This window comes from Chelmon rostratus, chromosome 10 (assembly GCF_017976325.1).
Source record: "Chelmon rostratus isolate fCheRos1 chromosome 10, fCheRos1.pri, whole genome shotgun sequence".
Lineage (NCBI taxonomy): Eukaryota > Metazoa > Chordata > Actinopteri > Chaetodontiformes > Chaetodontidae > Chelmon > Chelmon rostratus.
Window position 1 is genome coordinate 24,703,342 of NC_055667.1, and position 72,089 is coordinate 24,775,430.

Consider the following 72,089-nt stretch of genomic DNA (forward strand, 5'->3'; position numbering starts at 1 on the left):
ATTAAAACATTCCTGACCGAGATTGTAAGCGGGAACAGAGGGAGGGAGTTTGCCGAGCCTGGTGGGAGAGGAAAGGGAAAGGCAAGGCGAGCTGACACATCCAGTGTCTATTTTACTTTCTTTTTTTTTTTTCTCATTTCAGCAGAACGGAATGTGAAGATCTGACCCTGTCAATCAGGCCTCTTGACAAGTTTAATCACGGTGTGCCCTCTGCAAAATCACGGCTAAATAGGAATGCAAATAATAGAGCGCTGGGGCCTCTTATAAATGGTAATCAAGAGGACTAATCAACTGACAGGTCCGCAGATCTGGCTTGCTCAAGGAGTCACTCAAACTTCCTCCTTTTTTTTTTCATTTTAAGCCCTCAGACACTTTTTAGCAACATTAATGTGAAGGAAAATTAAGAACATTAACATATCAGCATGTCAGATTGTCCTTTTTATGTTCCTGTTTATTTTCCGACAATTTCCTCTGTGGAACATGAGGCAAAAGGTTATATTTTAGCCTGTAAAGGGCATCTTTCCTTTTCAAGCTAGACCAGCCAGCGATTTCTGAACAATGTAAATGAGCCGTGCCAATCCGCTCCTCTGTGATCTGCCACAAAAGTCAAGGGCTCCATGAAGACTTTGAAATGTTGATTCGGTTGAGTATGGTGACTTCCCTTTGCACCTTTAAAAATACAGCTGATCTAAGTTTTATGTGCGCTTGAAAGTTGTGAAGGTTGCCTCCCCCCCAATTGTCAAAGTTGTCAAAGCTAAATATGAAATTCCGTCTTGCCCTGACTGCATCAAAAGTCGGGGCACTTTTTCTCTAAGTCCATAAGATCAGAAAGACGGTTAAAAAGTCCCGGCGCTTTGCCACAAGTCTATCACGCCCGAAATCATCCGAGCAAATCAAGTAATCACATAAAATCTTTCATTCGCACCAGTTAAGTTAATCGATCCAGAGACGTTCTGTAAAATACTGCAGTTGCTTTAGGTTTCTAAATCTATAATTTCATTTATTTAGAAAACCTTACATTCAGACGGGGTAAATTGGATTTGCCTCGGCATAATTATACATGATTTTAGATGGTTTGGTTTGTCACTGGGAATAAAAGGGGTTATGTGGCACGTCAGCTGGATCTAACATTTTAAAGACTTACACTTCTCCGCTCGCTAATGATGGTTTACAGGCCAATTCTCTGGGGGCAGTCTGAGAGCTTCCAAGATATCACGTCTTCACAGGCAATCCACATAACTTAGTCTGGCAATGCCAAAGGGAGGTTTAAAGACGAGCCAAAAGCGTGAGTAAGAGACGTGTCAGAAAGCAGCACCATATATAAATCTGTGCAAACAAAACGCTACAAACTCAAATCCTCTTTCACCTTCTCCCTCCTGCTTTGGCTCGTGTCTCCCGATTGCACAGTTTAAAACGTTGACGGGGATGTTCGAGGCTAAATCCAACGATTTCCTCTCGCGTTGCAAAATGCAGCCACTGAAGTGAATTTAAACGAAAAATCTCATCCCTGATATTAACCCGGCGTTGGATTATAGTTCAGCAGCGTTCAGCCGCCTACCTCACCTGCACAGCAAGATCAACACCCAAACAATGGAGCAGCCAAGGCCAGACATCATTAGGCTTCTTAACACCTCACAAGACACAGGCAGACTGACATCCAGCCAATTTGGCCATGAGCTGAGGTAGCTACTAGTAGTCTGCAACCTCGCTATGGACTAATGATGGTCTAAGCCTGTCTTGGCCCCTCACAGGCCTGTTTGATCAGGTACAGTAGAGATCCAGTGTGACATGAAGTTCACTATACATTCAGCAGTGTTTACCTGCTTGAATCCCGTCGTGAGTTTGGCAGGTGATCAACGTAGGTGTTATTTAAACTGAGGTGTGTCACCTGTCACCTGTCACTCTGTCAATGCAGGATTATGCACTCAAATTAAGGGAGTGACAGACTGTCAGCAAGAGGAATAAATGCATCTAAAAACAAATTCGCACACTCATGTATGTGCTGCATTTTACACAGAATACACATCAAAAACTAGAAATGTGCCGTCATTTGGCATTTGCTATTTATTGGGCAACTGTTTTGTCCATTTTGATTAAAAACAAATAGCAGAGATCATTTGGCACCGAGCAGACCATCTACTCAGGTCTGCAGACAGCTGGATGGATGGTGCGAAGGCAAATATAAGCAGGAATGATGCACAGTATTTATAGCATCCAGATAACACTAGGTTGGAAATTGACAGGCCCACCTAATGATGCTCCTCAAAGTGGCATGGATGCAGACGAGTGGACCTCTTCAAATGGGAGGCCAATCCCTGCTGACACAGGGGATAATAGCCCAGCGTTGAGCCCATTGTCTGGGCACCCCACACCATGGCATTTGGAACTGAGCTGCCCCTGTTCCCGCGGACAAATGATCCGCACTCTGCCAGGGAATGTCAGCCATCACGTCTCTCAGTCAGTCTGTTCACATGAGGGATGATGGCAGAGGCCACTTTCTCTTAACCGTATTGCTTTATGAATAATTAGCCGTGCAGCCGCAAATAGGGCCACTATTTTTAATAGTAATAGTTTAATAGTAATAGTATCATACCACTGTATCTATCTATCTATCTATCTATCTATCTATCTATATCTATATATATATATATATATATATATATATATATATATATATATATGTGATTGTAACACAAAGCTACCATCTGTGTCTATTGCTTTGGTTAAAAATCATCCTGACTGCATCATCTTCTCTGTTAATATTAAACATTTCTTTGCATTTACCTGCTCACAAGACGTATAATCTGTTAGTTGTCCATGTTAGCTTTAACATACTCTTGCATCTTAGGGTTAAAACATAAATATATATGTGTTCAAGGGCAGGAAATTGGCTTAAATAAAGCTGGAGGCTGTGTATGGATCATGTTCTGGAGGAAATGTAATGGCTCCTGTGTTACAGTTTTATTAATATAATGTGGAAATGTTCATTAACTCATTTTGCAGGTTGCAAAAATGTTGATACTGAACGAATCAGTTGAATGTTCAACGACGAGTTATCTCATTTGTTTTTCTTCATTATCTGATCAAACGTCTGCTCGTGGTGACTGACTCAGCGTTTAATACCGAGGCTCTCGTGGGTTAAAGGTTAACCAAAGCCTGTTTGCTGCCTAAACCAAACCATCTACGGGGATGTGAATCCTGGTCTTCGCTTTTCAAAGTCCTGCGTTTTGCGGTCCTGCCATCCACCTGGACCAGCTCCTTCTGATGTCTGTGCAGCCGGAAATGAACAAAATGTCAGACAACAATCACATTTCCGCGCAAGAACCTAATTTGGACAATATATTGGTACAAAACAAAGTTAGTCTGAAGTGTCTGAAACGCCGTTTTCATGCACTTATGACACAAACTCTTCGCTTTAATTGACGAGTCACAGAGTGGCAGGCGTCACCGGGTAAAAATACCAGCTGTGCAACATCAGTCAAGCTTCATCCTGCACTGCACAACAGATCTGCTGAAACCTGATGAAAACTTATTATATTAACCTTGAAAAATGTCTAAGTATAGAAATGTAGTCTATCTGCACCTTCATGTAGCCTTTGGCCTTTTCCTTTATATGCTGCAAATCTGCAAAGTCATGCTGCTTCGGCTACGAGCAGATCCTGGTCTGAACCCGATGAGTCCGAGAAGAGGCAGCGTTTGAGGAAGTGAAAATTATATTTGTCACATCTGAAAAAATATTTCTCACAGAAACATCTATCTATCTATCTATCTATCTATCTATCTATCTATCTATCTATCTATCTATCTATCTATCTATCTATCTATCTATCTATCTATCTATCTATCTATCTATCTATCTATCTATCTAACCCTGGATCTGTGTTATAATTGCGAGTAAACAAAAGAAACTCTCTACAGTCATTATAAACCCACCCACAGCTGCCACTGGGACCTCCATTAAGCCCAGTGTTCCTGAGATGCTCTGGTCTTATCTGATTCATCAACAAGACGTTGGCTGGCATGATTTATCTATGCCACTTACTTGTTTTCATTTTGCCCGGGGGCTGCTGCCAGCATCGGGGGCTTCTTTTTACAATGTGACAGCTCCATCTCAAGAGAAAAGGCTCCCCATGCAAAAACAGTGCATCAAAACAAATAAGGCCCGAGCCACTTAAGAGAAGTGGCTGCGTTCAGGACCCATTTTCACTACATGTCAACCGAATGATGCAACGGCACGCACAAATCTGCATTACTTCTGTGCTCATGCCTTTTGTCTGGATGCTCCACGTATGAGCCTAAAAACAGGGCTCGCACACGAGCGCGTTCTGCTGCGCCTTTGTCGTTGCTTTTATAAACTTGACCCCAAAATTATGCATCATGATTTTCTTCGTATTGATTACCTGTATTTTTGTCCTCTGCAGGCTTCCATTTACCCATCGTCTTTGTGAGAATTCTCTACCTCCTAGTTTACATCCCCCTTTCCCTCCTCTGCTCCCCAAATCTACAGGCAACGGGACGCTCTTGTACATTAAATAAGAACTGTCACCCTGGGCAACTTGCAGCAATGAAGCATTTATTCTGCCTCACATTTCCTGGCACTTAGAATTATTTCCTTCATGCCTGATAACCAAATTACAATATGGCAGGTCTCCCCGGAGCCACGGGATTGTTAGTGCCAGCTCACAACATACTTTCAACTGATGTGGCATTTCATGTACAGCTGCCAATCAAAGCCGGCAGAAGGGAGAGATGTAAATGAGGGCGGGCCCGACGGTGTTCAATTACCGCTCTGAGCTCTGCATAATCCCCCTTCCCACTGACTGACTGACTGACAGCTCCACATTCCTCCTCATCCCCAGCTTTCTCCCCTAATTTCACTACCTCGGTTTCGCCTCATACTGGGACACGGAATCAGACATTGGAGGGAATTTCTGTCATTTCCATTTAGAACAGAGCAAAAAAAAGGTATTATCTGACATCTGAAGGGCTGTAAAGGAAAGTCGTGTGTATTTTGAAAGTAAATTATTGCCTACAACAAACTCCCTACAATTTGTGACCCAAAGCTCAAAGCTAAACAAAGTCTCCTACAAGTCTATGACGAGGCCTCTGTTGAATATCATTTTCTCTTTCCCATTACAAAAGACTGGGAATTTCAACAGCTGAGTGGGCTGCGAGATACTCTCAGCTGCCTACTCAGCATCAACCTTTGGTAAATACTCAGATTAAGAAGATCCATGAATAGTGCTGGTATCTTTTGCTCTTTCTGTCATAAAGACGCCTTTAGATTCCCCTTAATCCCCGTGTTAAAGGTGCGCCAGCCGAATGGCTTAAGCAATGTTCTGCTTGCGACTGAGAAATGATGCCATTAGACCCGCAGGATTCGAGATGCTATGTTTTGTGCAGGAGCGTTTTAATACCACAATGTATCACCGCGCGTAATTCTATACAGCGCGCCCGGCTTCATTTAATTTTAAAATATCAAATTGTTTTCCTCCACAGTCACCTGATCTCGCGTGCCACCGCCGGCGTCATTTTCCGCTCTCGTCTGTCTAAAACTGGCACTTTTGTTGCATTCCAAGAGGTTGATAAATCAATCCATCAAAAAATTCTTTGCGGTGAAACTCAATCAAGAAAGGTCATGTCGGCGGGAAAAGAACAGATTAAATTAGCATTGAATTAGACATGGAAAGTGAGCTCTGTCAAAACCATCACTGTGCTCAGCACAATTAGAATATGTTAATTATGCATTTCATTAAGGGGCCTCAGCGCTCTTTGAATGTGAGATGAAATGTCACTGGTGTAGGCAGCCGAAAAATGGAAGATTGCCAGGCACAACTTTCTTTGTGCAATGTGTGACACCTTCATTAACATCAGGGATTGCTAGTCTGATTAGACTTTTTGTATTAGTTTAAGCCTTTAGGCTTTCAAATGCTGTGCCTTTTTTCTTTCCTCTCCGTTTTGATGTGGCAGCTAAGACCCTTCTCCATTTCCAAGCAGATATTGTCTGTGGGTTCAATTCTTTGTTTAAATTCTCCAACATAATGCCGTGACATTGGACGCAGCGTCTCATTGTCTTTGTGCAGATGACGGCATTTACTGGCTCTTTTGTTTCACATAATCTTGGGTCACTTTCAGCAACGCGAGGCCCGAGGAGGCAAAGTCCCAAACGGAGCGCTCAGATCCAGGATGTCCAGGGTGGCCTTTGTGCCGATGCAGATGGCGGTGACGGTAACGGCAGATTGTTAGTTAAAATTGGCAGATTTAGCTTCAGAACAGCAGTATTGTTGTTATTTTGATGCACCTAGCATGGAAAAGTAGACAGACAGATTGACAGACAGATAGATAGATAGATAAGATTGGTACTTACACTTCTGCATGTGTGTGGCTCTTCGTCACAGCAGAGAAAGTGCAGGACAGACTTATTTCTCTGCACCAGTGATTAACTTCTGAGTGAACTCGGGAACATCCCCCACACGGTGTTCTGGTTGACAGGTCATCATATTGTATTCTGTGGCAGTCACACGGAGAACAGATGATAGGTAAGTGAAAGTTGGACCGCGGCAGCAGCTTGCATTACAGATCAGCCAACTTTTAAAACTTCATTAAAACAAAATGAAAGCACTTCCCGGCACACTTAAATTAAATCGAAATGCTTTGGGAAGAGATGATGAAAGCTAGGAGTGGGAGCTGTCTGACAATTTCAGCGCTCACATACTTTCATGACACAAGATGATTCTTGCGTGCTGAAAGTGAATCGCAGGAATGATTGTCTCTGGAAGACCCCATCTCACAGATGTAATATAGATGTCTTGAATGAGTGACTACCTGCTGGTCTGTCTTTGCACCCATAACTTAGAATATACAGTACCTGTAGAATAGAGCTCCCACCTCCGCAGCTACACCACAATATTGCCTTCTTATGCCAACCACAGGAGGGTTAAAGAGGTGAGACCGAAGCTGGGGATCAATTTCTTTATGTCTTTATGGTTTGCTGTAGAACGGTCATTAATATAAAATCAATCACTGCTTGGATATTGCAGTTTAATAGCAAGATTTCCCTTTTTTTTAATCCCGGACTTGAACCCACACAGCATCTCCCGCACAGCCCTTTATCTCGGCCTGAAAGGATGTATTACAGCGCGTGACAGTTCATATTTTCTGTGGCTACTTTTCACTTCATCCACCTCGCACGGTCAGCACTACGTTCCACATGAGAGATGGTTCGGAAACGTCCGCAAGGATGAGGGTCCTGTAAGCGACGACGCCGGATCATTCACTGTCTCGGCTCCGTCCGTGGGTTTCGGTTTGTGGGGATCCTGCGCTTGATGTGTGCAGGACTGACTGCTCACGTGGGAGAAATTCAGCGCCGTTCGTAACTTTGCCACAGGTGTGCCATTTGCCTTTCTTGTTTCTCTGTCAAGCGTTTGTCACATTAATACCTCGGCAGCTGTGACAGTCGCACTCCTAAGAGAAGTGGAGTAATTAAAATGTATCAATCACTCGTTTGAGCACATGAAGCCATTTTTCCTGTTTTTGATCTGATATGGACAGCAATAACAAAACGAACAATGAAGGCGTCATGTTGGAAAATAATCTACTTACAGGTCCAGCACTGCAGGGAAGCACTCGATCACAAGTGAAAAATGGAAGTCTGTGTCCAAGGCCTAAATGTATTCCATGGCCGGAGAATGAACTTGCTGCCCATGTGACACATGATTTACACAGGAAAAGGCCTGTGACTCTCTACAATGATGGATCTGCGTCTAAGTCTGCCTGGGCTCACTCTATGACATATAATCCTTCTCTTTTAAGTTGTAAGATAGAGATAGATAACAAAACGCTGTATTGATTTCCCTGTCTGCACAGCGGCTGGGTTTTTAAGACTGCACATGTCCATGTCTGAATCTTGACCACAGTGACAACTGTCTCTGCAGCTCACGCCACCACTGTTGCTTACATTTGCATCATTAGATCAATGTAGTTCCTCTCATAGCTGATGCATGTTGTGCATGAAAACAAAATGAAAAAAAAACACTCCAGTCTTCTGGAAGATATCTGATTTTTTTTTTTTTGTTGTTTTAACAGAACCATTTAGCCGTGGACACCTGCAATGTTTTCGAAATGTTACGACATGCCCCGTGTGCAAGATGCACATCTCGATTCACCGGTGCAGTTTGGTTTTTGGGCCGATCATGGAGCTGCGACTGTAGCTGCCGTTCACGCTTGGAGAGGCGGCTTTTTCATAATTCAGAATCTGTTATGACTTGGTGGCCTTTGCTCACACATGAGGCTGGAGAGGAGGCGTGTTTCAGATACGCATGAGGACTGAGATAAAGATCAGTTCAGAGATAAACTGAGACTTGTGCTTTACAACAGTTCCTTGTGTCATCAATAGGCTTGAAAGTAGCTTTTATGGCAATGAAACAAAAAGGCCCACGTGTGTCACAAATGTTGACAAATGAAAAACTATGAATGTCTAAAATTCCCTTTGACATTTTGGATGTTTACTGCTCTATGATTCATTATTTGTGGCTAAAAATAAGTGAATAAAAAAATGAACTAAACACATGATTGTGAACATGCTCCAACTCTGTTGATAAGCACATGAATCATGTCTTTTTGTATTGCATGTCTGTACAGGCAACAATATATCATAACATCACCACAGTAAAGTAAATATACTTAATTACATTCCACCACTGTTAGTGGGTCATTTAAAAAGGTCTCACAGTGTGATTTATCTGCAGGTCTTCCTGAATGCAAATGTGTTTCACCTTCACTCCTTCTGGTACTTCACCCACCACAGACTTTAGAATTAACAGTGGGCGGAGCCACCATGGTTTGTGGACTATTGTTTTGAAGCCTCAAGCTTGACATTGTGGTCGTCACCACCTTTGTTTTTTTTTTTTTTTTGGAGCCAGAAGTGACTATATTTGGACGAGAGGGTGGAGCTGGGGAGGATGCGACTCTATCCTGATTGGGTCTGACTGAGAACCCGAGGACACGTCGTGGTAGCGACCTGCTGCATCATCTACGTATTTTACTCTAAATTGGACAATAATTTACAAAATGAACATCGTGCTGTACTAATGAAGACTTGTGATTGACCATTGACTGAGACCATAAACTCATTAAGAAATATTTTATTGAGGTGAGAAATAGGGTAATTTTCTCATAAGCCTACACACAAACAGGCTTCTTCTTACTTCTTGTCGCCCCCTGCTGGCCATTAGTAAGTACTGACTTTTCAGACGTAGAAGCTCCGTCCACTTATGGTGCTGTCTGTGATACCTGTAAATTATTTAATTTGTATCACAGATATACAAATAGTTACATGGTAATTTGCGTTTTAAGGTTAAAGGTGCCCCTTTTTGACCACTAGAAGCGCCGTGGAGCGACGTAAACAATGCAGGAGTTTGTATAGTTTAAAAATCCTCTACATATTTGTTATGCTTCTGTGTTTTGGTGAGAAACACTGAACATTTTTTTGTTCGTTTACAAGAAAACTGCACAGGGCACCTTTAATTTCATATTGATGAGATTGATGTGTGGAGGACGGATATGTGACGTCATGGAGACGGGATAAGACGATTTTGTTTCGCTGTGGAATTTTTGCCTCCATTTTTCAGAGCTCCTCACACCGGTGGGAACTATCTGTATCCTGTATACCGCAGGAACGAGAATTTAATTTTCTCGTCGTACACGAACCTCACAGTAATTCTGTCGTATATCATCAAAACCCTGTGTCAAATTGACGAGAGCTTTACTGCCAGAGCCCTCAGTCTGAAACTGTGTCCTCATCTGGGGCTGGAAAAGTGAGTTGCAGCAGCATGTCATGTCACATTAACACAACCTGATTACCATTCCACATTTAATTGGAGTTATATCACAAAAAAACAAAACATGTCTAAGCATATTCCAGCTCTTCCGGGTCATTAGACAACATTCAGTAGTTTCGGGGTGGGTTTTTTTGTTGTTTTATTTTGCTAGAGGCCCATGGACCCAGGCTGTGTTTACAGACTGAGAGAAATAGCTTAAATCTGCTGGCGTCAATGCTGATTCATGTCAAACTGAGTGACAGGTGACCCGAGAGCCGGCAGCCAGACAGTGAGACGGATTACAAGTGAGCAAAACGCCAACAACCTCTGGCCTGCTGTGGGGCAACAGATGACAGCAGAGGAGGGCAAGAGGTGGAGAGCTCTCTATTCAGCCCCCCCCATCCCTCCACCCATCCATCAACCCATCCCCCTCCTGGCCACCATCCACTCGCGCTGACTGATAGACAAGGGAAAATGAGAACATTCAGTTGTTAGAATAACACAGCTCTGGCAGGTGTTACGTCACGCGCACTTTTTAAGTACAACTGCTACCATAACTGTGCCACGCGGTGAGGATCAGGCCAAATTAGGCCGAGCGAGATTTGTTACAGCAGATTGTAAAAATGCTTGTCAATCAAAAAAGGTCATTGTTTGTTATGTGGTAGCAGCAGCTGTAATCACGTTCTGAGCGAATGCAAATGAGGAATATGTGTTTCTGGCTGCAAGTCAGGAGGCGATCTAGCAACAGGAACAGTGGAGAGGAAAGAAAAACGCTTCAGCCGGCCTGCAAATTTACAGCAGCTAAGAGAAAGCATCATGTGCCCTTGTTGACTGCTGGCTACGACTGAGCCAACACACCCTGAATTCTCCTGACAGCATCTGAGGGGTCCAAATCCAATCCAAATCCAATTCTGGTTGTTAGTTTGCAGCGAGGACGACCTTGCACTGTGCTGACCGTCAAATTCTATCCAGGCTCTTTCTCTGGGTTTTATATTTCTTATATCTCACTGCGCAATGACGTTAATAAAGAGCTTAAATGTTTGCAGCTGAACGTCCACCATTCAAAACTCTCATATTCTATAAAGAATAAAGGAAAATCCGCCAACTGAAAATTTCTGTTAGTAAGACAAAGTGATAGTAATCATGTTGTCCCCAAAATGTCCCCATCTGGGCCAATCAGCGACAAATGTCCCGCTTTATTCTGAAATGTAATTTCCCCTCGGACCTATCAGTGTGATTTTAAATTCCAGACAGCGGTGGCGAGATGCATCATTTTCCAAGTTTTGTCAAAGTGGGATCAGTCATGTCTGATGTTTTGCGTTTGACACGTAAATGAGCAAACAGATGTTGCACAGCTCCTCCTTGGGCTCATCCGTGTAATTCTGAAAATCTGAAAACACAGCTGCGAGTTTCATCATTTTCCCGAGTTTCAGCAGAATCCAACAAGTAAGTAAATACTGCGGCGTTGCTCTAACAGGACAATCACTTTCATTGTAACAAGGCCTAGTATTGTTTGCTTTAAAGGATGCTCCGCCGCTCTGGACTGTGAATCTTCATTAATCTTGAACGTTACTCTTACACATTAAAGCTGCTCTCATCAATATCTTCATATTAACAAAAACAATATATTCAATTACAATGCTTAATGTTAAGTTACAAGACCACAGAGAATTATCACCCAACTCTCAAATGACCCTCAGCTCGGATCAGTTTCTCAGCTTTGAGCTCAGGGTTTTGGTTTTAGGGCCCACAGGAGGGCCTAAAGCCACTTTCAGCACATATAAACACACTGAGCGCCGCGTGTACTAACACACAGCAGACAGACAAAGTGAGCAGCTAGCCGCTAAACATAACGGAGCATTTAGCCGCTAAATAGCCAGACCTCAGAACTTGGTGGAGACCAAAACAGAGCTAAAAGAAGAACGAGTAGTGGGTGCTGCTTGAATGAGTCAATTCTGTTTTTGTTTTTTTTTAAACAGGCTTTTGGCTCAAGAGATTTTCACGTTTTGTCCCAAAACATAAAATACATCAGTAAATACTCCACTGGTGAGTTTTAAAGCTTGTCTTGTTGTTGCTAACCAGTGGCTAAATGAGACGACGGAAAATTCAGCTACTCACAAGTCCGACTTTAACGCCTCGATGTGTTTATATTCGAACTCAAACTTGTACATTTATTAATTTATAGTATTCTATAGTGTGTACTGTCTAGTGTAGCAGGAAACTTAGTAATAATGACACTGAAGTCATGTGACCGTGGTTAATTTATGGCCGAATGCTTGCTAACGTGTTTGTCAGGAAGGGGAATTTTCGGGGAAACTAAGGGGAACTATGGGAGCTATGGGTAGAACTCAGATGCAGACTCGAGGGGCGCTTGGTTCAGAATAATAAATTTATTAAACACAACTATGGGAACTATGATTAACACACACACACACTAGGGGCAAGGGCTATACATACAACGACGGCAACACAGGGAAACAATGAATAAACACAGATAACACAAACTACGGAGCAGGGGAAAGACTAAGACAACACAAGAAACTCACTAACACATAACATGGCAAGACTATAGACAAAGACAAGACTATGAGCAAATTATCAGTGACTAAAATAACGAACAGAAAACGCTCCTGTAGGAGGAAGAACAAACTACTATGAAAGACCTTAAGAACTTAACTAAGTAAACGACAGAAACAAAAATCACTTCCTAAAAACTTGAAGGAAAATAACACTACTATTAAATAAAGCAAAACCAAGGAACAATCTAACAAAGAACTTCGGCTAGTTCGGCTATAACTAGCGAAAACAAAACAAAGCTTGACTATACAAATATAATAAAAGGAAAACTCACAAGGAACGCGCATGGACATTAACACGGACAAACCAAGGGGTAACACAGACATGGACCGAGACACAGACATGAACTAAGAAAACACAACGATAAAACACTTACATGAAATGCGACGCGGTCATGAAAAAGAAAACTCAACAAATAACACTCACTAAGGGGCTATGGCTATGGTAGTGACTAAGGCTGTGATCATGACTTTGGCTGTGGCTGTGGCTATGACTATGACTATGACTAAAGTATACGGCAATGACTTTACAGACAAGGTAACGCAGACAACGACCCAACAAAGACAGGGGGGAAGACACAGACTTAAATACATAAGGAGGGATCGCTAATGACACACAGGTGGAAACAATCAGACAATCACAGGGACGGAAAACACCGGAAGTAAAACAACACAAATACACATAACATGAACCTTCAAAATAAAACAGGATGTAACAAAACCCAGGCAAGGACAACACACAATGGGAAACTTAACAAAAAACACAAACACGCAGACACGACGGGGCAAGGGTTGAGACTAAGACAATGCAAAAACTCTCTTACATAAAACGTGGAAAGACTTTTTCCAAGACGACATTTGGAATACACTAACATGAAACATGGCCTGGATGTGAGCAAAGACAGCACATGGACAAACACTTATTAAATGAATGGGGCAATGGCAAAGATCAACAGGAGAAAACTAAACAAAAAACCGGCATTCATGGCATGGGTCATGACAGTGTTCGCCATAACTTTATGTGATGATAGCACATCATTGTGTTTGAAGCTTATTTCTACTGCCACCAAGTGTCCAAAAAATCAGTCAGTGCAGGTTTAAAGATAAAGAATGTATGCTATGCTAAAGCTCCTGACCTCATCCGTAACGCACCAATCATTAGCAGATACACTCGACGCCCGTCTTACAGCGCGAGCAGTCGAGTGAGCCTCGTTTTCACGGTGGCTGGAAGTTACACTGACAGTTCATGGAGGGGGCGCCTGGTCCCACAGAAAGCTGCAGTCAGTTGCCATCTTGCTTCTTTTGGCACTGGCTGTTGAGTTCGGTTTATCTTTGCAGAACGTTTAAAGGCCGCTTGTCACACACGCTGCCACTCTCTGGTATCAGAGCCACGTGAAAAATGGCTTCCTGTTAGCTAGAATCTGACAAAAAGCGACTGGCGTTCTGTTCGCTCCCAGCGGCGGGTCTTTATGGTTCCTGCTGCAACGTGTTTTGTTTTGAGCGCTGCGCGTCTCTGTTGTCCACTCATCTAACAGCGCAGGATGTAACTAGGAAGCTCGGTTACACATCTCTGGACTGCTACGCCGACACTCAGCCGTACTTTCTCTCCTTATCTGCATCATCACTTCACGCTGTGATCTCAATCCTCTCAAAAGAAGAATTAAGACTGTTGAACTCATGAAGGACGGCTTAAAGAAAGGCATCAAAAAGTCGACATTACCCACAATGCAACTTGACTACTGACAGCTTGGTCAGAGTTTTTAAGTGTGTTATGCTAGCAGCGGCTAACGTAGCTTCGAGCTGCTAGCCTCAAGTTGGGATGAGGAGTGGGCTACAGGGTCTGGTCAAAGCTCACTTCCTTCCAACTGTACACCATTAGTTTTTTTTCTTCTTCTTCTTCGGCCTTAAACTGTTGCTGACTCAAATGACATCACATGAGGCAATTCACCAGATTTCACGCGGCTCCTTCTGGAGCCAAAAAACAGACTTTAAACAACTACTTTCACATGTGCAGTAATACTCCCCAAGACCTGTAAACAGACTTTGATGTGTAAAGTCAGTGGCGTCCCCCTTTAATGAGAACTGCGTTTACAAATTTATATATTCACATAGTGTAAATCATTAATGAGCTGCTTACACTGGAGTTAATGAAGGAATTAGGATTCATTTAAAACACGAACACACTTTCTTTTTGAAAAATCAGGTCCAAGTCCTAAAAATTTGATCTTTTTATATTTGTCTGGACGCAGAAAAGCAAAAAGCTGCTTTAGAAATATTGAACTTCACTATTTCTTCCAGAGAAAATGTCGTGTTGACAGCGCGTGGACCTTTTTTCCCTCCGTCATCCTCTGTGTTCTTTGACTTCCCTTCTTCAGCGCTGTCCTTGGTTTCAGTGCTTTTCTGAGATTCCAAACACAACTCCCACACAACTCCCCGCCACAAGGTCAAATGCAAACTATCAAAAATATGAAATGTGAATGTACAAGTCGAACAACTGAATAATCCAGTGAGTAAAATGGACATCTGCTTTTCATCTATCAGATATCCAATATGCTGCAGCGTGGGTCCAGATATGATCTCTATTTGCAGCTCATCCTTGGATTACTCAAAGCACAGTCTTGCTACATGGGTTGCATGTTCTTACCACCACATTAAAGCCTCCTAATAAGTGCAGGTGTCACCTCTGTCTCTGGTGTCTGGCCATTTGTGTTTTTGCTCTGTGAGTCCAGGGAGATGCTTGGGAGGAACGAGCAGCCAGTCGGCAAGAATTAGAGCAGCGTCCGTGATTGTGCTGACGTCTGCAAGGGGCTCGGCTGGAGATTAAGCCCAATAAAAACGTGTGATTTGTTGCTTTCATATTTGGAAGATGTCAGCTTCAATTTGAGCTAGCACGCTGCCTTGAGGCAGGCTGGGTGACAAATATGAAGGATGCACTGATGAACTGCTGGCAATCAAGTGCTAGTTCTCTCATCCACTATATGATGGCAATGAAAACCGCCGCACGTTGTTTCGCAGAGGTTTGGCCACGGCTAATGGCATCCATTTTTCATATATCATAAATCAGATAAAAAAGAAGGGATTATTTATTCATCTTTTGTTCACTTGTTATGGATCAATTATTCATTTATGTTTCTGCTAAATGTTCCTCCTACCACTGACAAGATATGATGCTTCACCCAAACATGCAGCACTGTAACCATGGAAAAAAGACAGGGGGGATTCCTTTAGTTCTCAATGGTCACCTTAACTGTCCTTTCAGGAGCTTTTGGCTTGTATTAATAAAATCAAATAGATCAGAATCAGAATCCCACATTACACACCGATCAGCACTGAACGGATGTATGCAAATGAAGGCAGAATCTGCTGATGCGGGGAAAGATTTTGGTCGAGTAGTATTAACCAATCACGTTTGAGCTGGCTTTGGTTGCATGCAGGTAAACAGCCGTCATGATAGGCAAAAGAGGTGGAATGCACTGGCTGCAATGCAGTTTCGCGCCCATCGACTCACGACGATGCAGCTTTTTATTCAATTATCTACATTCATATGCTCGTACGTGTTTATAGAGATGAACCGAAATGTCGCCTGAAAGCATCTCATGTAGCTTATCGGAATGTAAACATTGGCCGTCATATGGGAGAGCAAACGCTGGCCCGGATATCCGCTGGCTACACCTGAAGCCCGACACAATGGCCGACGGGTGCAGAGACTGGGGTTAATGTAACGTAGATGCAATACTGGATTCATGCCACCCTGCACCAATGGGTTGTTTTGACTCAGTGTTACTTTTTCATATTACTAAACTAAATTATGGTTATTTTGAACCAGTCAGAAGCAACAAATGTATATGCAGATTAAAAGACTAGCCACTACACCAGTTAACCAACAATAGTATTCAAAAGTAATGCTAACACCCAGTACAGTTAAACCATTGTTGCAGTGGTGATAAGTGTTGATCCAATCTGGGTCAATTTTGAACCAGCGTGTAGTCATAGCCCGGCTCACTGGTAAAAGTTGTAAAATGAATCAATAACCCTTCGTAAAAGCAAGGCAGTGGTGAATATTTGTAATTATTAAGCAATCGTTACAAGTGAATGTCTAAAAGAGGGGAAGAAAAAGGGGGGAGAAATAATTAAAAAGCCAAACGTGGAAAGAGTTAGGATCATCCGAACGTTATCGGGAGCAGTGATCGACTGACTGTTTAAGATTCTGGAAGTTTGAAAATACCTCATGCATTATAACTGAAGCACTACCCCGAGTTCCCAGAGTTTAATCCTTTTTGCAAGTGCTTCATCAACCTTCAGCTTTTTTGACAAGACAGAAGTTTCAGCATGTAAGATTAATAAGATACAAATGTGCAACTGATATTTGATAAATGACTTTGGTTTCATATTCATGATGTACAATGAATATGCAGCACCAGGGGCTTAGGCCTACTTGATTGATCAAATGTATTCCATTCATCACTTATTTTTGCTTAATTAGCATATTTGAAGCAACACCATTAACAGCGGAGGACTATGGGCTATTTGGAAGATATGATGTATGTAGGAGAGCAGACATACATGCATTCTTCTTTGTCTTGTGGAGCTCACGTTCTCAGGAGACAGAATTCATTATAAAGCACATTTTACAGCTTATTATTTACCAAAAAAAAAAGAAGGTGCAGCATTTAGGTGCATCATTTTTCACTGCCTTAATGCTCTGCATGTACGTTGCTCCTCCACATTTTGAATATAATATCATCTGTATATCTGGCGAAAGGACAAATGTTCTGATGTCTCTGTGAAAAGGAGCTGTAATGCTCTTTCTGGGATATTTCTCAGAGGGACGTAATAACCTGAGGACTTCGGGGAGAATAAATGGGAGAAAAGGGAGTTAGGATGTGGGTCATTATAGCTATAAGTTCTAAAGCCCTTCATTAAACACATGAGCTAGTCATTACCCTGCTGCTGTGTGATGAACATTTTGAACCCTACTCCCCCCCCCTCCTCTGGTTTACAGGCCAGATGATGCAGAGAATCCATGCTTGTCTGACACAGGGCGAAGCAAAGTCAGGCACAGTGTAAATGTTTTGTGTGTATCCAAGCAGGCAAATTCTGATGCACATTTGCCCTATTACAGCACATCAGCATCAGGGAGACGCACGCTAGTGCAAGCAAGGAGCGTGCACTTATCAGTATTTGATAGCATGTTTAATGACAGATTGACAAAGGATTTGCAAATGCGAGCTGGCGTCAATTTTGCTAAGGTCGGGTTTCACTGCGTCTGCAATGCAAGTGTACTTATGTGCATAATTTGATTTTTCAACTACACTATTAGAACTGTTTTAGAGAGTAACTCCAAGCGGGGGAAATGAGAGCACGTTTGATGTTTTAAGTCAGACAGTGAGACATTTCCGAAGCTTTAAGACATTTTGACTTTGGTAAAATCAATGATAATAATTGTGAAAATGATAAATTATACATGTGGGGGCTTTTGACTGCATTCAGAGTGATCTCTTTGAGGGAAAAGGTCTGAGAAGTGACCTCGCCAATTTTAAACAACATCATTTTATATTGTTTTTATTGAGGGGAACCACGCTAAGGGGACATACACAGCCAAGCTTTATCACTGTCATCTGCCCAGTGCTCTGGCTAATATAGAGCACTGCAACAAAAACACAAACCTGTTTACTTTCTCTGCATAAACTGTGTGTGTGTCCATGTATGAGCACGTTACTGTGCTTAAGATCTATCATAATCAATCAGCTTAAAACCAAGATTGTGTGTGTGCGTGTGTGTATAATTGCAGAAAGCTGACTGTGTTCTGTAATTAGCCATGACGTGTCAGATATACGGTGTGATTAACTGTGTTAATATGCAAACATCCAAAATGAATTAATATAAAGCATCATAAGAATTATGGGTTTATTTCACTTAATTACCTGTGATGTGCTACCTGAAGTATATCAGTATTTAATAAGTCAGGTATCCCCTCTAGAGAGCACCATGCTGATGTGTATTTTGATTCCAACCAATTACAGTTTATGCACCTTCAAACGACTGCATGATACGAATCATATTAACGCTGCAAAGTTTAGAGCATTTTTGTGGACTAACAATAAATCCCACATTGACTTTGACTTATTAGAGCAAATTATGGTGGAAGACAACTAATTTCCTTCTGTGATTGCACTGATGATAGCATTTTTCTTTGGTTAGCTTTGCATGAATCTCTACTAGGTTGTGCTGAACCCTCAAAATGTACTTGTAGCCTAAATCTGCACTGAATAAAGCTTTGTATCTATGTTTAGGGAATTGCTGTGGAGAACATTAAGTGAAAATAAAACATTTTTTTCAGTAAAAACGAGAGATCCTGTCTTGCATCATGGCTCCTTTTGTTAGCAAAAAGCAAAGAGTCTCACTTTAAATTGCAATTAATAAACACAACCCGCAATATTCTCGTCCTTTTATTTTCATCTGCAAAGCATTCTGCTGCATCTTAAGGACAATGCTTGCTTCAATTTAGAATAAGTTGCTCCTCTAAAACATAATGGCCCTACAGACAAATCAGAGATCCATCGGCGAAGAAAGGCACTAAATAATTTATAGCTTTAATCTGCTCACTGAGGTGTGTGGTCTTTGACAGTAATTATAAATGCAGGGAGAAATTATAGCTGAATACTTTAACTGCATTAGGAGTCATCTGATGAACAACGTGATTGCCTGCTCATTTCCAACAATAGGGGGCAAGTTGGTGTCACAGCATTCAAATCACCACAGTGCCCATGTGCTTTTTCCCATTTACCATCAAATGTCAGTCGGCCGTTATAAAATAGAGATTTGATGGGTGGAGGTAATTGAGGACTTGATTGCTTGAAAAGAGATGAATTGCATAAAATGTTTATGAATTTAGAAGGCAATTATTTTTAATAGCCTAGAAATAATAGAGCTGGAGGAAATATGTTTAATTGTTATGATACCATCTTGCAGCAACAGCAACGGCGTTCGCGGGGAAAGCAATAAAGTCTGACAAGAAGATGTATCTGTGAGGTGTATCTAAGAGTCACAAGGTAAAAACGACAATGCAGTGTACAGTGTGAGGATGCTGGCCTTCGTCACTCTAAGGGTCTCCACTGAGATAACAGGAAGATATTGTCGATCTGAATATGAGATATTTGGGTTTTATGGGTCCATAATTTCTGAATGTTTTCCTGATAATTTCCTCAGATGTTTGCTGGAGAGAATTATGTCATTTGGTATTAATTAAAGGGAACATGTGATATTTTGCTGAAAGAAAGGCTCAGTTGAAACCAAAGTAAACAATATTCATCTATTATTGGCAATTTTATGCTCCATATATGTTGAATTGTGTGTTTGCCTGTGAGCAAATGTCACATTGCGGCATGTCCAGCTGAACGGCTGTGCAATGACGTAAAGACGCTGTAGGTTTCACTGGAAACTAATTGTAATATTTCTGTTTCTGGTGCTGAATTACCTGATACGTTCTGAGAAAATTAGCTAATAATTGAAGAAAATGCTCCTGATATTTACGAGTCCTAAATATTTTTAAGTATTTATTGTGCATCAGTTAGTCATAACTGTGGCCTCTGTGATAAGCAGCAAAGTCTTAAAAACAAACTCAAGAGAGAAAATAAAGATATACAAGCTGTTATCAAATGTTAACTCTTTATTTGAATAAGTAAAAAAAGGTGCAGGTATCACAGGTATCATCTGTTTTGCTGTTATCCTTGTTGCATGAAACGCACTGCTTTTTTTTCCCCTCTAAAATATATTTACATGTGAAGTATCCTAATCATTTTTGAGCCATGTACAGAATCCGAGTCTAAACTGGTGATTAAACATTTATTAAAGTGCTTTTTTTTTTTCTCTTCTATCATTGCAACACAAAACAACTTTACATAGCAATACACTGTACAGGTCTGCGTGTGTGTTATCATGTGTCGGGCTACCTGTTTCAACAGCTGCACGTGTATGCAGGCGTACTGTATCACAGATGTTGTAAAGTACAATTAGTTCATTATTTTGTCTTTGAAATACAATTGAAACTTGACATATCATACAAATAAATAGTAGTCATAGCCAGGGCTATTGCATGCAAACATCAGCAATTATGTTTCTTCAAGCAGTAATACATTTCATTACTGGTGATGCATTTGAGCAGGGTGCAAAAGTATCTCTTAGTGTTTCCTTATACAATTTCTAACCAGTGTGTCTTTGCTGTACTCCATGAAATGTTTTAAACGTCATAATGATGCACACTACACAATGCTAGTTGAAAAATGGTTGAAATATCTGACCCGTGTATTAAAATAAAAAAGGAAAAAAAAAAAGTGACAATAATATGAAAAACTACTCCTTGTCCATTTCCACGTATTGTGAATGGTTGTCAGGGGATTTGCTGTGAGTTTTACTCAAATGGAGTTTGACCGCGTGATTACTCGCAAATGTCCGACAGCAGAGCTTACATTTGAACTTTGCGTCAATGTCCTCCTCCGTGACTAGAGCCTCCGTGGCTCGGACACTGAGGGCCTTCGACAGTTCTGCCTCCTCTACCTTCGTCTGGTGCTCGACCGGCATTTTGCACATGTCTTTGATTTGGAACCCGAGATGGGATTCCAGATGGGAAATGAATGCGGTCGGTGACCTGAACTGGGAGGCGCAGTCATTGCAGTAGAAGACCGGGTGGCCCGTGTCCATGTTCTTCAGAAATTTGGTCCCTCCGGTTTTCCGCAGTTGGTATTTTACATTTGCTAACCAATGGCTTATGGTGGTCATGGACAATCCAGTGAACTTGGAGATGTGCATCCGTTCCTGAGGGCCGAGGTCTGAGAGTAAGAACTTCCCCTCAGAGGTCTGGAAGAGGCTGGACGCGAACTGAGCTTGCAGGATGAGAAGATGGCGAGGATTCCAGTTGGACTGTCTACCTTTACGCTTGTGGACCGAGTACACCTCAGCAGACACGTCCTCAAAGCGCCGGACGTCTGATTCCAGTTTCATTGTCGGGATCCTCGACGGTATGGAGGGTTTCGGCGTCGTGGCCTTCGGAAGAACTTTAACCATGTCAGCGATGTCGGACAGAGCGTATTTCTGTGGCATCGGGGTGGAAGGCTGCAGCAGCGAGGAGCTCTGCTTGCTGTGTTTAGATTTCGTCAGGTCTATCGGTTGGTCGTCGCTGACAAACAGAAAGTTGTTATCGGGCCTATTTCTCATAGCGTTTCCAAGCTTTAAAGCTGGCTTCTCGCTGCTTCGGTTAATGTCAGCAAAAATAGACTTGGTGTGAGCAGATAGTTTATCTACTCCTGAGTTATTGGGCTTATTTGCTTTGCCCAGATGATTGTTCAGAACTGACTGCAGCGCACTAAGAGGGTTTATGCCAAGTACAGCTGGAGTGTCACTGAGAGGCTCTGAAGTAGCGCTGCGTCCATTGCTGGCAGAGGGGCTCGGTGTCTTGCCTCTGTCAGAGAAATCTGGGCTCAACTTCCCTTTGATCGCTTCGCTCCCTTCATTCACACAGTCTGCATCAAGCTTTGAAGAGGAAGAGGAATCGTCCTGACAATCGCTGTCATCATTCTCCACCAGATCAAACTTAATATTCTGACTTTCTTTACCATCGCTAATGCCAACCTTTTCTTTTTTGATGTCCACATTTTGATGCTGTCCCTGGGGAGCCTCAACTCCCACAGCACCGTGGTACAGCTTCCCCTTTGGGGCGATCGGTCTCAGCTTGTGGTTAAATGTCTGCTTTAGTTGAGCAGGGGGAGATGCAGAGAGGGGGGCGCTTTTGATGATGCCGGAGAGCTGATAGGCAGCATGGATGCTCGGATAGGCACTCCAGCTCGGTGTCCCCGTTTGAGCTTTATTGATGGCAGAGGCCACTGTGTTGGCTAAAGATTTAAGAATGTCCCCTCCTCCTCCTGAGTCCTGTTCAAGATCCTCCTCACGGAGATAAGGGTACTTAAAAGCTCCATTGCCTGCCTTCTGATCCTCACTCTCTTGCTTGTCATCTTTAGCTTCGGTTTCTTCCATTTTGTCTGATGTACCTTCCCCCTGGCTATCCTTCTCGCTGCTCCCGGGGGAAGGATTTTTTGGAGACACCTTTTCTCCCTCAGTGTCACTGGCAGCAGGCTCAGCTAAAACCTGGATCTTCTCTATGGCCAGGGGGTCAAGCGCTAACTGTTTACCCTTTTTAGAGGCTGAGTTTGTGACTTTGATGAAGTGTCCGGTGACCATCATATGCGTGGTGAGTTGCTGCAGGGTGTCGTGGGAGCTTCCACACTCCATGCATTTAAGAATCTGAGACTTGCACGTCTCAAACTGCCAAGTGTAACTCGCTCCATTCTGATAGCCGTAGCGATTATTGTTAGCATTTGACATGGTGGCGGCCCGTTGTGCCTCGGTGTAGCCGGAAACGCCGGTCGTTGAGTCAGGAGAGCAAGGTCTCACCGTTTCAAAGGCCCGTTTCTTTGCTGGTGGCAACAATTTGGGTGTGATTACTGGGATTGGCTCTTTTAAAGGCACTTTTTGGTAATGCTTGGTTTTAATCATATGGACGCTCAAATCCTGGAGCGAGTCAAAAGAGTGGCCACAGAACATGCACTTCAAAACCTTCTGCGCGTCCTCTTTCCCTTCCATATCCTGCAAATTTCGTTTCCTGGATTTGGAGGACGAGGCAGAGGAATTACTCTGCTTGCTGAGGTTGTTGTCCTGGTAGTGTCCACTCTTGTTCATGTGGACTGTCAGCTCCACAAGAGTGTCGTAAGCAGCGCTACAATCCTTACAGCGAAAGCGGCTGGCCCCCGTGAACACTGAGCCACAGGGCTTGGTGGTTTGCCTGTACAGGTGGACGGAGCTGAAGAGGTTCGGTTTGGATGTGGGCTTTGGGGAGAGCGTCTGCTGCAGGGTCTTAGACAGCGCGTCCTGGTGCCAGTCGAACTCACTCTTGGTGCTTCCGTTGGTGCTGTCACAGTTGGCTTTGCTGGTGTTTTTGCCAATTTTCAAGTCCATTCCTATCCCCGTCCAGTAGGAATCCGAGAGAAAGTTTGCATAGGCTGCCCTCATTTTCTCCAAGCTGCCGCCCGTCTCCTCTTTATGTTTGGAGCTGCGACTTTCGTCATCCCGCTGGCTCTCAGGTGGCGACGAGGTTTTGAAGTCGGAGAGTCTGTCGCTGCTGTCGCTAAGGCGGGACTCCAGCTCTGCCTCTTGATTGGAAAGGACACTAATGGGAGAGTTCTGGTTGCTATAAGTGTTGACGCTCTTGTTGTCGAGCTCTCTGTCCTCAGACACTTTGGGGCTGGTCTTCTCTGAGCACTCCTCTTCAGTCTGAGTGTCGTTCTCTCCGTCTTCCTCGGTGATGGCATCCTGAAGAGCCGGGTCTTCATCAGGCATGTACACTAGAGAGGAAAGAGACATGGAAATTAATGCCATTAAAACACATTGTGCAACAGCAGTTGAATGAATGTATTTAATTAATTTCCAAGGCGCATTTAGACATACGGTATAAAGTAGAATTTTTTCGTGAGGAGTCACAGAAGCCATTTAAGACAACATAATGGCGGCTGTTCTGTGCCTTGGGAGGTGGGAGAGTATAGCTGGACATAATGTCTTTACTAACAGACTGCTGCTGGTGTAACAGCACCATGTGATTCACGACAGGCCATTGACTTAGTGCTGTGTCCAAGGTTTTTCTGGCCTCAAGTTGAGATGTTTACAACAATCATTGGCCACTGAGTGACAAAAGGAAATTGATTCTTCTGGGACCCGTTAAGGGTTATTGTAAATGACCTGTTCCATGGTGATTATGGATGCCTCAAAACTGCAATGAAAATGTATGCCTTCTGTTCTTGATAACACCTCAGCCTGCCTGAAGCCACGTGTGAGGAATGGCTTAACACAAACTCAGACATTTTAATATCCTGCATTGCTCTATCAATAAATTAAAAGGCATGGCTGAAAAAAGATGAGGAAACATTACTTTAGAAGCCATTTAGCCATTTAGCAAAATAAAAATATGTTTCCAATGTGAATGCTGATGCTGATGAAGATGTTGATCAAGCTGGTGGAGAAGCGGACTCAATTATCAGCGGTAAAACTAGACAATTTCAAAAAAAATTGCTGGCAATCTGTCACGTCATTATATTTTCCCTGACAGTCTCATAAACAGCAATTACTTCTTTCATTATTCACCTGTTCATTCTCCCAACTCATAGAGCACAAACATTATTGCTTCAATTAACAGATAATTAAACAACAGTATTTCTAATTGACACATTTCCCATCATCCAATTAGTGGAAACTCTGACTCAGCATCGAGGGCTTTTCATGTGGCTGCAGGGTCTGCTTGACATAATATCAGCACAGCCGCAGCAGATTAAAGTGTCCTCTCTGACAATAACTGTTTCAGATTATTTAAAATCTAACCATCCGACAGCCCACGCAACAATATCACAACCGATGTTTGCATATCTTCTGAAGACATCCTGCAATAAATGCAGTTTGTCAGCGTTGTCACATATCTGAGATATTTTCCGCCTCACAGTCATGCTGGAAAATGTGCATTTTGGGAGAGACGTGGCAGATGTGCTCCGAGTTAAATATGAATAGGACATAACAGCCCTGTCCGGGCACTTATGCATTTCACGTGGTTAATATTTCTTTTCTGAATAGAGGGCATCGCATGTGGGGACGGCTGAAGCCGAGCACTCAGGAGTCCCACACTGGGCGGCCCATAGAACGTCTTCTCTTCTCTGCCTTCTGAAAATAAGACTTTTTTTTTTTTATCAATATTTCACAAGTGCCTCAAGAGAAACCCCGGAGGTGAATTGCCTGCCAGCTAATGGATGGAGATGGAGATGGGATTCGGACTTTCAAAACAAACATGGAGAATGGGGCCTCGCGAACAAGAGCCTGCACACACACACACACACACACTCGCGCCCAAGAGCCCCAATGTGCCGTGACCTTGATCCACCGCAAGAGGGATGTTTTGATTGGCCAACGGAGATCTGTGATGGCCTCCAAAACACCCTTGATGCTCAGGGAGAGAGTTGTCAAGAGCACAGAGGTATGTTTTATTTATAGTCTTATATATAGTATTCACAGTGAAGGAGAACACCGATGGCTATGACAAGCTCCCAGTTGATGCCCTCTCTCTTCAAAGTCACCACTAAAACTGAAGGACTGGCAACAACCAAAGTGGAGAGATGAGCATTTTTCCAGTACGGTGCTGGTTTAATAGAAATGGCTCGTTCCTAGTATGCAAAAGCTATTTCCTGCATATTTTATGTGGCTTAAAATTCACCAATAGATGCAGCTCAGTTTCACCTACCCTATTTGTAAGATAAATGTCCCTTTCACAAAGAGGGGCTAAGTGCCGTTTTCCTGGAAATAACCACGTACATGCACTGTAGTTGTATCAGTTTTAATGTGAATGTTTGTGTCTTATCGTGGTATTTGAGGATGGGATTGACAGAGATTAACAGCCGCCCTTCCTGCTGTTCTATGCCTTTCTATCAGATGCCCCAAGTAGCAGACATCCAGAGGCACCAATTAACCTTCTGGCAGGGATCACTCCAAGATACCCGCATGTCTAACTCCGCTTCTCACACCATTTGTAACTGTGCTTTGCCAGCTCCTGGTCTACCACAGCACTGCAGCCGTGCCAAGCCGCATTACTCTTTAACACAAGATCAGATTCAAGGACAATGCCACGAAAACAGGCAAAAGGTCGTCATGCTGTGGCAAACAAGTTTGTCGAGATTGCAGATAAACCGCCAACACGCTCCATTAAACGTCATTGTTCAAAGTGGTGTGTCGCCGTGCAAACCAAAAGTGAGGAACAGCAGGCGCGTGTTTTTTCACAACTTTTAAAAAAATAATAAAGGAAACGCTTGCTTTGAAAATGCTGTCTCTGAGGCCAAGCAAGGCAACTCCCAGCCTAACTAGCCTTACAAAACAAGAGGCTGGCATGCCTTGCCGGAGATTTAGCATGTCATAAACTGCTGTAAAGCCTCCAATCTGTGTCACAACAAATTTATATCTTCAGACAGAGATATGCAAAGGTCAAAAAACCTGAGGTGTCCATCATAAATCAGGCAGTTGAAGTGTTTATAACCTTTATCCGTTAGAACAGACTCTTGGCATGGCGAGGCCTGGATTTACAGAAGCAGCAGCCTGTTTCTGAGCCAAAAGGCTTTTTTTCCCCCCCGACATCTAGAGAAACCAGCTAACTGCATAGGAAATAGTAGATTACATTTACTGCTACATTCATGGCAGCGTGCTGTCCAGCTGGACTGCTGCGAAACGCTTACATGACAATATATTTACAACTCAACTTTAAGCACTACTATCTTCATCAAACCCCCCCCCCCCGGTGTAAGTGAGCCCATTCGAAATGTGTCAGTCACATTCGAGAAGTGTGCGTCAGCTGTAAAAGGGCATTCTGTTTCCAGTGTTCAACATGCCAGCAGAAACTTTTGTGAATTTGAGAACATCAACATTTATCCCTCGGAAGGTCAACATTTCCTTCATTAATCTGACAAGCCACAGAGAGTTAGCAGCCTGAGGAGCTTAGCTAATGGACAGCTGCAATACCCAGCGCAGGCCTTTGTGAGTATCCGAGGTAACACTATCTTCACAGAAGATTGGGTAATTCATAGGTGCCAGTGACAGGTCTGCACGTCTGTGCCACTTTCCCCGGCGCTCTCCGGTTGTCTCAAGCTACAGTTTTTGCTGCTCGCAAATCAATATCTCTTTTTACTTCTCATTGATTGCCTAGTGGTGGGACCAACCTAAGCAGGACTGTTATGACATTTCTAGATTTCCCCCTGTCCTTGGAACAATCAATTACACGCGCATGGCAATCAAAACCTCTTTGCAAAATGAACCTGCTCCATGACATTTTCATCTCCCGGATTTATGCCGTGTAGAGGAGAAAAAAAAAGGAGAAAGGAGAGGAAGAAAAAAAAAAGGAGGCCTGCTGGATCGGCAGAGAACACGCTAACAACGCGGGTCAGGATCACTGAACAATCTCCAGGCTGTCTCAGTAGCTATCATCTGCTTCTCCTTCCTGTTTTCACTCACATGTGAGCAACGTGCCCAATTAATTGTGTCTGTACATTTAAAAACACTTAGTCACCGCGCTCATCTGTTGTTATAAATAGGTGTGAAATGTCAGTCAAAAAGTACTCGGTGTACAAAACATAATTCCAAAGTTGCGACGCTCTTTTGTGCCTGCGATGCTGGAAAGAGGGTGGAGTGTTTATAAAAGTCACCATGATGTGATTTCCTCAGTGAGCTATCATTAGAATGAGACACGCATGTCACAGGGTTTAATATTTGACAGTGATATCTGACTAACTCAGTGAGCAGCGCGCGTCAAGATCAAACAGATACATTGTCAGACATCCCGGTGATAGTCTTGATGACACATCTGAAGTTAAGTCTGAACTGAATCACATGAGAAATGGCGGAGAGCTAATTCTGAGCCCCGGAGCCATCTGTAAAGATCTGTAAACACCTCTCTCTTCATTGTTCCCTGTCAGGAAACAGTCTCCCCGAGCCCAAGGACACTGCAGAGCAAAGAGAGAACAATCACATCCCGGCTGCTCCCTTTGACAAAATTTATCTGGAGGTTAATTGATATCAGAGAATAAAACAGTTTTTGACTTGCTTTTAAATAGGAATGTGTCGTTAGTTCCCATCTGACCCATTATTTCATTTCACCACTTTAAATGACTCCAGTGATGCCCTTAGCAGGCTTCAAAACCACGCAGGCACACTGTAACTGGGTCTACATCATGTCGTATGCAGCACCAAATGGTTATTAACAGCATTGCGGTACACATTCTGGTGAAAATAAAGAGGACAATCCATAGATTAGGCAATTAAAGTGGGTTTAAAAGCAGCCATGAACCCCCACAAAGTGGTTTTGCTGGATCTTTGTGAGGCTTTGGCTACAAAACCATGAGACAGAAACACTCACGTTAATTTTTGTATGCATGAAGGAGATGTTACTTAAAGCGCATTACTTACTTCACTAAACACAAGCTATTCATGCAGATAAATGCCCTTGCTTTCATACACCCTCAACTTTAATATTTAATAGTCTAATATAATCAAATAAAAACTCGCAGCTCAAAAAAAGACATGGACAACTTGAGGACAGATTGTGAACACAGCAAACGGCGCAATGTGTTCAGATGGACCCAGAGCCAGATTAATATGATAGGATCGCAAATATGACACCATATCCTGCCATCTGGCTGTTCATTTGGGCAAAAATGATCACAATAATTATGGCAATTAATCAAAAATGTTTTCACAACCAACATTCTGTTAACTAAAAACACAGAGAACTTTGGAATGCACAAACAGCACAGGAACAGACACAAGAAAGCGTCTGAAGGCAGTCAGTCTGAGCTGCACGGCCTGCGAGCGTGTTTAGTTTGAGTTATGGGGGGATTTTTTTTTATGTAATGATACAAAAGTGGGAATTTCTAAAAGTCTGTCCTCGCATGCTGCACGGATTGCTAATCATTACATTCACTGAGGCACATCAGATCGGCCTGCCTGAAGCTGCAGGAGCCCCTTCCCTCCACGATGTCACCGAGCGACGCTGCTCCTTTTGATGCCTACTAGAAGCTTCTGCTCCGAGACGCGTCAGTCGGCCCGCTGCCTAATTGGAAGTGAGCGGTGGGAGAGCTTTGCAATCTGCACTCCAGCACCTAAGTCATCACTTTGAACGTGCCGCAGCCGCCGCATCACATGCGGTTGCCTGGTGTTGCATCTCACCGAAGGGTCCCCCGCCGGCCCCGGCAGAAAAAAATAATGCACACGACATTCCCATCCCCGTCTCACAGGCCAGCCACACAGAGCAGGTGGACATTTGTGCACAACATATTATTATAAGCATGGAAAGAACATTTCTTAAAGGGCTGGTTCATCCAAATGGCCACTTTATTAGGAACTGACGCAATCCAGCACAACAGCTCATCCATAGATAAGATAATAACGTTCAACATTAACTCACTGCTTGTTAGCATGCATATTAGTAGCACGCTGGCTCTTTATTAGTCATTATAAAGCACTTATTAATTCCTTATTCTGGGGGTTAGGGTTATTAAAATCATAATTCATGTACAACAACGTCCTTGCTTCCTATCAGTACGTGGTATTTAGGATTTTTTCGTGGGAAAACTCTTCACAGCAGAGCAGGATATGGTCATGCAGAAAATGTGCTTCATAATGACTAATAAAGTGCTAATATGCTACAAATATGCATGCTAATAAGCAGCTAGTTCGTGGTAGTTATGTGTACCTGAATATAAAGGTATGAAGTTCTAAGATTTTTATTACTGAGGTTGTAGTTTGCAGTGGTGTTGAACTGGACCACATTATGTTCAAATGTGTTTTCAGTTCAACCCCACCACCAACGACCACCTCAGTAATAACATACGATTGAACTGAGGACGTTTGAACAAATACTGATTATCAGTTTCAGAAATGTCGAGTTTGAGGCAGATCTGTTGCATTGGGTTGGATTACAGTGTGCAGGTGCAGCTAATGAAGGGGTCAGGGAGTGCACACAGACGTGCAGCTGCTTTTATTTGTCCAGGTTTTGAGTCTCTGACACTTTTCAAATCTGCGGTGGTGAACAGTAACTTGACTACATGTATTTACTCAAGTTACTGTACTTAAGTGCAAATTTGAGTATTTCCATTTTATGCTACTTTACACTTAAACACATATTTATTTACCAGCTATGGCTACAAGTTACTTTTTATATATAAAACATACGCTCTGTTCATAAACATACTCTCCAGTAGAACATGAAGCAGCTAAACTGAATCCCATCTCAACCATCTAAAGTGCTGCTTACATGCTAATGCAGCAATAATAATATCATAATATAACACCTAAACGTGTTTCACTTCAGGACAATTTTAACTCAGGACCACCTTGACTTATTATGGAGGACTTTTGTAGAGCAGTAAAGAGTCTAAATACTTCCAACACTACAGCAAATCTGTGAGCACCAAACAAAATTCCACTCTTCTGAGGAGGCAGCAGATATCTGAAAACCAGGGCAAATAAATCACAAGCTATCTGCATGGCTGGACGCCACTAGAGATAAGTGAGAAACCGTTCTTTTTACAATTTTGGTGAACAAACCCTTTAAATTTCTGGCTGTAACGCGCTGCTCTGTATAAGCGGTTGGACATATACTGCACACGGCACGGCTGTCTCCTATTTGTCCTCTTCTGCTAACAAGGAAAGGTAAATATAAACAATTTGGCGAGCGTGCAGGATAACGTTGCAACTGAAGAGGCTTAAAGGCCTCTGTGTATATTTGCCAGATTATAGATGATCTTTTCTGCCCCGCCTGATGCAAAGTTCCAGTTGGTGGAGCAGAAGCAGGGCGGCTTCGGCTCCAGTGTATTTTCCACTATAGCAGGAGGGGAGCAGCCTCGCGCCGCTCTGTCACTTGGTTTCTGAAGAGCCTGTGACACGACACTCCAGGAGCGACATGATGAGGTCTGATGGTTCCTTTCTGCAGAATAGCAGTTTACCCCTCATTCACCCTTATCAGAGAGCGAACCCATCATCTTACAGCGTGCCACTCAAACCGCTTCGCATATTGGAGCTGACCAGTCGAGCAAACAGGGCGGTACTAATAAAAGACCATCTTGCTTTGGTTCAAATTTCCCTGATTGAATGTCAGTCAGGAATGTTTGCGTGGCAGCAGGGAGGAAAGTGGGCCATCGTTTAAAGGACCACTGCCTCGCACACATAAGGCCTTTGTTCTAGTTTTATGAGATACTGAGTGAAAGGTATGATGGCCTACACTCGGCTAACGTGCTGTTTGTTTTTCATGCCCGCTAGCCCGGCTAAATAAAGAGCTTTTCAATTCCGATTCAATCACTGTCTGATGTTTTGTAAACATTTGCTTCGTCGTATGATTCTGTTTTATTTTGCATTTGAGGGGCGGCGTCGAGGACTTAATTATTTTTAATATTAAATCGGTCATTTATTTCCTTGTGATGTCGTGTGTTATTTTGTGATATAATAATATTATTGTATCACGAAAAGCAGCCAGCGGCGAGCCTCCTTCAGTCCCTGCTCCACGGACCGTGTTCCAGTTAGTCTTCCCCCGAGATCGGCAGACATATACAGCACATACAGTCCCCGCATCATAAACTTTGCATGAACCCTAAACACAGGCCCTCCCAAACAACAACAGCACTCCATCAAGGTCAGGCCTTGATGAATCTGATAGTGCAGCTGGAAGAGACTGTGTGTATTCTATTAAAACAATCTGCATTTCACTAACTCTTCCCGCCCGCTCTGTCCCTGTATGGATCTTTCATTAGATTCTGGATGGGCTCCAGCCAAAGCTTTCCTTGTACAAGCAGTTTTATGCAGTTTTCAGCAAAGGGAGGCATTTTTTTACATTCCAAGTTCATTAATAGTAGATTGCCACTTTTTCCCTTCATTAAATACAATGAGGATACAGAGTGAATTTGCAGCTGAAGCGTGGTACTGTCAGTTTCTAGTGGGACCAAAGGCTGCTTCATGGCAAGCATAAAGGGAGAGAAGCAAGCCCGCCAAACCTGCAGCTCTGTGGGACAAGACGAGCAACAGTAAGAGAGGCAGAAATGCTTCAAAACAGCCCTGCACCCTCCTATTCAGATTCATTTTAATGGCAAATTTGTTGTCAAGTGTCCTCCACAAAATGATTAGGGCCCGCTGTTTTCTGAAAAGTGCAAACTTCTGGATTTGCCTGGTGCGCACTGTCACTTTGACAGCCCATTCTGAGAACAATGGCTGCCCAAATAGTGAAATGTGTTGGCACCCAATAGTTGAAAGTTTCCCCTCAAAACAGGCTTTCTGCTGTTTGTGGGTATTCTGCTGTGTTGATATCTAGATGTTGATTAGAATGAAAAAAGAAGCCAGTGAATTGGGCTCCCCAGAGCCGGCACATCAACCATTGTAAGAGATTGACAGTCACTCCATTGAGCCAATTATTTCTGTTCATAAGACCTGTTTCTATAAAAACTGGTTAAAGACTACAGTCATTGTTGGAATGTCTGAATTAAACTACTGGTAGAATTTACAGAACACCAACAGCATTTAATGGCAGCACTGCCCACTTAGTGTTGCTTTTACTACACGGAATAATTACAGACATAATATTGTTTCCATTAACGGTTAAAGCCGAATCCAGTAATTCTCAGAATGAATGCACAAAAGGCACGGCGTGAACCAAGGTGCGTGATCTTTAACCGTGGGTTCAATTTTTGGCAAATTATCCTCAAGTCACCTGCAATAAAAGAAACATAATAAAGCCAGATGCATCGCCCTGCACGCGGGGAATAAAGTGTATGTTCATTAATACCACATTGCAAACACATCAAAGCTGTTCAAATATTTCCACAGGAAAAGTCAGTGCAACAAAAATATTTTCTCTGCGCTATCTCCTCATTTAGCCTACGAGTCAGCGGCGTGACATTTGTAAGGTGTTCAGCTGTAATGGAGGAGGAGTAGGTGCCGACTGCAAGACGAGTGCAGAGCCTTTTTATTCATTGCATGGGAGAAAGTGGTTAATTTATTGAAAAGAAGGTAGGCGGACGGAGCAGCGGAACGGAACTGATACCCTGCGTGGCTGTAGGTTGTGCACCGAGGGGGAGGAGAAGGGGGGGGGGGGGCGGAGGAGGAGGGGGAGAAAAAAGGAGGTTGAGGGAGGCGGAGACCAGAGCGACAGAGGAACGGTTAATGGAAATGAGTGACAGGCTTTCAGAATGATTTACAACGGGTGGCGCTGCGGCAGAGCCAGCGCTTGATGGATGATCCTGAAAGACGGAGACGAACCATAAATCATGTCTTTGAATCATTGACAGAGATAAAGGAGGGGGAGAAAAAGCAATGGCATTGACGTTCATTCTTCCAATAATGTACATTGACGAGTTACACTACGGAGCCTTAATTAAAAAGTGAACACGGGTCTTCTCCCTCTCTCAACTCACCCCCTCCACAGCCCCCCCCCCCCACCCCCCCGCCGGCTACGCTCCTCTATCCCTCTCCTCTCTATTGCGATATCAATGGTAATTAAAGATGCAGTATCCCCGGCCCCTGTCCCACAGCCACTTCCTCCAGCTTCCCACAGCAGCCAGATTAGATAAGTGCTCTGCTAAAAGATAATGTCACCCCTCAACAATATCAATGTGGCTCTGGCCCATTTGTTTCTACATCTGTAAACACACACACATAAACTGAGATGAGCGGCAGACGGGGGGAGAAGGAGGCTAGCTTTATTTCTTTAAAGGAGAAAACAAATAGGAATCGCGGGCGTTTGTACACATGAATGGAATAAAGCTAAACACTGCTAGTCTTCTGTTACAGAGGTTACCACGCTGGTTTACCCCCATTAAGCAGCATTAAAAATTAACCAATATTAGGCTTTTTTTTCCTCTGAATTATTCTTCCCACCTAAAAATTGTGTTGTCTGGAGTGCAGATGGCACTGTGATAAACAGGAGGAGCCCTGTAGGAGCAGGGAGCCTGAATGAGTGGCATTCCACATCAGCTGAGCTCCCTTAAAGTGCACACAATAGAGCAATGAGGTGAAAGTAATCCTAAACATCTGTCTTATGTGTCCTACACGCACAGGCTGTTTGTTCAAGTTCTAGGAAAGACATTAGCAAGAGGGGAGAGAGACGGAGGGAGAGGAGGATATATCAATTCATGCACTAGTTCTCCAAAGGGATTAAGCAGGGCCTCTGTTGTCTGTCCTCTCGCTGCTCGGGCAAACAAAATGGAGAAGACTGCCCTACTAATGCAAATACCCCCTTTTCACGACATACTGTAGCGAGCACGTGCTAAATGAATACTTAACACTACAGAATATCGCCGTGATTGCTTTTAAATATTCAAACTTGATATTTTTTTCATAACCCGGTTTGAGGCTTCTGTAGGAATCTCAGCACGATGTAAAACCGGTGATCCTTCGCATCGGAGAGCAGGATGGAGTGTTTCCGGAGGCCTCGCCTCAGCCCGCTCTGCCCCGCTCTGCAGCCGGGCCGCCGCACCGTCCTGTTTGACGGCTACGCAGGGAGGCCGGGGGCAGTCGGTCAGCCCGCCGCGTACGGGGATATTCACCGACAGAAACTGGAAGACACACAAAGCTGTCGCTCTCGCCATCCCTCTCCTGCTGCGAGAAGACATTTTGGCAAGCTAAAATGGAAATGAATACACAATGGTCATCGAGCATTGAAAAGCTGTGGCAGTAATATTGGTCGGGCAAAAGGCTGCCCTGCCCAGTGTGTGCATGTTTATGAATGATTCATGCTGCAGCGCAACACAAAAGCTCACACTCGGGCTTCGCACGATTTCAGAATCGTTCTCATTTGAAGGCTTGAAGCTGTTAATATCATGTTTGATCGCATCCTTGCATCAAAACACGGTTTGATGGACAAGGGAAATAATTACTTGTCATTCATGTGTCTGAGGTTTCTCTTCTCTCCTCTTTTGTTGCTGTTAAACATGTTCCTCTGTTAAACACTTTTCCCTCGCCGAACTCCGAAATGCTCTCACTCAACTTTCAAGTCGCGTTTTAAAACAGAAATGAAACAACTGCGCTCGGTTCAAAAAAAAAAAAAAAGGAAAAGAAATCAGAAAGAGCGAAAGTGACTGTTGGGCCGAATGAATCAAAGGGTTTGAGTGTAATGAACTTCTCGGAGTCTCTGTCGTTAGTGGACAATAGCTCTCGTTGATCTTAAATGGTCTTAAAAGATGATCCATACAGTAATGAAGCCAGCTCTGCTGCTGGCCTGATGCCCGAAACAGGACATAATCACAGTCACAGGGGAGACGCCGGAGCTACTGTTACCAAACAACTTCCCCTCACTCGCCCATCATGTCCTCGTTTAAAATCAAAAGCAAGAAAAATCTGTTTGCGGTTACTCTGTCGATCCCGCATGCTAAATATTCAAATTCATAGCATGTGTTACGGGGCCGTCAGCTGGGCCCACGGAGCAGCAGGACGGCTTACAACCAACTGGGTCTTTTGGAAAAGCAGCGTGTGGTGTCCAAGGCCCACCCTCCTCCTGACTCTTCTGCCTGGACCACCCTGCTCGCCGCGTTGCACTACATGACAGGACGATGCTGCTCAGTCCTTGGACCCATCGCATTGTTTTTCTTGGACCATGGTGAAAGCAAATAGCAGCTAAAGGGCCCCGGCGCTCGCAGTAAAAACCAAAAACCCGTGCAGTCATTCATCAAAGCCCAGACAACTCGCTACTCCCCCACCAACTACCAACCCCCCCCCAAGGCACGGCCATCTCCCCCCACTCTGGGTTTTAACTAGGACTCCAAATAATTCCAGAAATGACAAATGATACTTATATCTCTGGCCTGTGCCGAATCAATAAGCATGCAGAACAACTATCCATCTTGAGAGGTATCGACAGACGCGGCTCGACGTCGGCGGAGAAGCACTTGGTGGCTTTATTCAGGATTGGGGAGGGAGGGACGGAGGAGAGCGGGAGAAACAGTGCACTTGCTTTTAAAATACAATAAACCACCCAACACTGTCAACAATCAGAAAGCTTTTACAGGAACTGCAGCATCCGGACATATTTCCTTAAACACACATGAGGGAGGGGGGGGGGGGGGGGGGCGTCCTCGCCGCGAGAAGGCCGACTGACCATTTGTGAAAATATGCGCGACATTGTGAGCTGGGACAGGGGTTATTTTGACAGCAGCACCTGCACATGTTTACATGGCAGTTGTGTGCTGGGTATGAGCTGATGGGTGGCGATATGGCCCCTCTCTGGTCCCCCGGCTGGATCGGAGCAGCTGACAGATAGCACTTCAGAGCAGCTTTAGCTGCAGCTCCCCTTGAGGGGCTGTGATTGATGACTCGCACTGCCACCTAGATCCATTTTCTCCTCCAATCTGACTCCTCACAGGTAGAGTGGAGTCCTGCCCCCCCCAACCTCTCTCTCTCTCTCTCTCTCTCATCTCCCTTCAAATTCAAGTGGGCTCATTTTTGCAAAGGAGTTTACCAACAGAGCGACTTCAAAACATCCACTTTGAGCAAATTAAAAACAGAATCGCACAGAGAAAATAATTCGCACTAAATGCCTCGCAAAGCCATTTTGATCCTGAACATTAGAGATCAGAAAAGTTAAAGGAAAAGAAAAAAAAAAAAAACTACAAGATGTTTGCAGGCATAATGTCATTAGCAGGGAAAATGTTAAGACCCAGGACCCCTGCAGGTCTGAAGGCATTTAAGAACAGTTAGCTTAGCCATCTGGTAGACAATTACACAGGAACAAACACACCGCCTCAGCAAATAAAGCCTGGCTCATCAATCACCAGAATGGCCAGAAGTTGGCCTGTTGTTCCCTCTGATTTAATAACCCGACGAACTGCAGCGCGATCCACCACAAGTCTTCAAGTGGATCAACATCCCAACATTTACCAACAGCGTTATGTGGCAGAGAAGCTCAAAGTGTGAATAACACGTAGCGGCAAATTGCTTTTTTAATTTAACATTTACGATATATTTAATCAAATGTAGATGTTATGAAACATCTCCGTGCTTAACCAAAGAATGAAAAAAAAAAAAATAAGAAAAGTTGATTGCGTCTCTAAAATCGTGCTGTAATTTGCACCAGGCAGGCCGATGAAGTGCAAGGTTAAAAGTAAAAACATTTAAAACATTCACTCTTTCCAGTTTCAAGTAGTTTACTTAATTAACATTTGCCCTGCGCTTTTAATTGCAATCATACTTCCCCATGGGACCTGGACGTGGATTGTCTGGTAATTGCAGATGTTGATATGAGATGGTGACACTATGTCAAGTCTATTTCTGAAAATTACAGAACAAAAAGGAGGATGATGGGCGACGCGCAGCCGCTGAACGAACCTCCACAATCACTAACGAGGGGATTTTTACAAACTTTACACATTACAGTGAAGACGTGCTGACCCAGACTAGCGCTATGCTGTCACATGCAGTGAATGAAACAGATCCCTGAGCACAATATGGCTGAGATACAGCCCGGATTTCACCTGGATGGAGGTCAGTCTTTGTCAGTTTCGCCGGGGTGTTTTCTGAGCCAGGAACATATTCATCTGTGTTTCTGGGTTGTGGCCTGCGTGGCCTATGTGGAAGAAAAGAAGTAGGCCACCGCTGCGGTCTCCGATTCTCCTCTGTACACGCGTCACCTGCCAGCTCATGTGGCCCAGCTGAGATGTGAACAGGTCTGGCAAGAACCAAATGTTTTCATTTACCTCAGGGGCATCTACACTCTCCTTTAGCAGGCGGTGGCAGGCTAACATGTCAAGATACTGGCCCGGGACTCAGGGCCTCTGGGAGGGGTCACGCACTCAGAGCTCAGGTTCAGAAAACATCGAGATATAACTCCCTGCAAGAGGGAAGACAGCCCGGACCTCTGTGTCGCATACCGCTGCAGCCGCATAGCTAAATATTACCAAATAACACCAACATCAGATGTCTCATTAATGCAGTCTTGCGGATAAAGAGACCAAAGGTAGCTCTGGATCTGTTTCCTAGCAGATTCCAACGCCTCGAAACCTGAAAAATTTGCTTCATTACACCTTTACGCTCAGATCTGTTCACATTGTTTGATGGATTCACATTCGACTGGGCAGCAGGGGGTGGCGCTGCTTCTTAGGCTAACCTCAACACATCTATTTCTAGCTGAGGACTTGCTGACAGCACATTTAACTTTGTGATCTGCACATGAGAGACAGCTAGCAGTTGCTGACAGCCGAAACACACCGAGCCCCATTTCCCTATACGATACCTTATTGACACTTTGCATTTGATGAGGAGTTCAACTAACTTTCAGATGAAATAAAAAAAAAACAAAAAGTCCAGATGGCGCGTACAAAAATATCATAAAGAAAAGGTTGATTTCCAGCCAGCTCATGGAAACCAGTAGCTCCTTTGGGGAGGCTCCGGGAGGGGTGGGGTGGGGGCAGCGGCTGTCTATAGAAGCCTGATTTATGATCTACTCGGTTTTGCATGTGTGTTCACAGGTTTCTGGGAGTTACACTCAATTAGAGCAGCGGGGGTTAGGAGTATGTTTATGTGAGGATAAGTTAAAGCTTGACACGTTTATTTCTGCCAGTGCAGCTGAGGAGCTGATGACAGCCTATCAAAAGTCGTTTTCTTTGATCACCCGACTCAAAGTGTGGGAAATAGTAACCGTCCCTGACAAGTGAAGAGAAAAATCCAAAGGAACACAAAATGTTTATAAAGCACAATCTTAAATACCAGTCAACATAACCGAGAGCAGAAAATAACTGTATGGTGAAGATGAAAATGTCATCACTTAGCAGGACAACAAGAAGCTGACAAACGCAGTGCTAATCAAATTTGCGAATTCAGATTTGCTTAAATATAATTCTTGCAAAGCGTGACCCGGGAGCTCGAATCCAACCAAGGACTGAGGAGCGCTTTAATGGATTCAGCAGGACAAAATCCCCAATTACAAGTTAAATGCCATGTCCCCTCACAATTTATATAAAACTAGTAAATCGTATTTTTGAGTCATTTAATGATTGAGCCAGCCAGTGAAACGGGGGGAACAAAGTACCAGCGCGAGGAGTTACTCATATCCCTGTTGAAAAACTCCTCCGTTTAATGATTCACCACTAAGGAGAGTCCACACACTTCCAGAAGAATTCAAATCCCTTTTCCCACAGCCTCTTTCAGTCCGTATGATAAATGACACCCGTCATTCCGCCGTTGCCAAACAGCACAGAGGGGAATTGTACTGATATATGATTCACAAGAACAGGAAATAAACTCTGCCTTTCTCTGTAGCTCTCCCTCTTGCCAAGTAGGACGGACCTGGACAGTGTCAAGGCTCTCATGGTGGAGGCAGTGGGAAGGCTGACGGCGCTGAAACTAAAAAAGGGAATAGACAGTGGGTTTCCAAAATGAACTCTCCCCCCGCTCGAAAACGCCGGAGCTTCTGACGACTGATGAAAGGCACAAGAGCCACCGCGTTAGAATAACAGCGGCATCTACGGGAACGAGCTCAGGAGGATCAAAAAAATTAAGCGGAGGGCACGTTAAAGTGTGCAATTATCAAACAGGGGAAAAAAATATAGAATGAGCCGCCTCCTTCTGCCCCCAATTACAATGCAGCAAGAGAGGCTAATTACTGCGCCTTGATTATTTCAGATTTCTGAGTGAGTGAGAATGACAAAGACTTAGAGAGACGGGGTGCAAGTTCAGATAAGGCCAGTTCACACAGATTTAACATATATAAATGAATGCATGAGATATTGCTTGAATTGAAAAACATTTGCATGAAAATATTCCGCCCATTTAACACTCTCCACTGTCCGCTCCGCTAATAGCCGCTGAAGCAGTCGCGCTAAGTTGGTGTTCTTGTGTCAGAAAGAAACAGAAGGAGAGGCACATCCTGCTGCTGTGCGGCTGCTCGCCTTCAGGCTAGTCCCTTCAGGCCAACGCTCAGCGGTAGGCCTCCCACTTGGGCTCAGAGCGCAGGGATGTGCCCAGGGCCAGGACCAGCAGCACTCAATCACCCAGACAGCGACATCCTTTCGCCATCACCATCAGAGAGGCCCCTTTGGGGTGGTGCGAGGGGGGTTGGGAGAGATATTTATGAGCAGAGCGTTCACGCACACGCCCATGCGGCTGCGATTCTGCTGATATACTGTCGGCCGGACGGTGGGATGGAGCCATATAGTTCATCTCCTCCTCATTTTTAGCCCCTAAGCAGACCCCTGTAAGTGCTCCTCTGAGCTTTACAGGTTGGGCCTGATGCGGGAAGCAGACAACGAACGCTGCACCACATGTAAATCTTTGCGCTCCGTATGTGAACGTGGAACTGGAGCTCGGAGGTAGTTATTGGGTCTCATTATCAGCGATTGCTTTGTTTGAACATGAGAGCCAAACGTCCAAAACAAGTTGCAGCAGGGAGAAAAAACTGTGCACAAGCTTCAGTATTTTTAGGACTATTTGTTACAAAAGACACTTTGAGTCAAGCCCTACATGATGAGCAGCATATGTTTACCTAAGAGGTGTATTTTAATGCCTCTTTACCTTTGATTTCCGAGCAGAATAATTACAGAGGAAGCCATGTAAAACCCTGTGGCAGATTAGGGAAGTGAGTTGGAAATGGGTTCAAATTGTCGTTCTGAAGTAAAGAGGCTACTTTGCACCACAAGGGGTTTCTTTCCTCAGGCAGGCCAGGGGATTAAAAGAAGCCATAAAAGGTCTCTGTAATGGCATCAGTAATGTCTTGCTGCCATTAAAAACGGTGGGAAAAACATCTGCTTTGCATTTTTCACTCCCCTGCTACTCATTTGTCTTTCAAACTATCTCAGAGAGTGCTTTGGTTTCAATGTGCTCATATTTTTTCAGAATAAGGTTATTTTACAGACTTCATCCGACCAACATTAGTCTGAAATCAGGATTTGACTTGCAAACGCCAAAAGGTGGTCAAATATTGTGAAACAGTGCGTGTACTTGTTGGGGCTATTTATTATCTGGAGTTCAATTTCAACGCAATTTGACTTCACCCTCAGACTGCGATCTGCATCCAAACCTGCAGCACATCAACATTCTTTAGTAGTGCTGTGTGTATTAATATTGTCTCCTCTGCTTTTGCCAAAGACTTTTAAACTATCTGTATTCACACCCAGATCGCATAATAGGAGCCAGCTTAGAGTAAACACCTTGATTGCTTTATGGCTAGCCCCTAAGCATTAGCGGCGCACTGCATCCTCCTTGCCTGGGCTTCTGGGAAGCTGAGGCCCTGCAGTAATCTTTTCTCTGCTAACCCTTTAATAAACCATAGCCTGCTTCATTAGCTTCCCCTCACAGTGATTGATCGGTGCCAGTCACAGAAACCCCATCCTCGCTCTGCCTACCTCTCCGCAGCCAACTAAATAAGGCACTTTTTTGTCAGCCAGCTACCACCCATCACACTATTAAAGGAGAGTATTCAGCGTGAGCCAAAGAGGGAGTGGCATCAGCCGTGGATGGCAATGCAACAGTGTTCCTTTTGTTCAAAGGCTGGGTCAAAATCAATTTATAGGATGCACTATACTGGGCTCGCTATATTAGATTCTTACGGGTTCAGATTCTGTCTCGACACATGAAAGGAAAAAGAGAAAAAAAAGATTCAGTGAGATTTCAACAATGAGCTTTTCATATTACACTGACGAGAATGCAGCCTGGCTGAGAAAAATTAGGCGGGATTAAAGGTGCAGTTTATAGAAAGGATGACTCATTATTTTGCCTATTGCTTAACAAGTCTCCCATTATTATTAAATTACATTCACCGTGGTTCTATTTCACCCATTTCAAGCAGCGGCTGCTGGGATAAATATAGACGGCTGATCGTCGAAAATCAGATAGAACAGACTGAAAAAGTTTCCGCAAATTCTGATAATGTCCGTAAATTACACCAAAGATCGGATTATTTGAGAAGGAAAACTGTTGTGTGAGACACCTTCACAGCAACATGAGAACTATAAAACCATTAGATGAAAAAAAAACCCACTATAAATGCTTATCCAGATACACAGTGTGCAAGATCCATCTGCAAGAAAGAAAAAAAAATGAGACCAACACAGAATTAAGATGCTAGACTTAATGCAAAATCCAACCAGGGGGGAGAAGAAACACGTGAGATTATGATAAGAGTGGATAAAACAGCATTACTGTAATAATGACATCATCATTTCTCTGTCCCCCATTAGGAGCTGGACTCTTTTCTCTCCAGTAATACCTGTGTTGTGTGATCCTTCACTGCTCTACAGTGGAGGAATAGAGAGATACAGAGGGGAGAGGTGCTAGATGCTGCTCAGCTGCAGTGATAAAGTCAGTAATATCACTATCTCGCCCTCCTCTCCCAAGAATTGCTATAAACCTATTTCGAAAATTGCACCCATATATTCAGCGGAGACAGTTAGCTCATCCCGGTGACAGTGCAAACTTTTAGGCTGAATTATGTCAGTGTCATTCAGAGGGGTTTATCAAAGAGGGTCAATAACTCACGGACCCAAATCTGAGATAGGCCGGCCCGGCACCTCTCCCGCTCTGCTGCAGGCAGCTGGTGTGCTGCCATGGAACAGCCTGCTGCTATTGCTCAGGACACAAGATGGTGCCCAGTCACACTACTACATGGCAACGCTGGAAGCTGGACAACTCGAGCACAAGCAGACACAGGAACACAGTGTGAAATACCGGAGACGTCCCGAAAAACGCCAGCCTAACGCTCGACGGCTAACTTTGACGGTCCGATTGCCCTGATCTTCATTGATAGATCGATCGCTTGGATCGGCGTCAGGAAAGAGTGACAAATGCCCATCACAATTCCCCAAAATATCAAAGTCAAACATGTGATTTTATTCAACCAAAAGTAAGTTAACTATCAAATATGACAACTTATAAAAATGTTGTTTCAGCTCTGTCTGACACACAGTGTTCAGTTATATTTATAATATACTGCATGCATGAGGGAAAGAACATCCAGGATCTCTACTTTACGTCTTTATAAATAGTGTGTGTAGGCATGTGCCTTTTTGTTTTTGTGTGATATGAAGTTGTCTGTCTTTCTAAAAACCGCTATGATTCAGCGCTGCCACACACCGAAGATGCAGACAAACATTTCTCAGTTTCTACAAGCGATCTCGTGTTTTCAGAACGTTCACTGGAAGCCTCGGCTTTATCACCGCTGCACTAAAAACAAAAAACACATGACGCCATTTTGCACCATCTTAGGCTCAAAACACATTTCACCCTGACACTTATCTGCAATTAGCCATGTTAGATGTTTGTCATGTGCAAACACTTGGCAGAATTTGACATTCATTTGATTCTAATAGGCTTTTCAGTGGGGGTTTTTGCCTGTAGGACGTTGCAGTGCAAATGCATGACTGTTCACAAAAATGCATTTGTCATTTGGGACAGACTAAATTGGGATCATTTATCGTTAAAACAGACACTTTATATTTTCCTCAGTAGGCCAGACTTGATTCAAGTGTTCCTTTGAATCCTGAGCTTTTCGGCGGGACCTTTTGCCCCGGCTTTGTCTGCAGTCTGAGGGGTGATATCACCTGCAGCTGTTTACAATTAGCTCAACTGTTTCCCGTAGTGGTGCTTAAGTTTTACTTACCCTCTTTAAAATCTGTATTTTCCAGATGGTCTAACATCGAAGCTCCTTTATATACAGTATGAGCCCAATGCAGCTCAACCTGCGCAGCCCAGAATAAGACTTTTATTAATTCTACAACACAGTCATGGAAAAAGTGAGTGGATTTGAAGTGGTCTACATGGTTTTTAACTGACGGCCTGCTCCCTTTGTCAGGAATTCTGACTGATGCTCAGCCTCTACAGTCACATGATGTTCAGATTGTGCTCCATATAAATGCACAGGTGACACCGTGTCCACCAAAAATATAACCTGCCCTCACGCCGTGAGACGCACTGGCTGCTTTACACAAACTACTTTGCTGCGTCGGTCAGCAGGAAAAGTGTGTTTGGGTCAGAGTGATACATGCCCACACACTCTCTGTGTAGAGTTAAAGCTGCACTATAAAAGAAACTGAGGTCTATCAGACACCCACAGCCACGAGCTATTTTGCATCGCGCAGCCCTCGGATGACAGACAGTTGCATGAGTATCCACATGCTTACTGTACAGAAGGATAATTCTGTTATCATATGTGGCCCAGATTTGGAGCCCAACAATACAGACTTAGTTCTGAGCTCTATAAATCCACTGGTGAAAACTATCAAGTGCCATTTTTGAGAGTGAGCTGTCACACTGACTGCAAGAGAAAAAACAGCGAGGCGAGTATCTGAGTGTCCGGATCGCCACTTCAGAGCGTTTTCACATTACAACCTTCAATTTTGGATGAAAAATTAACAACTTCATGCTATTCACTATTTTGCAACCAGATGAATTTTCATGCTTTGCAACTGTAATCTTTTATTAGCAAGAAAGAATCTCACTTAATTGAAGCAAATCATAGTTTTGTAATAACTGCTCGTGTGCTTGGGCTCCAAACACACAGGAACAGCTACATGAACGGCGTGTTCTCGGCACGGTGCTGTGAGTATAAACCTCTGTGAATGGTTTGTCATGAATAATGATCAGTGTGGGATGCTTGCAAACCATATACATGCTCTGGTGTATACGCCTGTAGGGCAGGAGTGCATTCCAGCGAGTGGAGCGACACCGCTCTTTATCCAACCAGAGGTGGAGATGATCCTCTCTCTCAGTGGGGCCTTCCCTTTGTGTACATGTGTGTTTGGGGTTGTCTCGGCAACTGAAAGCCCACTCCTTCGCTGGGGCCGGGCCGCCCCGCCCTGAGCGCTGTCGTGCATAGCGGAGGGCAGGATCCTGCTAGCGGGGCTAATAGTCTACCTGAGGTTTGGTTAAGTAGGCGCATGTGTGTGTGTTGAGTATATATGGCACCATCAAAGCATGCCAATAATTACAGAGTTGGGTTATTACTGTATGTGACTGTTATTTTCATTAACATTCATTTCCCGTCTCCGGTAAGAGTAAATACCCACCCACCAGTTTAATCACAGGTTTATTTCAGACCAATGCAGTTATCTCCATGATATCATCAAGCCCTCATAACTTGATGGTGGATGAGATATTTATTTTATGAGAAGCAGACTGTGTGAAGTAAATACAGACAATAGTGAAACTTGAGTAATTGAACAAAGAGCCAGTTTTAAGGCTAAAGGATTAATATACTGTACTGTGTAATTATCCACACAAAGATTCTGACACTAACGTACTGTATTATTACAATAATAACCCTGGGCCTCTCTTTTGCTTTTGGACATGGCAAGATACTAATAACATGGAGTTGGTCGTGTCCAAATGGGAGCGTGTTTGCAAGTCTTTGCAGATTTACGTTGCATTGAAATGCAGGCAACCTTGGCAGGAAATAAGAGATGGGAAATAAGCCAGCCTTTCATCATTTTCCCCAAATCAGTGGAGGAAATGAATATGGATGCCCTCAGGCGTGAGGGGAAGGAAATTCAGGGGCTGATGAGGTCCCTAAAGGATGCGTCTGGACAGTACCGGAACTTTTCAGCTGGGTCGCTGCCAGACTGTGAGGGCTGCCACGGAGCACGTAGGAAACACATGCAAACATGAAGGCACTCGCACATACAAACACACAAACAAGGGCGCAGAAACACACAAGCATGTGCGCACGGAGACTGATCAGCTGAACTTACAGAGGAGAACGTAGGAGGGCACGGACTCAAAACAGAAATTACGCCGATATGAAAGTCATCTTGGTGTCTTTAAAAGACACAATGCAAATGTTCCTCAACCATGTGAATACATTCTGACTAAAAGGGGAATCTGTCCATGCGGCATGTGGCTTTAATGCTCAGGTTTCAGCAGGACAATCAAAAGCACCCTTTTGAACCCTCACAGACACACAACACAGAAACTTAATCAACCCCTACTAAGCCCCCCTCGGTCAGAAGTCTCAGAACGAAGGAATAAATTGTTATCACACTCTGCGAGTAGTCGCATGGCACCGACGGGTGCCGCCCGCCTCACTGTGGCGTGTGAGGATGTGGCAGACGAGGCATAAGCAAAAGAAAAGCTGCTTGGCTACACTGAGCCAGAAGCAGAGGATCAACAGTGAGGCCGGAGAGTCAGCGTGGCCCCCCCCCTGGAAGTTGGGTGCCACGGATCCACCACATCAACAACTAATTCACTGAGGGAGTGAGGAATTCCTGGTTAGGGATTATAGCTGGCTTCAAAGGAGGCTATTCAGGGCTGCAAAAAGAGCAGCGGCTCTGAATGGAAAGAAACAAACCGCATTCCAACAGGCGGAAGTGCAAATCGTGACATATGAAGCGGACTGTGATCACTGATATTACTGTTTCACATTGCTGAGGTTACTGTTTGCTGACTTAATGAGGTCAGCTGTGCCATTATCCTGTTGTTAGACCCCAACAGTGAGATTAGGAATAATTTGGTGCAGGGTTCGGCGTTTGAGCCGCCGTGACAACGAGCCGTCACTACAACCGCCCCGCACCCGACTGTCCTCCATTAAACCCAGAGCAGAATCAAAGCTGTGAGCAGGCTTCTCATTTTCACATTTAATAAGATGTAACAACATTTATTTCATGAGTCCTTGTAGTCTAGTAAACACGCACAAAAAACGGTTTGCACGCTCGGCACAAACCAGACTGGCTGAGAGAGAAACGCCAGTCTGAACCTTTTTGATATTTAAACGTTAGCAAAAAGACAGACAGAGCGGTGCGTCCGTCAGCTCTGTTGGCAGAGCGTGCACGTCATTTTCAAGTATTCGAAAAATGAGCGCTGACCGAACAATAGCCGCAATCCTTCAGTCCTACGTTTAAGCTCTTAAAATCTGAATCATCTTGATTAGAATCTCCAATAGCTAGTTAGCTCAGCAGCTAATGGATAGACAGCAACAGAGCGTTTGGGGTCACCACCTTTCCCGTCGAATATGGGATTTTTCCATAGTTAAAAATAAAATGCACTGACCCCTGCTGAATCAACACAGGATGCGATTTGTCCTGTATTTTTTTGCACATGCTAGTCTAATGCATACACTGCATGTCACATGTAATGAAAAAGGTTTCCATTAAGACAGAAATCGCGGAGGAGAATGACATTCAGTTCAGATCTGAATGGCAGACGAGTGGATCAGTCCTGTCAGTGGGAAAGGGTATCAGGCCATCGAGTACTTCCTGTCACGGTGGACTGTCTGACCTGGAGCAGCAGTCAGCAGGGGCCAATCACGCCCAAACGCTGCAAGGGCAGTGGACGCATCTGCTTCATGACACCTGAGACTGCCCCAGAGTGAGCTACTGTTGGCTAATGTGTGGACTGTTTAGATTCATCATGTGACAGTTTGCTACGCCCCCACACAGGCAAGTTAACAGCTGTCTAAGGATGTAAGCAGAGGCCCCGCCCCCTCTGCAGGTGAGTATGTGTGTGTGCGTGTATGAAAGAGAAATTTAACCAATAACACACTTGGTGGAAATTAATCCTCCAAAGGCTGGGCTCCCCCTTCAATGGTTCAATTATTATTATTTCATAATGCCAACAAATATCCCCGAATAACCCTGATTCCAAAACAGTTGGGACGCTGTGTAGAACAGAAATAAAACAGAACGTGATCATTTGCTGGTCCTTTGTGACATCTACTCGACTGAAAACAGCACAAAGAATATATATTCGCTCCAAAAACACCTGTTTGGATCATTCCACAGGTAAACAGGTTGATTGCTAACAGGTGATAGCATCATGATTGGGTATGAAAGGAGCATCCTGGAAAGGCTCAGTGGTTCACCACTTTGTGAACACATGATTGGATAAAGGATGTTACTACATGGGCTCAGGAACACTTTGTGAAACTGTTGTCAGTAAACTCAGCTTGTTTTCAGATGAATGCATTCTGCGTTATTTATGTTTTACACAGACTCAACTTCTTTAGAATCAGGGTTTTAAATTCATGTTGGGAGTAGCGGAGGACTTTGAACCTGACGCATGAAAAGCACAAACTGGTGCATGAGAATTCACCAGAAAGCAGGAAATGAAGTGTCTGACACTCAAAATCTCATGAGGGAGGACCCCCAGACCCCTCACATGATGTGTGTCCCCTGGGCATGGAGCAGCTGTCCCTTATTTTCCACACTGAAGGTGGCGACCCTGAAAGCACTCATCACTAAATATGTGTAATGCAGTGATTATAATCATGAAAAAGTATTTCAGACATCGCAGACATACAGTTATCACTACATGTTAGCTGCAGTAAATCTGTCTGGTTTTCTAAATATCTGTTAGTTAGTATGTCTAATATGATGTATACACTATCACTTTGAGGCCTCTCCCAGATAATCTGGTCTCAAACACTCAACACTGCACACTAAGACTTACAGTAGGTGTAAGGATGCGAGTGAGTGTAGAAAAGACGAGTCCGACTCAGATCGGAGTTAAAAGCAGGTCAGACCGGATAAATCAGATACGACTCGACCACCGTCAATCCCCCAATCTCACCTTTCCCTCTCCTCCTAAGCAGGTTTGCACACACAGACCAGACTCTCTACGACAGTGATGATGGAGCAGATTATACTCGTGCTATTTCCGGATCCATCACTGACCAGCCGCTGCTCCTGCGCAGGTCACTCTGTGTTAAAGTCAGGGCCTTTGGCGAAAGCAATGATCTGTGTGTGACCTCTGCTACGATTTTAGGGATGAGTTGGCCCCGGGCGACAGTTACCAGGGATACACTGCAGCACAGAGAGGACATGTCAGTCACTAACAGAGGGGGTGAGACAGGGAACTGGAGGGACAGGTAGATATTCAGACAGAGTAAAAACGAGATATAATTATAAGTAGTTTTGACAGATGGAAAAAGGGCCACGCAAGGAGGGAGCAAATGCAAATATTCAACAGGGTTCCGACAGTATATGTCAATTTCACAGGTGAGTTTAAAATTTCCGTCGGCTGACAGCTGAGTGGCCTCAGGTGTGTCAGGTCTGAATGAAAGTTTGGAGATCTGGAAGCAATCGAACCGATGTTTCAAGCTTTTTTAGACTTTCTATGAGAGCCCTGAGTACAATGAGACAGGCATGAAGACAGACAGTGAGAGGCGACTACGCCGGACAAAATGTCTTTAGGGTTCCCAATAGACTCTGTTTCACCAGACTGAATAGCTTTGCTGACTGCCACGGCACTGACCTCCTACTGACACGGAGAAAATGACCACTTTCTACAACTTTAAAATGGCCTGGGGGGGAGCACGAGACACCAGCACTGAAAATACAACAGACAATTGCTGACTCAATGTTTGTCAGGATACGGGAAGGAGGAAAATGTGTCCTTGACAACTTAAACGGTTTTGGATTGAACACGACTTATTCTGACAGTTAGTTCTATATCAATGACTTTTTCGCAGGCAGACACAGAAGCACGCGTGCACACGCACTTCAAGCCAAAAACATATTCTTCAAAGGAACGCTCGACGTATTGAAAACAAGCTTTGAAAAAAAAAAAAAAACAGGAAGAAAGGATGGAAGGAATAACCTTGTCACATCTGATGTGCACTTGTGAGGATGACCAGGTCCGACCAGGTTTCCTGTGACGTGCACACCTGTATTATTATCATCAGCCTAATGAAATACGGCAGTCCCCGAGGTGCAATGCAGGCCTATTAGATACTTCGGCTGATCCATCTGCACGCATACTTGGCCTCACACACCAAAGGCCATAAAATACGGCTGTAACATATCGTACTACTGCAGTTTGCTTTAAGAGGCCTGCCTGTCACTCAGTTAATCTTAAGAATGCTGTTCTGGTTTACAAGTAACAGCTGAAAATCAAGCCGAGAAACACTTTCTGGTCCTGATAGGCAGGATGACTTACGGCTGGCCCGGCTAGCAACCTCTTGAATGTCTGGGCTGAGATATATGATGAACAGCCAGACGTGGGAGGACACGGAGTCCCTGAAATTCTTGTAAAGGGGGAGGAGGGGGGTGATGAATCTGCATCTGCTCTTAACAGTACAGCAAATGTGGACATACTGTAGATATCATCAGTGAGGTCATGGGTATCGTTATGTGTTTGGTAGACAGACACAGCCTTGAAAACATGGAAGAAAGAAAAAAAGAGGCTATTGACGCTAAATCCCATATGCCTGCAGTGTTTCTGGAAGGTTGCTGCCAGCTGGACGCACTACACTGAAAGCTTGACTTCTGCCGTTGCTCAATCAGTTGTGGGCTTAGCATCGTGAAATCTGGGTGACGATGACATCACCCCGCGCCCACGCGGCCGTGTGACGTGTCAGTGCAGTTCCTACTGGCAGTCTCTGGCATCATGTTTGCTCTCAGCCAGACACAGTTGGACCATAATTAGACATGCTGCCTCCTGTACAAAGACCTCCCTGTGTAATATTAATCATGTGAGGATAAAGTTGTAAATCCATCCTCAGCGGAAATTCCCCCTCTTTCATGTATCCTCAAAATGGAGAAAAGGGCTCTTTCTGTTACGGCGGTTTAATCAGATGTCAGCAAAGCGAGGAGCTACACGGGCCTCGAGATGCGCGAGTGATAAAGGATTTTAATGACGCTTTTTTTTTTGTTTTCTCTGAGGCCGTCACAGCAAACGAAATTAAAAAAAAAAACAAAGTCAGATCATTACGATGACTTGAGTATCTGCCACATGCCCCGATGACCCGATCTCCACTATGAGAACTGGGTCTCTGTGACGATGAAGACAAATATTGTGAGTAGATTTTGCCGGGTATTTAGTCAAATTAGTTCATCTTAATGGAATATCACAGCATATAAAATGCTGCAGAATAGTATTTTTGGTTTCCCAGCATTCATTTTCTTCTCTAAATTATACCATTCGTCATGCACTTGTTACAAAGACAGTCAATTCCGAACCAATTCCAATTGCCTCTAATTTTTAACTGAAATAATACAAGATGCACATTTTTCATCTGCCTGACATCCATTGACTTTATTATTGTCTGGAAATGAATAACCACAAAGAAAAGTCAACATAATTCACGTTTTCAGACGCAGTATTCTTAGGTGTTACACCCTCCAAGTTATCAAAATCAAAGCCAAAAAAAGCTGCAAACTGAGTTTATTTGAATTCTCTTTCAGTTTGGAAAGTTGTTTATTTTCGGCACACGCAATTACAACAGATTAACCCGAAGGTGGTTCGCAGGTAGCGCGACCAATAAGACCGATCGTTTTAAGTAGCTCGTAAGCGCATGCGGACCGAGCCATAGGCTACAGCGCTGACATGTTGTGTGCTTCTCCTTAATCAAGTTGTAAGTACAACCGAATTATTCTACATTCATCAAGGACACCTAAGCTGTCACTGCTGTTTAATGAGTATCAATTAAGCTGTTTCAACAGACTAGCTCAGCACATACTGTAGACACAAACAGGCAGGCACAGCCCTGAGGAGCAGCCTCTAAACTCGGCGTGCTGCAGTCTCTCAGGTGCTTTAGGTACAGGATTAGGGTTAAAACAAAGCACATGTTGTGCATTTTTATTCAGACGACAATCAAAAGAGGCCTCACGTCTTTCAGTTACGTAACACATTCGTACACACCTGCCTCTAACCTGTTTAAGCACTTATTTTATCCATTTAAACACATACTCCTGAATGCTTCCAAATGAGCCTGGTCTTTATCTTTTAACATGTCTTTCTCCTCTAAATTGATTTATTTATGTCTCTCTGCTTTCCTCTTGTTTGAACCTACACTCGTCTTTCTCAAGGGAGAAATCCTGACACGTTGCTGTCAGGCATGTGTTCATGCCGCTGTATACTGGAACGTGAAAGAGTTAATGTGCAGTGGTTGCAGATATTGAGAAGAGATAAAAATGTAGTATTTATCATAGAAATTGTCTTTGTTTGTACTCTAAGTTCATGACAAAAATAGAAGAACCATTCGTACACGTTGATCAGATGCATCTTAATCAACAAACCTGCAGCTGTATTATCATTCGCCACTTGTGCCTATTTTTTTTTTTTTTTGGCTCCAGCTAAAAACATTACAACTGCACCTCGAGGTGTCAGGGGCCGAATGTTAATGTGTTTAATAGGGTGCATGATGCGCTGGACCCCCCGCCACGAGGAAAAACAAACTCTTTATTCTTGTCACTTTACATTCAGTTTGACATTAAAACTTGTTTGCTGCTCACAAAAATTATCAAATGAGCCATTCAGTATTTGAAAGCTTCGCTAATTAGAACGCCGGAGTTTCTATCCCCCAAATCAGTGTTTCTATTGAGAGACGAGTTTGTTAGATAACAACACTGAAAGCATTAACAATACATGGAACAATTAGCCGGCTAACGGTGCTGGTTGGTTTCCAACTCAATTGCACTAATTCAAATGGTTACTAAACTATCTTTCAGTTGTAAATTAAGCTTTCTGGAGCTGTTTCAAGCAATACGTACAATTAAAAGCAATAATCAAATAAAACGCTGTTACATGTAGTTAAAGCACCAGATAGCTGATCACATTTACAGTTTCATCTTGGCTCTTGATAGAAAAAAAACAACTTGAAAATGTTTTTTTTTCTACATACACTTTGATGGTTTAGCTAAGTTGATGTTTCCCACCATGTTAAATATGACCTGCCCTTTATTATTCCTGCATGCTGTCTCTATGGCTGTGCCACTCAAACACGCCGGCTTAAATCAGTGAGTTAAGGCTGTTTAGATGGAGTTAATTATGGGGTGATGACTGAAAATTACCTGCAACTGTGATTATTTCTGCTTGTTTATTTTCAGACGTAAAGACTGTATATGATGTATGATAAATATACACAGAGATCAGAGACAAAAGAATCTTTTTTGCTGCAATATGCTGGAATTCAGAAATGCATTATTTTTCTTCGGCTGGTTGATCTGATGATTCATTTGGGCCGACGGTTTGCCAAAGCCACTTAAAACAATTAAAAGCTTAACGAGCAAAACTCGCTTTGTGTTGATTTTGGCGGCCCCTGTGGACAAAAGCGGCAGCGTTTCCTGGACGAGATCCTGCTCTGGCCGGCGCGTGCATTTGTTTTGGAAGACGCCACTATCAGCCGTAACCACAAAATATGTAAAAAAAATAAAATTCTCTGAAGAAAAACCTCCTGCTGCCTCCTTTTAACTGGCTAACGAACGACTCGCTGTGAAACTGAGAAAATGTAAACACGGGCTCTTCTGGCCTGCGTGCCGAGAACTGTTTGGTCCGATTTTGCGGCGGTGCTGGTTACATTCATTAAGAATAAATACATAGAAATAGCAAATCTTCTCGCTGATGGTCTCGTTTGCTTATACAGAGGCATCAGTATTAAGCTGAGACTGTTTCACAACCAATTAAAAACTCCTTGTAGCTGCTTTAAAACAAACAAGAGCTCGTTACAAATCAGCACATTCCTGATTGGCTGCAATAACAGATTTTCTTTTATTTCTGCTACAGTGTGACTGTGTGAAAGCCTCCGTCTGACCCGCGTACAGAGACAGAAGATCACAGGCCAGCGAGGTCAACGCAGCCGGTGAAACACTGACTTGATTCATCAAATTAGGTCCTATGTAATTGCGCTGCATGACGACTCATAAAGCATCCAGGCTATAAAGCTGTCAGGGAGCCATCAGCCTCGTGCTAAATGAAGTTACAAAAGGTGCAAGGTTCACAACTTCATACAGTGCCTGAGTAAAGTGTCCAGGAGCACTTCCTCTGGTCGTGACCTCGCAGCGTTCGTTCGCCGTGGCGACCGGGACACTGAGACTCTTCCACTTTGAGGTTTGCTCATAATCAAATGCTCGGTGAAGGTTGGTTTTTACATTAGTTCACTGATAAAGACAATCTTCCTTTGTTTAAGTCACATTTTGCCAGGACACTTTATTTTTATAGACAAAGATTTGACTCATCAGCTTTGTGGAGTAAATGAATATATTGACACAGCAGAGATTCTTTACCATTAGGATATAAAGACTGCAGCTACGAGCAGCAGAATATGTCCTCTATCACAGTGAATCTGCTGTCCGGGACAAAGTCTTAATAAACAAATTTACTAAATTCCAAATCTCCAGAAGACCTGAATGCACATTTAGCAGACTGACCTCTCAGAGACCTGCGGAGCGTGCAGTGTGAAGGCAGTTTACCTTTGTAATTGTTACAGATCACACCATTAGCACAATATTGTCATAGCTCCTGCTCCTGCAGTCAGTAGCAGCTGAGGGTTAATTTGCATAATAAATCTTAATTGAAGCTCATTAAGGATTTGATAAGAAGCAAATCAGGTACACCGCGGATAACTTAAGATTAATGTTTCCCCTGCTTTTTTGTCGCTCACATATCGAAGGGAAATGTCACGTTCACTCAAGGCATTTTGCGTCATTGTGAGGAATATTACATGACTTTTAAATTCAACTTCAACATGTGGACCAGGGGGAAAAAAAGGAAATTGTGGTCTTTCTCTTTGCAGTTTGCACACATTATTATCATCTTCTACGCCTCTGAAATCAGAGCAGAGCGATTTTTAAAACTGCAAGGGACCCTTTTTAAAAATACAACATGGAAACTTGAGTCAAAAGCATCTCAGGTTAGTTTAACCCGATCCGGCTGTGATTGTTTTTGAAGACCCTCTAACCATCTGGCCCACATGCGTGCCCTCTGACTGACTATGCATGTAGGTCAACAACTACAAGATGGATGTCCTCACTTAAAACTTCTGGACTCTGTGTGGAAAAAAAGAGACCGAAGATGATATAAATTACAAAGATATAAACTATGATGGGAATGTCTGTCATTACGATAACACAAAGCACATGAGGTGCAGTGCACTTGACCATAAAGCAAAAAAAATGCTACCATACCTCCTCTGTGTAATCAATACCAGGCCCACGGTGCTACTGTATTAACTGTAAGCTTGCCTTGCATTCTTATCCTCTAAATCCTCACAAATGAACAACCCAAGCTCTAAAGTCTGCTCCCCATATTTTCCTCTGTAAATCATTATATCTGCTGGGACCTGGACAAAATACCATAACATAATTTCTTTTGTATTTGGGATGTCTAGCAGAAATAATGAGTTTTAGCCTGCTTGCAATAAACTCTCCCAATATTCTAGTTATTGTCAGACTTAATGAGTAAAAAAAAAAAAAAAATCATAACAAGAAATAGTCTCTTTTCTGCAGTGATGATCACATGGAAACATTATCCACATGAATCACCCCAACGGCATATCAAATTGTGTCATTTGCCTGGAAACTAGTGCAGGTCTCAGAGGGAAGGCAAGGTGAATGAGCAGTTGCTGTAGAGAGGTGCAACACTGCACAGGCACTTGCTTTGAGACCAATCATAACAGGCTGTTTTTTCCACACAGGAGGGCGCAGAGCGGAGGAGAGAGATCACTGTGCTGGAGGGCACAGGAGTCTTGGTTCTTATCACCTAGACAGTGCACCACCCTGTCTGCCTCTCGCGCAAACAAAAGCCTTCGCAAACTATTAGCTATCTACACCTGTCACCTAACTGGCATGCGGGAGAAAATGCAGTGAGATCACACTAAAACCACCTGACTTTATATGTCTCTTTTTCCTCACTGTATTAAGAATATACAGCATGAAAACTAGCTGATGAGGAGAAAGTTATTAAAGGGTATCTCTATGGGGAACGCATTGCAAGTTAGAAAATTGCAAGCATTGCAACAAAGTGCAAGAATACGGTTTGGTGTGCTCATGAGCCAATGAAAATTTCAAGGCTGGATTTGATCAAAAAACATTTGCCTTGTTGACACCAATCGAGAGAGATACAGCGCGGAGAAAAACACAAAGATTTAATGCCCTCTAATGATGATATCACTTCATTTGCGGCAGAGTTTTGCACTTGGCTGAGTGAGGATGAGCTAAAAAAGCTGACAAAGTGACCCAACACTCTCACAAACTGCAGTATCCGGTATTAAGTGGAGCTTTTCACATTTAATTGTATGGATTCTGAGTTGTTGAATACGCTCGATTTCCTTTTTCAGGCTTGAAAAGTACATGAACAGGGGATCCACAGCAGCACGCGGTGCCACAATATTCAATTCAAGTATCAATATGATAAAAATGGCACGTTGGAGCTATTCGTACGGCATGATTTCCAAGACCAAGAAAGAGCTTTGCCTCATTGTTTTCATGTTTTCTTTGCTTTGGACTAGCAGTGAGATTATGTGCTCCACTTTGTACGTTTCAAAACCTTTAAAAAAGAAAAAGAAGGTCGAAACAGTCGTGTAATCTTTATAATATTGTTCCATTGGCCGTTCTCATAATTCAGTCGTTAACTAGATTACTCCGACAGTAAACCTGTAATGCGACAGCCAATGGGAACTCTGGTTTCCTGCAGTTCATCAAATCGTGGAGTAAGCGTGGAAAAATATGAGCTGCCATGCACGTGAAAAAATTATTCAAATCATCATCATCATCATCACCATCATCATCATCCTTATGCTGGCGTTATCAGAGATCAAATGTAGCCTGAGAAGAACACACAGATTTAAAGGAACCTCAGTTTCATTCCCTTTTTGATCTCAATTCATAACAATGGTTAAACAAATGTAAGCAAATCACAGGAAAAAAAAAAAGAAGTGTTGTTATAATGGCTGCAGACAAAAGAACAGTGTGGTGATACAGGAAAAAAAAAACAACCCAAGAGGGTGGTAATCTGGTATTAAAAAAATAAAATAAGACACCCTTGTATTTGCTGCCATTTTCCTCCCAGCTTTTGTCATTCAAAATGGACTTCCTTTTTCTACCTAAACTGGATAAACAACATCTGCCTTGATCGTAGGATGTTTTCTGAACAAACCACTTAGGAGGAATTTCTGCTAGCCAATTCCCACAAGCTGCTGTCAGTCACTAGCTGGCACTGCAACACTTAATGCCTTTGTCTGTTCTCCAATTTATCTTGTTACCAGCAAATTGGGCTAACGGTTTGAGGCACAGAGCTATTGTAAAAAAAAAAAAAAAAAAAAAAACAGCAAGAGGAATACTCCCACGGCCGCAAAATAACATATGGCTGCCTTCACTCAAAAATGCATCCCATGCACTTACAGGGCTTTAGGTTTACACCATATATAAACCTGATACACAAATTTCATCCTGGAATCTGCAGCCTGATAGCTCCCTGTCTTAGTGATGCTTTGCCAGTGATAAAGCAAAGGTTTAGTGCATCCCATCCTGGACCGGTGAGTAATTGGCATTTTAAATTACCATACAAACCATGTATGCAAAAGAAGTAAATCAGATACAACTGGCCTTTACTAGTGCGTCTGTGGTCTCACGTTTACAAATATGCCTATTAATAATACAATTCCCAGAGGAGATTGCAAGCACCCTGGATGCCGAATGTCCTCTGAATTGATGCTTGAGCTGGGAATGGTGTTTTCTTACAATTACTATTTCCACCAAGAGGGATACTGCATCTTTAAGAGCCCTAAAAAAAAATGAAACCTATTCCTTCGCATCTTCCATGCTCTTATTTCAATACTCCTCTCTCCTTGTTCCCCCTCCACACATCATTAAACATATTATTATAACATGACTGTCAGCCTGCGTCTCTCTTCGCTCCATTCTTGCTCTGCCAGGTAATCAATTTGTCGTCACTCTCTGTAACCCCAGTAAAGTCATCAAGTGAAATGAGTTACAGCTGCAAAGAGCCTTCAAGAATACAGGAGGAGAAAAAAAAAAAAAAAATGAACGCGAGAAAAATGACAACACAGCCCAGGAATATTCCACCGCTTGATAGCACATCCCAGGTCTTGAAGATGAAATATTAATGCACAATTTGTTTATCTGCAGGCCCACATCTCTCCAGTGCCGAGCTGTTAATTTTCTATCGGCACAGACAACGGATCAGTCAGTCATGAACTCTTCACAGCCATTACCGGGAGACATTTTGATTAAGTATTCCTAATGTAGTGGATAGGAAAGAATGAAAACACTCTGCCTGCCAACTTTTGATTGACCATTAAGCCACTGATGAATGTGCCTGTCAAAGAGGAGACAATTACCTCAACAATGAAGAAACTCTTCTGGAAGGCTTATTTCTCTATAGGGCTGACACATTTACCAGAGTACAGGCGAGGCAGCTGAGAGCGTGTAAAGGGATCACTTAGGCATCTTCTCAAAAGTTCTCTGAATAAAAACTGGGGGCATTGTTTTTAAGAAAAGGGGGCTTTCGGAGGCTGAAATGTGGGAAAAATATTTAGTGTGTGACTGTATGCCAACCAGTGCCTGTGTGTGTGTGTGTGTGTGTGTGTGTGTGCGTACATGTGTATGTGTAAACTGAGAGTGTGCCGGGCAGATAAGGGTCTCAGTATCTTAAGCGGGTATAAAGAGACGCTATTATTGGCAGAGAACAATCGCCATCTGGTTGCTACATCCGCAACCATAATAAAGACTGATAACTTCTCAACACGCCACAAGCAAGTAATTGCATCCTCACACGCTGAAATGCCATTGATCAAGCTAGTTTTAATCCACCAACTCCATCATAATGAGGCCGTCTCCGGGAACGTTAGCATTCAGACGGACTGAGAAAAGTGGCTGAGGCTGCAGAGGATAAGGTCAAGGGTAGTGCCGGTTCGGTGACCTTGTGAATTGGAAATTTTTCTTAAGGAGAAGTTGTGTGTTTTTTGGGGGAGAATATAAAAAGACGTAGTTCGTGGGAGGTTGAGGTGGTGCAGAGAGTCGGTGTCCAAAACGAGCCGAAAATCTTACAGGATGACATGGTGGAAAGACATAATAAGCAAAAACGTTCACACACACACACACACACACACACAAAACCAGTTTCCAACTGGCCTAAACTGCATGCGGGCCTCCTTCAGTGTGAGATTATTAATTCAACAAACGGTTAATGTGACACACAAACACTCGACTGCACATGAGCAGAGATGCACATTAAACATGGTGGATTTTTAAGTGAAATCTGTGTGTTCTGGAGGTGTGTGTGTGTGTGTGTGTGTGTGAGTGCGCGCGTCCTCCTCTCGCTGCCAGCAGCATGGATGGAGTACATTTGTGTGTGTGTGTGTGTGTGTGTGTGTAACCCATTCTCCATTTGTCCATAAGATTATGAAGAGTTCATACAGAGTTCATCTGCTACGGATACAGCGGCTCCACATCTTTCAAGCCCGTCTCTACACTTCATGCGGGTCAAATCAAACACAGTCAGGGAGGTTTTTTTTTTAACTGTGAGTAAAAAAACAAAACTTTCTGATCAATGACTGAATAAATGCCTCGTGACATGTTATCGGATTATAGAGGAAAACCTACAGAGCCTCTCTGAAACCCCAAAGAACTATTTTCTTTTGTGTTTGTGTTATTAGTCTTATTAACGTCCCCTGAGCTGCAGAAGCAGCTCGTGATGCTGTGACTCCCCGCTATTGTTTTAACATTTGACTTTTACAGCAGCACGGTGGCCAAACCGGGGTCCGAGGCCCCTGCTGGAGCCCATGAGAGGGACCCCGGTGTCATGAGAATTAGTTGAATTTCAGAATTATAAAATTAACTGTAAGCACAAAAGGGAAGTGTGTCCATATTCTCCACCACAGGACACACAGTTATATAACTCCAGCCTACTAAATCCTCACCAACTACAAAAACCTGCTCAGATGAGGCTCCTCGGGACAGTATCTGTAAATGCGGGGGTCTGATACGAATCTATTCGGGGGTCCCACATGATAAAAGTTTGAGGGGGGGGAATCCTGTTATAGACGAGCTATCCGCAGAATCACAACACAAAAAAATCCGTTAATATTAGACTCATATTAAACAGGTTTTTTGGGAGAAAATCGCTTACCCGCAGCCCGTTTGGGCGCCTGCTGTTTCCTCCGTGGCATTTTTTGGAGTCGCAGTTCAATACTGTGCCCAGGTGAAATCTGAATGCGGTCTACGATAGTCCATGCATAGAGAGAGAGAGAGGGAGTCTTTATCTGGGCTCTCGGAGTACTTCAGTCTCTCTCACTATAAAACAAAAATCCAGTTCGGAATCGTTTTCGGTGCAGGAAACAGATGTTAAATCGGGCTCGTTCTTTCACCTTCTTCTTCTTCTTCCTCCTCCTACGGGGGGCGAATCGTCTCCGTTCACCATCCGTTTTTGTCCATCAGTGCCACATACGTTGATCGACGCGTGTCAGTCAGTCCCGCGGGCAGTTTTCGGTGGATAATATGTGCAGGGAATGCGCGTAAAAAGCGTTTGGTAATGGTATTACGCACGGTGCAGGCGAGGGGGAGAGGCGATGCCAGCAGACATCGATCCATAGAACAAACTGAACATTAAAAACTCCTCCCTCCTCGCCTGGACTTGATGATGGCAGCGAGACATTTGTTACACTAGATAACCATGAGTTTATTAAAGGAACAGAGGCCAGGGAAAAGAGAGTGGAGCCGAGGCTGGGAGCTGCTGGGCTGCTTCTATCGCTCCGTGCTCGCCGCCTTTTCATGCAGCTTTTTTTCGGCTTTTAGATGCTTTCCTGCAGCTTCCGCTTTGCTCGCTCAATGACAAGACAAAGTTTGTGAGATTTCCAGCAGATACGACTGATCCGCTGCGGTCACGAGCAGCAGTTGGTGCTTTGGTGGAAGTGAAAAATGCGCTTGTTGTAGGACAAAAGCTGCTCCTGTGAACGCGTTTTTTATTTTTTTTATAAAAAAAACAAAAACAGATGATATCAGATCATCGATCTGCTGCTGAGTGTTTCCAGCAGCGTCTCAGTGCAAGATCCGCACAAAAGGTACATTCTTAATTTTCCACACCAAACGCAACTCGGGCGGCCTGATACAAACCCACACGCTTCACAGAGTTACTTAAAAAACGCAGTTTGTCGCACTTGAAACCGACCAGAAGCATTTCAGTGGTGTAATCTGATTACAAGTGTGTAACTTTTCACAAGTTAGGCTACTTGACTGCAGGTCAAACGGTTGGATTTCAATACAGAATTCTAATACAAACAATTAGGCCAGCTGACCTTTCAGGATGATGTATTTTCATGAATAAGTCCATCATAACATCATTACTAACTAACAACATCACTTCCTCTTTTGACTATTGTTGCACCTTAAAAGCATTAACCCATCTGAAAACTGTTTCATCTAAAACTAAAGGTTTTTATTCCATTATTGATTAAACCGTCCAGCCTACAAATGTCAGAAAACAGTGAAAGATGATCACAATTCTTTTAAAGTTTATATGATGTCAAACTGCTTGTTTTCCCTTGACCAACACTCCAGAAACCCCCAAAAATTCGCTGTTAAATAACACAAAGAAAGGCGGCAATTACTTCTAATAAAGCCGCAACTGGGGAATATTTTATGCAAAAAAATGATAATTGATTATGAAAATATCTGCACGTTAATTGGTCTGTTGATCGACTAATCAACAAATCATTTCAGGTCTAATTTAATCTTACTGCTAACAGGAACACAGGAAGTATTTTACTTGTGTGCGAGCAGGTGTTTCCACGTGTCAGCGAGAAATGCTTTTTCATTGAGTTATGCGTCGCGACAGAGGAGGACTCTGCAAACCTCAGACATGACAAATTGTCAGAGCTGAAATCCTGACGTGGTTAAAAACGCTTTTATAAGGTCGATGTTTTAATAACTTTTTGTATATTTTTCACACTGAAATCTGAAGCCCTGGATTTGCACTTTTAGTTGAATATTTTCACCACATTTTTCACGCCACAACCTCTAACTTTGGTTCTCAGGCCGTGTGAGCACAATACTAAAGCCTCTCTTTGTCTTTAAAAGCTGCTCATGACCTAATCAAATATGAAGTTGAGGTGATGGATGACTTCATTTCAGAGAGACAACACCCCTTAGAGATCCAGGCTCGCCCCGGATTACAAATGGCTTCCTGATAATATTCCATCACCCTATTTTGTGTCTGTCACTCATTTTGCCAATGATACCAGAGACCTCCCGTGAACTCCACCTGAACCTGCGCGATCAATCACGGCTCAGATCAAGCCTGAGCCATACCTGTCTGACAGCTCTTAACACCCCGTGTGTACACAAAGCATGCGTGTGCGGTGACAGGCGTTACGCCAGCGCCCACCGCCGCCTCACCTTATCTCCCCCAGAACGGCCCCCGCTCGGCTGCCGCTCGGATCCTGACGTCATCTGCAGGCCCGCGCCACGCTGACTTTGCCCGCGCCACGCCGCCTCCGAGAAACTTCCTGCTCGGCGCTTGTTTTTCAAACTTTTTACTCACCGTTCATGCATTAGTGTCGGATCCACGTGCAGATGGTGGAATTTGTCATCCCTTAAGTCTTGATGAGCTTTTCTTCCCTCACATGGTTGCAATTTTCATACCTGGCTGCCTGAGGATTTTCCGGGATACAACTTCAGCAGATTTCACTTAAGTGTGATCCTCCTCTGTAACAAAATGTGACAAACATATGTCTTGTTAGTGCTTTTTTAGAGCCACCTGTGGCTCTCTTCAGCTCACGCGCACAGAAAGTAGACAACAAAACTTAATTAATGTCTGTGACCTCTGACCTGTGTTTGGCGACAGGCCTGTAAAACTAAAGTGGAACCAAAATCGTATATTTGATTAAAAAAAAAAAGAAGAAGAAGAAAATCTTCCCAGTTACACAAGCAGATGTTTCCCGAGGCCTGAAATCAGATAATGAATTCTTTTATCTAAGACCTCATCAAGAACCGGAGCTGCTTCTCCGACAACGAACGGGAAGCACAGTTTGTACATTCTTTGAATGTTTGTTTGAGCTTTTACACCCATATAAGCTCGATTCCCAGTCAGCTCTGAAACACAAAATGTGCCCACATTCTTTGGAAGTCACCCATGGCACTTCTGGAGCGTCGACAAAATCAGCCCTTTATTTATTGTCAACAAAGCGGCTCCAGAAAGCGTCTTTTGACGGGAGCCAGAGTTTTGACCTCTAATCGTTTCAGCTTTGAGAGAGTTTGATTCATCTTCACAGTCTGTTCTGGACCGTTCAGAGGTGGACGAACACTGTTTTGGGAGTGGAGATTCGGGTTAACCTTGAATGTTACACTCGCAACTCACATACAGTCAGCGGGATAGAAGTACGGGAACAGACCAAACAAGACAGCTGTCGGGAGTTTCAGATTGTGTAATGTCGGTGTCTGGAACTAAGTGTTCACAATATGTTAATCACTGCTGATATCAGCCTGCAGGCTTAATCATGTTGTAATGATTTATTGTATATTTGTCTTGTAAGTTATTCATTGATGTGAGATATTAGTAACGGTTTCATTGATGTATGACACCCTCTGTTGATGCTGATTGGAAATATTTTTAGATTCTTACACTGACTGACTGAGATTCTGGTACCTCTCATGCAAAAAATGTCAGTTTTTATAGTTTACAATGACTTTAACAGATCAGCAGCACACTATTTTGAGTGATGATGTTTTGTGACAGGAATTGTTTGCACTTATTAAGTCCAGAAAACATGTGAGTGTATGTAAAATCTGAATTCTTCAAATAAATGCTTCTTAACTGTCCAGCATCACTGACCAGCAGTAAGAAAAAGACCATTTTTTATCTTTTTCTGACAATATAATGAAGTTATGGCAACCTCAAAGTTGCTCTAATCAATATATTTATATTATCAATTTATCAACTGACTATGTGTAACATGAGTCGCTCGTTTTAGCTTCTTTCTGCTCACTGTTTTGGTTTTGTGACCCTCAACTTTGCTGTTTTGGTTCACTCTCACCAGCATTGTCTTAGCAGGCAGCTAAAGAAGTCTAAAAACTTTAAAAACCAACTGTACACTAACTGCCCAGCACCAAATGGTGACTAGCTGTTGAACATAGTGTAGCGTTTAGCCACATCTTGCCTTAAGGAGATGGTGGCGACCAAAACAGAGCTAAAACAGGACTGAATACTGAACTTATCATTGTCAGATAAAAGTCATAGCATCTTTATGTGGCGATAATATGTAAATGGTGTGTTTACAGCTTGTTGCACTGCCCCCAAGTGGCCAAACACTCAAAAAATAGAAAAAAAAATAGAAAAAAAATGGGCAACCAAACCGAGCCTTCAACCAAGTTTTCATCGGTGGGTTAATCTTTAGAAAAAACCCTCAAACTTTGTTCTGGAGCTGCACCTTGTCAAGGTGTAATATAAGCTATGCCTGATATTCCATGTCAACATGCATCAGAGTTCAGAGGGCATGGGGGGTGTCTAAGCAGGGGCAGTCATGAAAGTAACTTCTACATGCTGTCAGGTGATATCAAATAAAAGCCTTAAGACGAACTTGCAGAAGTCGTCAGTGTTGTTGAACGAGCCCAACATGATTTTTCTCTTCTAACATTCCACTTCTCTTTGAACATGGAAGTCAGGAACAAGCCGTGAGGTCCATGTGAGGTCCACATGAGGTCCACGCCATCACTGAGGTGCAGCGTTTCCTGTTTTTAATGTACTGTTTATCTGAAGATTGTCAATATAAATCAGGTGTTAGACCTAGCCGTAGTATCAGTGAAGGTTTCTTCATATTTGATGCTAACCAGGCTAAAGCTGATGGAGGCCGGGGAGGGGCAATGTTACTGTGCTGAAATAATTTATTTGCTGGTTGTTCTGACACATTCAGAATCATTACTACTCTTTCTGTTAGCTTTGTTGTTACAGGCCGCTTGCTTTTTAAGGCTCATTATTATGGTTTTGTTTTCCTCCGCAATGTAGCAAACATTAAGAAATATATTTATATAATTAAATTAAGAGCATTTACAGTCAAACTAACAACTACTAGTTGACTTGGAAATCTTTAGTCGGGGGCAGTCCTTTCCTTTCACGTAGAGCTGGACGTTAAGACTGTAGTTAGCTGGATGAGAAGGTTTAAAGTACTATTTGTTATATTGGCATTAATCAGGAAAGCTTCTTTTTTATGAAATCACTGTTCAGGTTGTCCTTTTTCTGTTATGTTTCTCTATGAACCGACTTCTGTCAGATTTCTGTATTACGCACAGATTTGTTTCCTTATTAACTGAAAGGCTTTCAGACGAAATGAACTGGGACTCTTACTCTGGTTTGAGCCTGTGCAATGAGAAGAAGGACAATGCTGCAATTAAGCCGTTTTATTTCTTTTTTCTCATCTCTGACATTTATGTCTGTCTTCTCCCTCTCTCTAACATTTCGAACGCATCTAATTGGTTGGATCGGATTAAAACTGTATTTTAGAAAACCCAAGTGAATGTGAAATGCCTTTTTTTTTTCCCTCCGATGCATCTCTGCAGGAATTCTTCAGTTTTGAAACGGCTGCATTGCCTGGTTGTTCATTCGAGCGCTGTGGTTTGGTAAACATTAACTCTCAAACAAGATTTATGTGCACTTTTTCTCAGGTCAGAACTGTAATTCTGGAAACAACGTCCAAATAAAGACTCCACATAAAGCTTTGCCATGTAAACATTTTCCAGGGGAAAATGGTAAATCTCCCAAATTCATTTACAATTTTCCTGACAAGGCAACAGACTCCAACAATCATCTGACAAATAGTGATGTCCAGGAACAGAATGAGTTCAAACTGAACACGAAACAACAGTCATACCCCGGACTTCACAGACCTGCTCACATCGTGAGATTTATAAGCTCTTTGTGAACGTGGAACATTAAAACCACAAACTCTTTTTGAGGATCCACACTGGTCAATTATCCATTTGAGCAAAATCTGGAATGAACCTGAGACTGTTTCCAATATCATAACACTGGCCTCATTCATATTATGCGGTTGAACTATTTAGTTACACAGTCTTTGGACAATAGGGAGTCTAATTTTAATGCTCTAGTGATGATAAAAGGAGGATGGTCTAGGAAAGCTGTCTTTAATCCAAAGATGAAATTTCGTGTACAATGGACAGCCTGTGATTGAAGTCTGGCTTCATAATTTTCAAAGCGGAACAACAACATATGCATACAGTCAAAAGCAGCTGCTTGATTTTAAGATGTAATTCACGTAATGCTTGTGAAAACTTACCAAAGCTAAAAAACAAAGAGCTGTTACTAATTCAGAGGACGTCTGAAAAATAACTAAAAGTTTCCAGTTGCGTGATTGACAAGCAGTTAAAAATAAAACTTCCCAAAGCAGGACTGTAGCGGAGCAACATAATGATGCAAGCCTAATACGAACGCGTTTCAAGGATGAGGAAAACAAATGACATGAAACAGGATGCTGGTAATCTGTGATCATACAGACGTCATTAGACACATCTTGAAATCACGCCTCGGTTGCACATTTCTGATGACAGCATTTAGAAGTTTCCACAAAACAGACTAAATAGCATTTAAATGTACGCGTTTAAAGACATGTTTGTCGTGTAACAATTCCTTCAACAGCACAAAGCAGCAAAGGGTATTCGTGGTTATACACACAATAGCACGTGGGCCCATCGAGTGTAAGAAGAACACAGTTTAGTTGAAAGTAGGTGAGGCTGAACAAGCTGATGTGAGTGTTGTTGTTGTTGTTGTTGTTGTTGAAAGCTCAGTTAAAGGAGCTTTGTGGGACTCAGCGTGTTTGTCCTCAGGGCTGAATGTAACAGATGACAGAGATCATTGGAGCTTTTTTTTCCACATCAGTTAGAACTTACTCCTTTTCACAATTTTCTAGTGTACTATAGAGACGCAGACACCACGGTGATGCTGTTGCACTGTTTGTAACTAATGCTGGTATTTGACGAGTGGGTACTTGTCGTTCTCTTGTTGACAGGTGTTAATACCTCACACTTCTTCGAATATTCAATTTTAGTGACTACTTCTGATTCGGCGCATGCTGGAGATTAAAGGCCACAGCTGGTTTGTATAGTGCGTGCATTCACTGTGCATAAAGGCCAATAGGGCCGATAGCGCATGTCAGTGCGCTAACAGCGATCTTGCAGGTTGATTGTGTGTCGCACTGTGCAAGTTGGTTCTAACAAAATTCTGGCTGCATTATGTAAAAAAGAAATGAGAGCAGAGACAAAGTGCTGGCGCAGTTTCTTGTTTTTTTTGCATTTTATGCAACATATCAAATTGACCCGTGTGTTCGGCATCATTTCATGCCATATTAATATTGGGTGGTTTGCAGATGTGGGTCGTGGCAGTAGTCACGCTGCGTGAATTTTGGGCCTCGTTCGTTTGCCAAAGCTCTAAATCGTCTGCCAGAGGCTGCTTCTCTCTCAGGACCAAACATTTCACCATATTTCCCTCACCCCTAAATTCCACCGGCGCGTGCGATGGAGCTGATCGCTGCCCTTTTTAGACAATGCATGAAAATGCACCGGGCACGTTTTGTTTCAGAAGCGGCTCTACGCTCTGCTCGGCGGGAAATACGTGCCAAGTCTATTCTAACTGACAACGCATCAATCTGCACAGAGCAGATCGAGCCAGACAGGAAGTCGGACACAGGAACGGTGTAGAGAGTCCGATAAATTTTCAAAATAAAACACCCTGTGCTGACTGCCAGTCGTACATCAACAATAAACACAAATAAAACAGACAAAAAAAGAAACAGTTTAAGTACGAAGCATAAATACCCACGGTAGCAGCACAAATATCACAGAAAAATTACAAAGTCAACAAAATCAAGCAGGCAAAAAATGCTCCGCTGGGTTTGCAGCTGCGTTAGGACGGAAAAGAAACGGGTCGCGGACACGTTGTCATGGAGACTCAGCCGGTGGAATTCCTGGGTTAAGAATTTTTGCTGTCTGACATCTGCGCAAAGCATTTTCTGAAAAAGCTTTTGATTGCGTGTTCTTTAAGCTAAGATGTTAGCGTGCTTGCTTTAGAACTACAGGCCAACAGAGCATTTTAGCATTTTTCAGCTCATCGTTTTGGTTGTACGACCTTGTTGTTCTGGTTCATTCTCAACGCTCTTGTCGGTGTCATTTTGCTCTGCTCAGCAGATGGACAAAGTTAGCGACTAGCAGGTGAACACAGTGGAGTATTTAGGAGCTTAAAAGCAAGGTGAAACCTTTAGGAGTTGGTGGAGAGCAAAACAGAGCTAAAAAGAGAGTGAGAACTGGACTTTCATTCATCAGCTGGACACAAACATGACTCCAAATAAATGTTAATGTTGTTCCAAGTCTCCTGGATGCTTAAATGAGGTATTTTTTGTTCGACTTTTCAAGGTGATAATATGTCACTGTTGTGTTTACAGCTTTTTGTGCTGCCCCCAAGTGGCCAAAAAACCTTCTACATTCTGGAAAAACAAAAACATTGTCGTGCAATGAGGGTAAAGTGTTGCTGTGTTCATCAAAGCCATAGATTTTCATGATATATTCACTAATATCAAGGTGATGGATATTGATAAGGATGGTGTTTGACCTACAGAGTAACATTAGCTTTACATATGTTTCAGGTCAACGAAATAAAGCGCTGTTGAGTCCTTTGATGTACTCTAAATGTACTGTATATTTACATGGGCTGAAACTGACTAATAATAAAAAATTTAAAATTTAAAATTTAACCTTGCATTCATATAATTTTGGTGTTTCTGATGCTTGATATCAGAAGTACCTTTAATTTCCTGATATTATGGCCAGTAGATGTTTCTTTCCAATAATTACATTTCAAATTATTTAATATTTGTTCTTGTCTGTGAAAAAATAACCACATTAATACATTTAAATACTGTAACTCTCTCTTTTGCTGTCAAAGCCTTTTGTGCACTGTCATATTATTTCAGGTGGAATGGCACTATGACCCAGATGTAACCCGAACCCATCTGTGAAGGAAAATGGGTCTGAGGCTGAAGCTGTCAGTCACTCTGCAGCAGCGTGAGTACAACATATGGGGCATGAAGGGTGCGGAGTGTTGTTCGCCGTTTTTAACCCAATAACACCCATGAAAACAATCCTCCTAACATTGCTGCTTGACCTATTTCCTCTCATGTAATATATCGTTAAAGCAGCCTTGTGAAATGGCTTAATTATTCATGCTTGATTTCAAAATGAAGAGCTTTGAGAACATGGCTCCACAGGAGGATTGACACACGCAACGGTGCTCTTACAAGCACACACACTGAGGCACACTGGGGCCCGGCTTACTCGAAAAAAAAAAAAAAAAAGCCCTCACACACCCTTGACTGACTTCATCCACTGTGTTGTGCACAGAGCATTAAAGCAAGAGTGAAGATAAATGCCCTGTCAGCGCCTTTAATGATTTATTTCAAACATTTCACTCGATCCAATAAGGTTACAATCTATGGCAGGTAATTGTTTATACAGAAATAGATGGCATTTTGTTTGTTTTATTGAGCATTGAGCAGAGTGAACACACTAACCTCAGAAATGGATGCGCTGTCAGAAATATCAATTTGCTGTTTTAGAACACAAACTGCACTCGCAATTCTCATCACACACATTAACATACGACGCCGTCTTCAGCATTTTGACTTTTTCCATCTTCGGCTGAAGACCGCGTCGGAAGTTTGTTTAATCTCCTCTTGAAGGATGCGAGGCCTGTCGGTCCATATGGACGAGCGTGCACGTGGGTGTCCGATCCGCCACGCACTATTTTTGCCTCCCCGCGTGCGTGCGCTGCAGTTAAGTAAGGCATCGGAGCAGCCTGTCACTTGTCCCTTGGTATTGCTTTAGTCTGCGTCGACAGTGTGTCCACCCTGGGTTTGTCAGTGTCTATTCAGACCTGACCTGTCTTGTTCAGCACATGGCAGAGGACGCTGATGGACATTTCCAGTTCTCCCTCTCAGTGTCCATCACTCGGTGCAGGATGCATCCCTGACGCATCTTAGTTTGAGCTCCTGAAATTTGTTGACAGTTGCAGAGGGTGGTCTGCAGTTCTGCCACCCTCAATTATGGGAGATGTGATCTGATTCTGACTTGAGGGATGTAGGTTGCCTGCTGTGCATAAATGCTCAATTGTGGTCGATCGATATCTTGCTAATAGGTTTTGAAAATTGAAAACAATGCAAATAGAAAAGATGCGTAAACCCTGCTGAGGGATTTTGAAATGCAGACCCAAAGGGCTAAGTGAAGGTGGGGTAAGGGACGTCATTTATTTATTTATTTCCAGTCCTGGTGGATTAGATTCATTCATCCTCTTTCATGTTTGTTGCTTTGCTGCCAGTCAATCTCGTGTTTGTTCTCTTAATTTCCTGCGAGTCGCTGATGAAAAAGAAGGAGTATTTAATTAGCACTCCTTCTCCTCCGCTGGAAACGTTAGTGTATTTTTATAGGAGCAGGAAAGGAGCACGAGTCTGTTTCTAATGGAGATGGAGGCAATCAGATAACCAACATTGCCACCCGTGCTCTCTTTTACTCTTCTTGAAGAGGACAACTTCAGCTTTTAATAAACATGTAATAAGAAGGAAAACAGCTGGTAGCTGCATCACAGATGGTGCCGTTCTTGGCATCTCCAAGGAAGGGACCACACATACAGATGGCTCATTATTCCAGCATTTGGTTATGCATATTGCACAAAATTTTATTCCAATGCTTAACAACCAGTATAAGCAATACAGGTGTTACTATTTTTCACGAGGCTCCCCCTGCAAAGTAAGCAGTCGGGATCTTGTTTTGGTCATATCTTTTGATGCGGATCACTCGCGCAAGCCTCAGAATCCACTTCTCGCCATCAATATTTCAGCGCTGTCTCTGTTTGCGAGGAGTGCCACGTTAATCTATACTCAGGTGTGATTCATGGCTAAGCAGCTGTCAGTCTCTGCCCTGACTGCAGCCCTGTTTTTCAAAATGCACCTTTGTGTCATTAAGGTAACAGCCCGAAAATACCTCAGCGGGTCGTTGATTAAGACGGAGGGAGAGATATTGATCACCGAGCAACGGCAAAACAAGTCAGCGCAGCCAGCCGAGAGCAAGGCCAAACACATCAGCGCGCAACCTTGACCTCCACGAAATCCCTCAGACCCCGCTCCTTCATCTCAACTCAAAAACTCCTACTGTAGGCTGCTTATCTGCATATCTCCGAGCTCCGGTGTCCTCTGTGTATTATTTATATTCGTTCAAATAAAGAATGTCACTGGTAAAAAAAAAATAATTTGAATGAAAACAAGGCAAAGGATTCGGTCCCATGAGAGAAATGTGTTCTTCGTTGGGTCTTTTTTTAGGTTGACTGTTTTAAATTACAGATGCTCTCTAATTGGCTACGGTCAAATAAAGCCCGCCTAATGAGGCATTGCATTCATTTGCTTATTTCCTTTCAAGCCGCTTCCCTTTGTATCTCAGAGCAAAAGTCTGCTCTTGTGCTTACTGTCGTTCCAGGGTATTCTTAGTCAAAAGACTATTATGCCTCCAATGAACATGTAAATATGTATTTGTTTCTGCAACAGGGAAGCTGAAACTGTGAATTTACTCATTAGCTGTATAAACAGCAGCAATAATAAACCCTGAACCTTAACTTGTGTGCTACCTTTCCGCATTATTTCGATGACCACCGGCAGGGTTTAAAGCGAAGGGAGAAGCCTACATCCCGCTCACTGCTTCTCCATTATATGATGAACTTCTCCTTTAATGTGATGATTAAGTGTGCTAATTACAAGTGAGAGCGAGACGTAGACACTTTTATCCGTCCGTCTGTGTGTGTGTGTGTGTGTGTGTGTGTGTCCCGAAACATCCGAGGGATTTTCTTTCAGACCTCCTCACACTTGACACTCCATGTATGCTGGAGCTGTCCTGTCCAATTTATAACAGGAGTCAATGTGACCTTTATCCTGGCAATGACTATAATGTACTTTAGCACATGTCATTCTCGGGTCAGGATCATCCCCTGTGTCATATGTTTTGTCTTGCATGTTTTACAGTCACCGGGGACGTTCTGCTGCTCCTCTGTGCGGCAGCCAATTCAACTTTAAAGCCAACTTAGACAGGTGATAGCTTCAAAATACATGTATTGTACTATTACCATAGAGACAGTTTCCAGAAGCCTCTTTAATACAGCGTGCTGTTATGGAGCAATTATTCCTGCATTATTATATTTTCAGAGATATTTATAGCTTGCATAATGTAATTAGACATAATAATTACACAGAAATAACTATTTTGAACCCCAGTTTAATAATAATAGCTTTGCTTTCTACTCTATTCAAGTCTGCAACAAATGCAGGAAACAAAGGAGGCCAAAGGATTTAAAGTGCTTAAAAGCATAGGTAGGCTGCACAAAATAACTGTCACATGTTTTT

The 72,089-nt window shown here is 43.2% G+C and overlaps 1 protein-coding gene across 2 annotated transcripts; it reads right to left on the minus strand.

Annotated features, from left to right (window-relative positions):
- Window positions 1–20,220: 20,220 nt before the first annotated feature.
- On the minus strand, window positions 20,221–60,254 carry LOC121612595 (teashirt homolog 2). Of its 2 annotated transcripts, XM_041945592.1 has the most exons (3): window positions 60,018–60,254; window positions 59,780–59,869; window positions 20,221–23,787 (listed from the first exon to the last, which is right to left on the minus strand). In XM_041945592.1, the coding sequence occupies exons 2-3, from the start codon at window positions 59,817–59,819 to the stop codon at window positions 20,747–20,749; spliced, it is 3,081 nt and encodes a 1,026-aa protein (XP_041801526.1). In that variant the 5' UTR covers window positions 59,820–59,869; window positions 60,018–60,254; the 3' UTR covers window positions 20,221–20,746. The 2 variants fall into 2 exon arrangements, with proteins under 2 accessions (XP_041801526.1, XP_041801525.1); XM_041945591.1 differs by having other exon boundaries at window positions 59,780–60,254.
- Between the last annotated feature and the right edge of the window lie 11,835 nt (window positions 60,255–72,089).

Coding starts and splice junctions, on each gene's coding strand:
- LOC121612595 (XM_041945592.1), bottom strand. CDS start 59,819: ATGCCACGGAGGAAACAGCAGGCGCCCAAACGGGCTGCGG. Junction 23,788..59,779: donor GGCGCCCAAACGGGCTGCGG/GTAAGCGATTTT, acceptor TTTCCTCTCTAG/TGTACATGCCTGATGAAGAC.